The sequence below is a fragment of the Culex pipiens genome, chromosome 1 (assembly GCF_016801865.2).
Source record: "Culex pipiens pallens isolate TS chromosome 1, TS_CPP_V2, whole genome shotgun sequence".
NCBI classification, from domain to species: Eukaryota; Metazoa; Arthropoda; class Insecta; order Diptera; family Culicidae; genus Culex; species Culex pipiens.
The window spans coordinates 74,034,516-74,106,604 of record NC_068937.1 but is presented as its reverse complement, the minus strand read 5'-3'; the positions used below and the strand labels follow the sequence as shown (position 1 = coordinate 74,106,604).

The 72,089-nt window shown below is 38.9% G+C and overlaps 2 protein-coding genes and 1 pseudogene across 2 annotated transcripts; 1 reads left to right on the top strand and 2 right to left on the bottom strand.

The window, feature by feature from the left end:
* Positions 1 to 23,482: 23,482 nt before the first annotated feature.
* On the top strand, positions 23,483 to 27,188 carry LOC120425891 (condensin complex subunit 1-like; annotated as a pseudogene).
* A 14,641-nt stretch (positions 27,189 to 41,829) lies between these two features.
* LOC128092325 (contactin-5-like) lies at positions 41,830 to 43,306 on the bottom strand. The gene is made up of 2 exons (XM_052705959.1): positions 43,279 to 43,306; positions 41,830 to 42,376 (listed from the first exon to the last, which is right to left on the bottom strand). The coding sequence occupies exons 1-2, from the start codon at positions 43,304 to 43,306 to the stop codon at positions 41,898 to 41,900; spliced, it is 507 nt and encodes a 168-aa protein (XP_052561919.1). The 3' UTR covers positions 41,830 to 41,897.
* On the bottom strand, positions 42,238 to 61,145 carry LOC120425901 (uncharacterized). The gene is made up of 2 exons (XM_052706396.1): positions 59,299 to 61,145; positions 42,238 to 42,376 (listed from the first exon to the last, which is right to left on the bottom strand). Exon 1 carries the CDS (start codon positions 61,143 to 61,145, stop codon positions 60,363 to 60,365), a length of 783 nt encoding a protein of 260 aa, XP_052562356.1. The 3' UTR covers positions 42,238 to 42,376; positions 59,299 to 60,362.
* Positions 61,146 to 72,089: the final 10,944 nt, after the last annotated feature.

Here is a 72,089-nt window from a genome sequence, read left to right as displayed (position 1 = left end):
TTTTCAGGAGGTTGGAAACATGATAAATTATTTTGATGTTTATTTTTGCTTTGAACCAAAATTTCGGAAAAATCGACGAAATTACAGGAAATTTTTGTCCGATTTTTACAAAAACATCAGTTTGTTCCTAAAATAATGTCCCTAACAAAACGTCTTCATTGAAATTTTTAAATTCGAAAGTCGGTTTTTAATAATTATTGATATACCTCCTACAAAAATCGTTCCGGCACTTAGAAAATTTATGGGATCCGTATCACGACAAGATTTTTGGTAGAACTTATTCGATTTTTTGGACTTAGCAAAATTTTGGCTTTTGCCCAGTAAAATATTTTCAACACTTAGAAATTTTTCGAGAACAGGAAACTGAAAAAAAATTGGGACTTAGAATTTTTTTGGGAGTTTGGAAACATGATAAATTATTTTGATGTTTATTTTTGCTTTGAACCAAAATTTCGGAAAAATCGTCGAAATTACAGGAAATTTTCGTCCAATTTTTACAAAAACATCAGTTTGTTCCTAAAATAATGTCCCTAACAAAACGTCTTCATTGAAATTTTGAAATACGAAAGTTGGTTTTTAATGATTATTGATATACCCCCACAAAAATCGTTCCGGCACTTAGAAAATTTACGGGATCCGTATCACGACATGATTTTTGGTAGAATTTATTTGATTTTCAGGACTTTGCGGAATTTTTGCTCTCAGCCAGTTGAATATTTTTCAACATTTTGAAAAATTATTTTGATAAGAAACATTACCAGGCTTTTTGAAATTTTACTGTGGATTTTTGGACTTATGCAATTTTAGGAATATTTTCATAGACTTTTATTTTTAATTTAATAAAATGGAATATAGAGACTTTGGATTTTGCGTGATTTGGAAAATTATTGTGACATTTTGGCAATTCAACGCTTTCTCCACAATTTTTTAATGAGTTTTTAAAGTAAAATAATTTTTCAACTTTGAAAAATCTTGTTTTGATGTAGGGGAACAGCATCTTATTCCAGCGTGCCTCTAATGATGGCAGGTCAGAACTTTGACATTCAATTAAAGCTAATTAAAAGCGTTTTCAACTGAAATCAAATGACAAATAACTCAACAGGAAGTGAGCAAGCAAGTTTCTATCAAAAGTTTTGCAAAATTACTTGTTCAAATAGTGAAAATCAGCAAATTGGATGGAATTAGGAGCGAGTGCTTAACCTGCCAAACATACGAGAATTTCCCCTAAGTGCGTAAATTCCTGCAATATTACTCATATTTGTGAAGAGAAAGAAGGGGGGGGGGGGGTCTGAATAGTGGCGGGGTGCATTAAAAACCAATAAAATTATTTTTGGGATCAAAATCTACTTTATGAACTTGATATGATTTTTGGAAGATTTCAGTTGTTTGCTACTATAAACTCAACTTGATGTGGCATTGTTGGTCAAATAAACTCAACAAGATTTTTCGCAGATACACCTCGAACAATTTATGTTCGTGGCCATGTTCGGTTATCTCTTAACCTCTCTTAAAATCTTGTTGAGTTTATTTGACCAACAATGCCACATCAAGTTGAGTTTATAGTAGCAAACAACTGAAATCTTCCAAAAATCATATCAAGTTCATAAAGTAGATTTTGATCCCAAAAATAATTTTATTAATTTTTAATGCACCCCGCCACAATTCAGACCCCCCCCCCCCCTTCTTCCTCTTCACAAATATGAGTAATATTGCAGGAATATACGCACTTACATCAAAACAAGATTTTTCAAAGTTGAATAATTATTTTACTTTAAAAACTCATTAAAAAATTGTGGAGAAAGCGTTGAATTGCCAAAATGTCACAATAATTTTCCAAATTACGAAAAATCCAAAGTCTCTATTTCCATTTTTTTTAATTAAAAATAAATGTTTATGAAAATATTCCTAAAATTGCATAAGTCCAAAAATCCACAAAAAATTTCAAAAAGCCTGGTAATGTTTCTTATCAAAATAATTTTTCAAAATGTTGAAAAATATTCAACTGGCTGAGAGCAAAAATTTCGCAAAGTCCTGAAAATCTAATAAATTCTACCAAAAATCTTGTCGTGATACGGATCCCGTAAATTTTCGAAGTGCCGGAACGATTTTTGTAGGGGGTATATCAATAATTATTAAAAACCGACTCTCGAATTTCAAAATTTCAATGAAGACGTTTTGTTAGGGACATTTTTTTAGGAACAAACTGATGTTTTTGTAAAAATCGGACGAAAATTTCCTGTAATTTCGACGATTTTTCCGAAATTTTGGTTCAAAGCAAAAATAAACATCAAAATAATTTGTCATGTTTCCAAACTCCCAAAAATTTTCTAAGTCCCAAATTTTTTTTTGGTTTCCCCATCTCGAAAAATTTCTAAGTGTTTAAAATATTTTACTGGCCGAAAGCCATAATTTTGCTAAGTCCAAAAAATCAAATAAATTCTACCAAAAATCTTGTCGTGATATGGATCCCGTAAATTTTCTAAGTACCGGAACGATTTTTGTAGGGGGTATATCAATAATTATTAAAAACCAACTTTCGAATTTCAAAATTTCAATGAAGACGTTTTGTTAGGGACATTATTTTATGAACAAACTGATGTTTTTGTAAAAATCGGACAAAAATTTCCTGTAATTTCGATGATTTTTCCGAAATTTTGGTTCAAAGCAAAAATAAACATCAAAATAATTTGTCATAATTCCAAACTCCCAAAAAATTTCTAAGTCCCAAATTTTTTTTTTCAGTTTCCTGTTCTCGAAAATTTTCTAAGTGTTGAAAATATTTTACTGGCCGAAAGCCAAAATTTGGTTAAGTCCAAAAAATCAAATAAATTCTACCAAAAATCTTGTCGTGATACGGATCCCGTAAATTTTCTAAGTGCCGGAACGATTTTTGTAGGGGGTATATCAATAATTATTAAAAACCAACTTTCGAATTTCAAAATTTCAATGAAGACGTTTTGTTAGGGACATTATTTTAGGAACAAACTGATGTTTTTGTAAAAATCGGACAAAAATTTCCTGAAATTTCGTCGATTTTTCTGAAATTTTGGTTCAAAGCAAAAATAAACATCAAAATAATTTATCATGTTTCCAAACTCCCGAAAATTTTCTAAGTCCCAAAAAAATGCTTTTTCTGTAAAAAGTAAAGAATTAAAAAATATACGCAAAAATTTCAAAGTCCAGCATAAATAAAATCAAACTTTAAAATATCAGCTCATGAAAATTATTCTAAGTGTCGGAAATTGAAAATTATGTCAGTGACTGCTAATTTTTCTAAGTCCATCATAAATTTGAAATAAAGTCAAAATAATCATTTCATGATGTTCGGGTAAAATTTTGGAAAAATAAAATTTTCGAAATTTTTGCTAAGTCCAAAAAAACTATCACTAACAGCTTAATATCAACTGTAGATAATGCAGTATGATCATGGAATATACTTTCCATGATACGCAGTCGGTTTCATAAGTCGTCATAACTCGAGGAGTTTACAGCAAGATGCGAATAAACAAGCCAAGATAGTTCGAAGTTATCGCCACCAACTCACTTTCCGCCCGGGGGTTGTTTATTCGCATCTTGCTGTAAACTCCTCGAGTTATGACGACTTTTGAAACCGACTGCGTATCATGGAAAGTATATTCCATGATCATTAGGGTGTAATATGGTTGTATGGAAAAAAATAAAGTGGTCCAAATTTAGCGAGCACAGGAATTTTTCAGTTCCTTTAGGGGTCCTAAACAATTCCCCAAAGTTTGGGAACGATTGGTTTAGTCCTCACTTTGCGCAAAGCGATTCAATTTTCCATATAAATTTGTATGGGAAAAAACATTTTTTTGGATTTTAATATTTATAAAATCCACGTTTCACGCTGTACTAAAACCGGATTCATATTCGGATGCTCTGGAATGTGCTCTACAACTTTCCCGAAGAGAGTATGGTGGTAACTTGCTCCTATAAACAGATACAGCGTTTTCAAAACTCGTCTAAAACGTGTTTTTTGATCGAAAATCACGTTTTAGACGAGTTTTGAGGACGCTGTATCTTCTTTCAGCGACAAGCTAGCACCATACTCTCTTCGGGAAAGTTGTAGAGCACATTCCAGAGCATCCGAATGTGAATCCGGTTTTAGTACAGCGTGAAACGTGGATTTTATAAATATCAAAATCCAAAAAAATGGTTTTTCCCATACAAATTTATATGGAAAATTGAATCGCTTTGCGCAATGTGAGGACTGAACCAATCGTTCTCAAACTTTGGGGAGTTGTTTAGAACCCCAAAAGGAACTGAAAAATTGCTGTGCTGGAAAATCGATTTTCATATTACACCCTAATGATCATCCTGCATTTTCTACAGTTGATATTGAGGTGTTAGTGGTAGTTTTTTTGGACTTAGCAAAAATTTCGAAAATTTTATTTTTTCCAAAATTTCACCCGAACATCATGAAATGATTATTTTGACTTTATTTCAAATTTATGCTGGACTTAGAAAAATTAGCAGTCACTGACATAATTTTCAATTTCCGACACTTAGAATAATTTTCATGAGCTGATATTTTAAAGTTTGATTTTATTTATGCTGGACTTTGACATTTTTGCGTATATTTTTCAATTCTTTACTTTTATAGAAAAAGCATTTTTTTGGGACTTAGAAATTTTTTGGGAGTTTGGAAACATGATAAATTATTTTGATGTTTATTTTTGCTTTGAACCAGAATTTCGGAAAAATCGACGAAATTGCAGGAAATTTTTGTCCGATTTTTACAAAAACATCAGTTTGTTCCTAAAATAATGTCCCTAACAAAACGTCTTCATTGAAATTTTGAAATTCGAAAGTCGGTTTTTAATAATTATTGATATACCCCCTTAGGGTGTAATATGAAAATCGATTTTCCAGCACAGCAATTTTTCAGTTCCTTTTGGGGTTCTAAACAACTCCCCAAAGTTTGAGAACGATTGGTTCAGTCCTCACATTGCGCAAAGCGATTCAATTTTCCATATAAATTTGTATGGGAAAAACCATTTTTTTGGATTTTGATATTTATAAAATCCACGTTTCACGCTGTACTAAAACCGGATTCACATTCGGATGCTCTGGAATGTGCTCTACAACTTTCCCGAAGAGAGTATGGTGCTAGCTTGTCGCTGAAAGAAGATACAGCGTCCTCAAAACTCGTCTAAAACGTGATTTTCGATCAAAAAACACGTTTTAGACGAGTTTTGAAAACGCTGTATCTGTTTATAGGAGCAAGTTACCACCATACTCTCTTCGGGAAAGTTGTAGAGCACATTCCAGAGCATCCGAATATGAATCCGGTTTTAGTACAGCGTGAAACGTGGATTTTATAAATATTAAAATCCAAAAAAATGTTTTTTCCCATACAAATTTATATGGAAAATTGAATCGCTTTGCGCAAAGTGAGGACTAAACCAATCGTTCCCAAACTTTGGGGAATTGTTTAGGACCCCAAAAGGAACTGAAAAATTCCTGTGCTCGCTAAATTTGGACCACTTTATTTTTTTCCATACAACCATATTACACCCTAATACCCCCTACAAAAATCGTTCCGGCACTTAGAAAATTTACGGGATCCGTATCACGACAAGATTTTTGGTAGAATTTATTTGATTTTTTGGACTTAGCCAAATTTTGGCTTTCGGCCAGTAAAATATTTTCAACACTTAGAAATTTTTCGAGATGAGGAAACCGAAAAAAAATTGTGACTTAGAAATTTTTTGGGAATTTGGAAACATGATAAAATATTTTGATGTTTATTTTTGCTTTGAACCAAAATTTCGGAAAAATCGACGAAATTACAGGAAATTTTCGTCCGATTTTTGAAAAAAACATCAGTTTGTTCCTAAAATAATGTCCCTGACAAAACGTCTTCATTGAAATTTTGAAATTCGAAAGTCGGTTTTTAATAATTATTGATATACCCCCTAGAAAAATCGTTCCGGCCCGTGGGAGTCGCTCAACCTGCATTCCTGTCACACATGAGGTCTGCACAGCTGATTCCACGTAGATTTTCCCCGCCAGTAATGACAGGAAACGTTGACAAACGGAATATGTTCCAAAATCATAAGTGGTTTTTAACATATGAAGGGAAATCATCGTGAACTGGAACTGCCGGTCGTTAGCCCGGGTAAAGTGGAAACGTTGAGATGATTGTTGTCCTCTGCTCTCATCTCGCAAAAATCCATACAGAGAACCAAGTCCCATTCAACCGGCTCCGTGGCTTAATGGTTACGACTTCTGTCTCCCAAGCAGAAGGTTCAGGGATCAAATCCCGGTCGATACCTTTGAAATTTGGAATCAGGAAGTTGAATATGAATAAAAACTAAAATGAATCAGGTGGGATTCGAACTCACACCTTTGGATTGGTGGTGGTCTGGGACGCTAAGCAGTCGGTCATCAGAAGGTTTACACTCTAGCAGTGAATTGATCCGTAGTGTTGAAACATGTTATCTCTTCTTCTTATATTAGGGTATTTTAACCATTAGTGGACCCCCTAGTAGAGCCGAAGCACATTTTTCACAAATTTTCAATATTTTAAGCACTTTTTCATAACCCTTTGTACAAAACAATGAAAACTGAAGTCTTTCGAACAGTTTTGACTATTTTTTTCATCAGTTATTTGTTTTTGAGCAGAAAATAGCCAATTGAAAAAAAAAGTTTTTTTTGCCTGTTGTGGACCCCCTTTTCCTATAGTGGACCCGGGTCCATAATCCGATTGTGGACCCGGGTCCACTATAGGCAAACTGTTATTTTTATACCAAATTTAACCGATATTTGATGTTTTGATGCATGGTGTAGGTCTAATGATAGATATAATGAATAAAAGATGTATTTTGCTCACATTTCATCATAAACAAATATTTTTTGTTAACAAATTTGGCTTTAAACTACAAAAAACCAAACAGACATTTAAACACATTTGTTTCCGAAAAAGATCAGAGAAAACGTCTCAAAAACCACTGTAAACATAAAAATAATTTAAAAAAAGTAATCCTGATGCAAATTTTTCCATATTAATTACATAAATGGTTGACCGATACTAAACAATAGAATTGTTTACAGTTGCTGATAAAACCACGCATGTTTATTGGAAAAAGAATGTTTTGTTGTTGATTTATTATTATAAAATATCATTTCAAACTGCAATTATGGTGCTTCAGTTAAGTACAATTAACTATAGTTTTGATTAATTATAAATTCTTACGGCTTCAGCATTATTGGTACTTTTAACATGAAAACAGCTATATTTATACTCATAATTGAAAAAAATATGCGTTTAGGTTGATAACAACAAGCATTTATTGTATGTTTTAGAGAAACTTTTGCTTGAATACACAGGTTTCATAATTTTTGAAGGTTTAATTTACAGGGGTCCACTTTTGGAAAAGTTTGGATTTTCGTTGTCCTATATTGGACCCCCATAATTTTTGCTAGAAAATTGCATTTCTTCGCTTTATTTTAGTAAATATCCTTAAACTTACATTATTTCGACTTGCTGAAGTTAAATAATCAGTCAAAAAATGATTGGATGGTTAATTCAATCATAAAATATAAATGCAGTTTTGTTGTGAAAATGCTAGTGGCCATGGCTGATTTCAGATGTCGAACTCAAAACACTTATTTTGGTGAAAAGGACAATTCAATGTCAGTCATCATTGTTCTAAATGATGCTGAACATGCCAAATAAAAGATTTGTAGACAACAACACGCTTGAAATTGTGATTTTATTGAATTTTCCATTAAAAACCCTTCAGAGGGTCCACTATAGGAAAGGGGTCCACTAATGGATAACGTACCCTATTAAATACGCGCTGATCCCTGATTTGCCTGAGGGGATTGGAAGTCTAAATATAGATCGAGTTTCCTTCAGATGCTTGCTTCTATGTTTAGGCGGGGCCGAACAATGCCCAGCGACCTCGGAATTGGACCGCAAGGAGCTCTGTCATTCTGAAATGGGTCGTTGGAAGCAGCGCGAGGGCTATCACCACCTAATACCCGGGACTGAGATAAGCTGTATCAGCATTCGGCATGTACACAGTCTGATACAAATTATACTTTCCCATAATTTCGCTACCGGTTAGCGGGTATTGGATTGGACCACACACACACACACACACACACACCCTAGAAAAATCGTTCCGGCACTTAGAAAATTTACGGGATCCGTATCACGACAAGATTTTTGGTAGAATTTATTAGTTTTTCAGGACTTTGCGAAATTTTTGCTCTCAGCCAGTTGAAAAATTTTCAACATTTTGAAAAATTATTTTGATAAGAAACATTACCAGGCTTTTTGAAATTTTTTGTGGATTTTTGGACTTATGCAATTTTAGGAATATTTTCATAAACATTTATTTTTAATTTAAAAAAATGGAAATTTGGATTTTGCGTGATTTGGAAAATTATTGTGACATTTTGGCAATTCAACGCTTACTCCACAATTTTTTAATGAGTTTTTAAAGTAAAATAATTTTTCAACTTTGAAAAATCTTGTTTTGATGTAAGTGCGTATATTCCTGCAATATTACTCATATTTGTGAAGAGGAAGAAGGGGGGGGGGTCCGAATTGTGGCGGGGTGCATTAAAAACCAATAAAATTATTTTTGGGATCAAAATCTACTTAATGAACTTGATATGATTTTTGGAAGATTTCAGTTGTTTGCTACTATAAACTCAACTTGATGTGGCATTGTTGGTCAAATAAACTCAACAAGATTTTTCGCAGATACGCCTCGAACAATTTATGTTCGTGGCCATGTTCGGTTATCTCTTAACCATACCCTGGGGTGAACTTGACTTGTTCGTGTTTTTACGAACATGGGTAGATTTTTCCAAGATGCAACTTTCTGCCCGGGTCACTTTCCGCCCGGGATACTGGGCTTAGCAAAATTTGCAGTCACTGACAGAATTTTCAATTTCCGACACTTAGAATAATTTTCATGAGCTGATATTTTAAAGTTTGATTTTATTTATGCTGGACTTTGAAATTTTTGCGTATATTTTTTAATTCTTTACTTTTTACAGAAAAACCATTTTTTTGGGACTTAGAAATTTTTTGGGAGTTTGGAAACATGATAAATTATTTTGATGTTTATTTTTGCTTTAAACCAAAATTTCGGAAAAATGGTCGAAATTACAGGAAATTTTCGTCCGATTTTTACAAAAACATCAGTTTGTTCCTAAAATAATGTCCCTAACAAAACGTCTTCATTGAAATTTTGAAATTCGAAAGTTGGTTTTTAATAATTATTGATATACCCCCTACAAAAATCGTTCCGGCACTTAGAAAATTTACGGGATCCGTATCACGACAAGATTGTTGGTAGAATTTATTAGATTTTCAGGACTTTGCGAAATTTTTGCTCTCAGCCAGTTGAATATTTTTCAACATTTTGAAAAATTATGTTGATAAGAAACATTACCAGGCTTTTTGAAATTTTACTGTGGATTTTTGGACTTATGCAATTTTAGGAATATTTTCATAGACTTTTATTTTTAATATAAAAAAATGACGAACTTAAGGTGTTGCTTGGCTTTGCCCCATCCCAAGTAATACCAATGAAGAAAAAATCAAACGGGAATATTTCTCGCTTTGGTTTGACTTCACAATTTTATCTGATTCATTTCAATAGAAATGAAATCAACAATTTGAAACTTTTGGACAAAGTTCAGTTTTTGTTCCATGTACGGGTAAAGTGGGAGCATTTTAAGAAACATGGCGGTAATGGCCAGAATCTGACCCAGTGCCGGCGTTGCCAGGCATTCGGACACGGTACTGATCATTGCGCCATGGTTCCAAAATGCATGGTTTGCGGGGATTCTTCTCACGACAAGGACAATTGTCCCGTGAAAGAAGTCACCCAATTTAAATGTGCAAATTGTGGTGGAAATCACAAATCAAATTTCGGGGATTGCCCCATCAGAAAAAAGGTTTTGGATTCTCGTGCTAAGCATCAGTCGAAATCCAAACCGAAATTTTCTCAAAGTCAGGTTGTACCTGCATCTTTAAATCAAACGTTCGTGCTGTCTCACTCGAACAATGCTAGAAATACCCCTACCGTGGAAAAGTTAGGTAACAACAATGGCATTTCTTATGCCAACGTCGTTTCGGGTTCGGGTTCATCCACGAATTTTAAATCCTCTACCAATTTTCAAATTGGGCAGGTACCTCAAATTTCATTTGAAATTTTTTCTGCTGGCAACGCTTTGGGATCTTCTGATCTGTTGTTACGTTTGAAAAAATGACTTTTTTGCAAAACTCACTGTTTGGTTTGATTCAAACAATGAGTAATGCTACATCCATGATGGAAGCTATCCAGATTGGATTAAAATTTGCGAATGATGTTGTTCTTACCCTGAAGTTTAATCATGGATCTAAGTAATTCCATCAATATTATGAATTTTAATGCTCGCTCTTTAAAAGCGAAAGAAAATGAATTTTTCAACTTTTTACGAGTTCATAACGTGCATGTTGCTGTTATAACCGAAACATCCCAAGTTATATAAAGTTATAACCAATAACAGAATGAATCGAAATGGCTATGGAGTTGCAATAGTTATCCACCGTAGTATGACTTATAGCACGTTACGTGACTTTAAATTAAAAGTTATTGAAAGTTTGGGCATTGAACTTGAAACTTCTTTTGGGAAAATTATGATTGCAGCTGCATACTTGCCTTTCCAATGCACTGGGGAAAATAAAAATTATTTCAAAGGGGATTTGAATAAACTTACTCGGCATAGATCTCGATTTTTGATCATCGGTGTTTTTAATGCCAAACACCAATCTTGGAATAATTCAAAAGTAAATTCCAATGGTAAAATTTTATTCAGAGATTGCACTTCTGGTCTTTATTCGGTTTTATACCCGAATGGGCCAACTTGCTATTCTTCTGTTAGAAATCCATCAACAATTGATTTGGTTTTGACAAATCAAAGTCAGTATTGTGGTCCTTTAGTGACTCATGCTGATTTTGATTCTGATCACCTTCCAGTAAATCTTTCACTTTCTCATGAAGCAGTTACCAGACCCAATAGTTCTGTGTTTAATTACCACAAAGCTAATTGGGACAGGTATCAGCATCATATTGAGAACAATTTAAATCATGATTTTGTTTTAGAAACCAAAGCTGATATTGATTCAGCCTTGGAATCTTTAACTAATGCAATTTTGGATGCTAGGAATATTGCTATTCCTAAAGTCCAAGTCAAATTTGATTCTCCCATTATTGATGACGATCTTCAGCTTCTGATTCGTCTGAAAAATGTTCGTCGAAGACAGTATCAACGTTCTCGTGATCCTGCACTGAAGCGAATTCAAAAAGATGTGCAAAAGGTTATTGACCACAGGTTCACTCTCCTGCGAAATGAAAAGTTCGCAAGAGATGTCGAACAAATTAAACCTTATTCCAAACCTTTTTGGAAACTTTCAAAGGTTCTTAAGAAACCTCAAAAACCAATCCCTTCTTTAAAAGATGGTGATAATATTCTATTAACTAATGGGGAGAAAGCTCAAAAACTTGCTCAGCAGTTTGAGAGTGCTCATAATTTCAACTTAAATGTTTTGAGTCCTATTGAAGATCAAATTTCAATAGAATTTCAGAATATTGTTGAACAACAGTTTTCATCAGATGATGTTTTTAATACGGATCTGAATGAAATAAAATCTATTATCAAAAAATTTAAAAATATGAAAGCCCCTGGTGAGGATGGCATTTTTTACATTTTAATTAAAAAATTACCTGAAGCAACTTTAAGTAGCTTGGTCAAAATTTGCAACAAATGTTTTGATTTCGCATATTTTCCCAGTAGTTGGAAAAATGTCAAAATAGTTCCGATTTTAAAACCGGATAAAAATCCTGCTGAAGCCTCAAGCTATCGGCCCATTAGTTTGCTTTCATCTATTAGTAAATTATTCGAAAGAATAATTCTTAATAGAATGATGACGCACATTAATGAAAATTCAATTTTCGCTGATGAGCAGTTTGGATTTCGCCTTGGGCATTCAACTACTCATCAGTTGTTGAGAGTTTCAAATTTAATTCGAAGCAACAAATCTGAGGGCTATTCTACTGGCGCTGCTCTTCTAGACATAGAAAAAGCATTTGACAGTGTTTGGCATAAAGGTTTGATTGCGAAATTGAAAAGGTTTAATTTTCCGATTTACATCGTGAAAATTATTCAAAATTATTTGACGGATCGTACTCTGCAGGTATGTTATCAGAACAGCAAATCTGATCAACTACGTGCTGGCGTCCCTCAAGGAAGTATTTTGGGTCCAATTTTATACAATATTTTTACTTCTGACTTGCCTGATTTGCCCCCAGGATGTCAGAAATCACTTTTTGCTGATGATACAAGCATCTCCGCCAAAGGTAGAAGCCTTCGTGTCATCACAAGAAGATTACAAAAAAGCTTGGATATTTTCAATTCTTATTTGAAAGAATGGAAAATTACTCCAAATGCTGCAAAAACTCAACTTATTATTTTCCCTCACAAACCAAGGGCTGATTTTCTTAAACCAAAAAGTCATCACATTATAAAGATGAATGAGGTAAATTTAAAGTGGGAGGATCAAGTGAAATATCTTGGACTTGCTTTTGACAAAAACCTTACTTACAAGGATCACATTGAAAGTACCGTAATCTGGGGTGAATCGGGACTACAGTCTGAATAGGGACAGCAGTTTTTAGAGCACTTAAAGCTTTTAAATTTGGAAATGGATGTACACATTTTGTTGGCCTGAGTCTGTTCTAACCGAAACCAACCAGAAAAATCAAAATATTGTGCTCCAACATGGTTAAAAATGCTGTCCCAATTCGCCCCATGTGTCCCGATTGACCCCAGTTTACGGTATCCAGGTTTAATGTAACAAATATATTAAATGTTTGTATCCACTTATAAACAGGAATTCTCGACTTTGTCTCAAGAATAAACTGTTAATTTATAAACAAATTTTCAGACCTGCCATGCTTAATGCTGTGCCGATCTGGAAAAGCTGTTGCTTAACCAGGAAGAAAAAACTTCAGAGGATTCATAACAAAATTCTGAAAATGATTCTGAACCCGAGCAGACGGAAATAACTTGGGAAGGTCAGTTTTTGATATTGTGAGAAGATCGAAATATGTTATTGGGATGATCGGATTAGTTGTTAAAATAACAAAAATCAATAACAAAGATTTGTTCGAAGAATAACTTAAACTGTTATTATGTTGTTATTGCAATAACAAACCAATAACACAGAAGGAATCATGAAGGAATAACAAGATTTGTTATTTTGTGCGGAGAGGTGGAGCAGCATAATAACAAAAAATGTTATTGCACTGGTATGTCTCCATAACAAAAAAAGTTATTGTTTTGGTTTATTTATAATTTGCAAATAAACCTGCAGTTGCCATAACTCCTCTGTACTAGTCAGGGCTGTAGAGTCGGGTACCTCCAAGCGACTTTGAATCCATACTTTGAAGACAACTCCGACACTGGATGCAGGATATGACGTCAACGACGACTTTAGCTCTCCAAAAATACCCGACTTCACAGATTCCGACTCCAAGTAAAAGTTGCTGAAAATTAGATGAATCCGATGCAGTCTCCGAGGTCACACTCCAGCTCGAACTTCAACGTCAGCTCCGACTTCCTGGCTCTGTGAAAATAATAACAGTTTTTGTTATTCACACTTCAAAAATTCTCAATAAATAAATCAATTCCGTTAGCGAATATAACAAAATAAAAAAAAAGAACTCTCAAAAGTTAATTTATCGGATTAATTTTAGCTTGAAACCCCATTTCATGGTGAAATAATGACCCCGATGAAATTGGTCAAAATTATTTCATAGTTCTAGCCAATTTTAGTAAAATCCCTTAGGGGGTATATCAAATAATTAAAAAAATCAACTTTCAAAATTTCAACTTTTTAGAATAATTTTAGCTTAAGGACCCCATTTCATGGCCAAAATAATGACCCCGACGAAATTGGTCAAAATTATCCCATAGTTCTAACCATTTTAAACTAAGTCCTTTAGGGGATATATCAAATAATTAAAAAAATCAACTTTCAAAATTTCAACTTTTTAGAATAATTTTAGCTTAAGGACCCCATTTCATGGCCAAAATAATGACCCCGACGAAATTGGTCAAAATTATCCCATAGTTCTAGCCAATTTTAGTAAAATCCCTTAGGGGGTATATCAAATAATTAAAAAAATCAACTTTCAAAATTTCAACTTTTTATAATAATTTTAGCTTAAGGACCCCATTTCATGGCCAAAATAATGACCCTGACGAAATTGGTCAAAATTATCCCATAGTTCTAACCATTTTAAACTAAGTCCTTTAGGGGGTATATCAAATAATTAAAAAAATCAACTTTCAAAATTTCAACTTTTTAGAATAATTTTAGCTTAAGGACCCCATTTCATGGCCAAAATAATGACCCTGACGAAATTGGTCAAAATTATCCCATAGTTCTAACCATTTTAAACTAAGTCCTTTAGGGGGTATATCAAATAATTAAAAAAATCAACTTTCAAAATTTCAACTTTTTAGAATAATTTTAGCTTAAGGACCCCATTTCATGGCCAAAATAATGACCCCGACGAAATTGGTCAAAATTATCCCATAGTTCTAACCATTTTAAACTAAGTCCTTTAGGGGGTATATCAAATAATTAAAAAAATCAACTTTCAAAATTTCAACTTTTTAGAATAATTTTAGCTTAAGGACCCCATTTCATGGCCAAAATAATGACCCCGACGAAATTGGTCAAAATTATCCCATAGTTCTAGCCAATTTTAGCAAAGTCCCTTAGGGGGTATATCAAATAATTTAAAAAATCAACTTCCAATATTTCAACTTTTTAGAATAATTTTAGCTTAAGGACCCCATTTCATGGCCAAAATATTGACCCCGACGAAATTAGACAAAATTATCCCAAAGATCTAAACATATTTAACAAAAGAAAAAATAATAACAGATTGTGTTATGGACACTTAGAAACTTTTCCATTTGTGCGATTTGTGGTAATTTTATTTCTAAGTCAGTATACCGAACGAATAACAAATTTTGTTATTAGGAGAGTTTTTGAAATGTATAACATTTCCTCTTATTGGCGTGTTATTAAACATTTTCAATATAATATCACTTCAATACCAAATATTGTTATTTTATCAGAAACTGTTATTAATTTTTCTTCTTGAAGTTGAACTTCAGGTTAAAATAATAACACTGTTTGTTATTTTAACAGGATTTGTTATTGAAATATTATGAATTTTGTTATTACCGTCTTCTCGGGAAACTTCCTCCCTGGTTCAGCACCAGTGAACTTCATCAATTAGCCGAAGTTGACACTTTGGATGTTATGTCCAATAAGATAATTGATGCATTTCGACAAAAATCATTGCAGTCTTCAGCTGCATTGATCCGCTCTTTATATAGTTTATAAGTTAGTTTTAAGGTATCCCTTTTCCCTTTTGTACATGTAGGACCTCCTACATTTGAAATCACTGAATAGCGAAAGCTACAATATGTCATGAATGAATGAAAGTTGCTAGTATTTAAAATTGAGGTGAAAAGTCATCGATTGTGATTGGACACTCAATAATATTTTAACTGAATGAATGTACATGGAAGAGAAAACCAAAATAAATATAAATAAAAAAAAAGGACGAGGATCTTAAGCTGGATTACGTTAAAGGGAAAATTCTGGACCAGGAGCGCAAGATGAACGAAGGTGAAGTGGGAGACACGCCAGTTGCGTATAAGGTGGCATTCAAGAGGAAGCTGATCTGCTACGGATGCGGTAAGGAAGGCCATAGGAAAGTGGATTGTCCAGCCGAGATGAGTGATGACGACGTGGAAGTCAACGCCAGCGCTAGTGTCAAGAAATCGTATGCTTTTGTATTGGACACCAGCAAACGGCAAGAATGGATCTTGGATTCGGGAGCCAGCTCCCACGTGTGCTGCGTGAAGGCTTATTTCGATTCGCTGAAACCTGCCCCCAGAGGACAAGTGCTATTGACGAACGGTAAGGAGGTGGATGTCCAAGGGATTGGAACGGTGTCATTGAATAGCGTGGACAACAATGGAGAGCAAACGGTGATCAAGCTGACGGACGTGTTGTACATCCAGGGACTCGAGATGAACCTCATTTCGGTGGCTAAGCTGATTGTGAAAGGAGCGGATATCCGGTTCAGCAAACATGGCTGCCGGATAATGTCACGAGGAGAGACAGCAGCGGTGGCAGTTTTGCGCGACGGACTGTACCGGCACAAGCAACGTCGGTGGCGCTCCGGACAACAGAAGGAGATCGGTACGCAGTTTGTGGGAGTCCTGATCGAAAGCAAACGTCGGAGCAAGAAGACGAAGAAAAGGGAAGTATTTGAGTATACATTGAGCGGTGCTCCAAGTTTGGGTCAACGGAAAATGGAGGATCCCGTCCAGTATCACGAGGATGTGGTACAACCGGTTTACTTCTTTCGAGCATCATCCAAACGGCGTGTGAGTGGTCGAACCAAACGAAAGGGTCCAGTGGAGCGGAGTGGAACCGTGCCTAGATCACGTCGACTGGCTGATCCAGATGAAGACGAAAACAAACTGTCCAGGATTCAGGAGGAGATGGAGATCCTGACCATTGGAACTCGCAAAAACGAAGCCTGAAGCCGTTAGGGATACTCATGCGAGGAGGAGTGTTGAGGATACGCATAAGTATGCCTTGACTTGATATTGACTTAATGTAATTTGTTGAATAAATCTTTCTTGTTCTGTTCGTTGCCCCTGCAAGACGTGTTCTGCAAATAAAAAGCAACCGATAAATACGGCTCAACAATAGGGAAGATTTAAGGAGAAAACAATACACAGTAAATAACAATTAGTTTTTGAATTCAAACTAAAAATATAACAGTTTTTGCTTTAATGAAAGTTGATAGGCACACTATAAATGGTTAGGCGCTTATACTTACATCAAACCCTACGTAATGTACCACCCCCGGCCGAGTTAAAATGAGTAACCGGAAAAGAAGGTGTGCATGCCTGGCACGAACACTCAAAGCGTGTTCTAGCGTGTTGCTCGTACTGACTGAGATGTGTAAGGGCAGTGCGTGTTCGTCGGGAACCTGGTGCATAAGATCGGTCAAGGCCCGTTCTTACACTGAAAATTGCGAATTGCGAATTGCAAGGTGTTCCTGTCGTACTACTTGATGCACTGGAATGCCAAGCCGACGGTTGACTAAGCGGTCATCCGGACAAAGCCGTTAATTAAGATTTCCATGTAGCTATCTTACATTCATAGATTAAACTGTGTACAAAATAAGGATCTGAGATCATATAATACAGCATTGTTGTGTGTACCCATTTTTTTATTTGGTTCAAAACAGAAATGTTATTTAACTTTTAACGCAGGTATATTTTTCAAAGTTAATCGTAATATTACCAACACGTAGTTTCATTTTTTACTTAAACTCGCTCATTATGAATGATGAACACTGAAAGTACATCATCCGCTGGCTGCGCTTGCTCTGCCCCGCTACCCGTCGTCTATGCATTACCACAGATTGCACGGACTCAGCAGAATCACCGACCGGAAGTAGTTGGCCAGTATTTCGATCATCCGCAGCCGCCTGCTCGTCTCCGCGATGATCTGAATCGTGTGCACCTTTTCGGCCTTACGCCAGAACGCGTCCTCCAGCGGGTGGTAACCCTTTCTTCTCGGGTTTTACTCCATCCCTTCGTTCTTTGAGGCGGCGGAACTAGCCGCCACCGCCTCTTTCTTTGCGCTCATAAAAAAACTCATCCCTTTGGCGGCCTTGTCCTTGGTGTGCGTTTGACCCTGCATCAGCCACTGGCCGAAGGTAAAGACTCCGGCCACGGGCCAACTGAAAGAAACAATCGTCATTCGTCCCTTAAAATAGTCCAGCAACTTCAACTCACATCAACCGGAGCAACCCGTTGCAAACGTCCAGCATGCGCCTCCTCGATGGACATGCACGTCCGCAGCCCGCGGGTCGCCAAAAATAGATGAGCGGCTATCTCCGGACGACCATGTAGTCCACCGTCGTCTCGGCAATCCAGTTCATCAAGTAGTACGACTGCAGAAACACCTCGCTGTCGGGGATTAACTTGGAGTGGATGATTTCCATCGTGTTGCAGTTTAGCGTAAAGTTGTTCAGCAGAAGGTGCTGCAGGATGATCCGGTTGCGTACGAATCATGGATCTGCTGCCGGAACGTTTCCGCGAGCACCTGGGTGCCTCCGAAGCGGAGGCTATTTGGGATGGCGTAGATTAGAAAGAAAGATTGTTTGAGTTTGAGAGATAAGTATTTCTTGATAAAATACTCATAGCTCGCCTTAACGCTCAGCTTATACAACAGAACCGTCTCGCCTTCAGCAGATCCTCGATCGCTTGAATGACCGCCAGTCGTTCTCGAATCTCATTTCACTTTCATTTTCACTCCATAATTCCCGCGGTCGTCGTTGTCATTCACCATCCATACAATCGTCCGGGAGGTCATTTTACTCGACCAGTGGAACCAGTCCATGTCGAATTGATTCCGATGAGCTAGCGCTAGTGAGTACCGTAGGCAAACCGGCCACTTGCAGGGGTTTTTACAACCGGGAACAACACTTTCCGAGGAAGATGACCTTCCGGTAACACACGGAACGATGACCGACGACGAACGCAACGGGCAGCGTAAGAAAGTTTACCGCGGGCTGTGGAATCTGCTGCAAACCGTGAAGGAAAAAAAATCGTCGATCTGACTGACGCAAAACACAAATAAAAACAACGACACTCAATTTTGACAGGCATCTCTCAAACCTAGGATCAAGGCAAAGCAACATTCACCTGCAGGTGAACAACAATGTCCGTATATTTACCTTGATTGTTGTTTGCACATTGAAATTTCACTATACAAAAAATTAAAATATTTTTAGACGAGATAAAAAATAAATATATGCCCTCTGATTATTTCGGGTTAATTTGTAGAAGGAAATTTGGTCAAAATTTTCTCTTTATAAAACAAACTACATAGTCAAATTTGCTTAATTTTAGTTATGGAGGGAAACGTTTTTCAAATGCTCATTAAACGATTCCATATGGTACTCAAGAATCGAGGTTAACAATTCAAACTTTAAAATAACCTAATGATATATGATAACCATTTCACTAAACATCCACAAATAGTTTTTTGAAGTCATCTAGAAAAAAAATCACCATTGCCAACTTTAAAATAATATTATGATATTGAGGTTTTGCAGCGCGACTGTGTTTCAAATGTAGGTTACTTGCCAAAAATCGTATTCCTTTCTGCTAGATTGAAGAACAAAATCGCTTATTTCTCATGATTCCCTGCATCAATCTTAATTAAACTGGTTGCAAAAGACGAGAAAATTTTTTTGCTTTAAGGTGAAATTCGAAGTCCTGAAAAAAATGGCCGAAAAGGCGACCGTCCTTTGCCCTTAATTTGAATCACTGATTTCCATTACGACCTCAATTCTTCCTGATGAAAAACTTCCCTAAAAGCAAACTGGCTCTAGGATCAAAATAAAGCCACTTACCTTAACCAAACATTATCTCGAGCAAGATACGAACACAATTTACCAAAATAAAGAGCTTTTCCTGTATTTAAGTGCTCTAAACTTCGACAAAATCACCAAAATTGCCAAGCCAGCAAAAATTATTTGGATACTGCTTCTTCTTACTAATTTGTCTGTTCTTTTTCACGATTTTCTTCTTGAATTTGGGCTCTGCTTTAGATTCACTGTTATTTGATGCTAACTTTATGGATGAGCTTCATATCACTACACACTCCCTTTTTTGTGGAAAACTTTCCGAAAATCACTTTTTGAACACTTGAAAAATTATATTTTAGTCAGAATCTGCTGATGTATCGGCACGGCAGCACACGAAAAAAATGGCTGTCTTCTTCTTCGTTCGTTCAAGCAACAAAATCATCATTTCGAACCGAACTTTTGCCAGAGGCATATATAATTCCAAGGTTTTATTCGTTTTGTATAGCCACAAGCCATTTTCAAACACACTTGAACATCCGCAAATGTTGTTGCCAGTAAAAGTTTGAAGTGAATTGAGATTGAAAAAAATAAAATGGTTATTTTTCCATCAAATTGATTTGAAATTGTTTAAAAATATTTTTTATGAGCCTAATATTTATCATTCTATATAAATTTATTACTTTAAGCAGTAAACAGAACCAATTTTAGAATAATCCAATGTAATTAAATTTTATTCACCCTTGATTCGGCAACACTGGTGTCGTAACCTCCAAACGTCATGTTTTCGAGGAAAGTCGGCAAGAAGGCGACCAAAACAAAACAAACAAAATCTCTGAGTCGCGAAAAGAGGAATTTGGCCTCCGTGGTTGTGGAAGTCTGGAAGCACGACGATGGTCCTGGACTCCGTCAGCGGTTCCTGCATCGAGATCGAGCTGCTCGGAAAACTGGACTGGAGGTGCATCAAGGTGAGCCTGACGACGGCGCCGTTCGATGTGCTGGTGGAGCAGGAGGTTGGTGGTTTTAAAACTTCCGTCTAGATTTTTCCGAATCAAATTCGCATTTCCGTTCCGCATAAACAGATTGCATCGAGTGTGTAATTGCCACGACATCCAAAACGGGCAAAACGATGGCCGTCAGTGGCTAGATGAGGACATTTCGTTTTTTGCCGATCGTCATTCTACTCAAAAGCTGACCGAAACGTACCGGAAGTTCATGGTAAAGCTTGCAAAAGATAACGCCAAACGGGAGGTTTGGCATAATTGGCCCTCTTGGGCACGGACAAGTTCCTGTGGAATTTTGGAAAATCTAGGAGGTGGCGGCAAAGGTAAGTTCGAAAATATTTTTTGCAAGGATTTTTAAATAATATTTTTCTTGTTGCAGCTCATTCCGTCACTTCCAACTGAGGCGCATCGGTGCCAGGGACCCTATGCAACTCTTCTACCTACACGATTGCATCACCATCTGCGGCCGCCTTGGTCCTAACCCGGTTCTTGGTCCATCCCAATCGCGGGAAGTTTTTCGGTGTAGCATGGCCAGGTTCAGTGATTTCCGGAAACGTTTCCGAAGCGTCGTGGCCGCCGTGATGTGCAGTGGAAAAGGAAACAACAGCTTCTCCTGTGGCATCGGAAACGACCGGGAAGCATCAACATCGGCTGACGATGTTGATGACGGAGTGAGGCCGCAGTTGTGAGGAGCGTCCGACGGGAAATCTTAGCAAAACCACAAGAAGTTTTTTGCGGAGCACGAGCTGGACAGTCCGCATTCGTGTTGGAGGACGAGGACGTCATTTCGGGTTGGTGGCGCCAGGCTAAATTGAAGGCAACAGCAAGAAGATTATCGCGGGTGTTAAACTTACTGTGCAGTGATGTCAAAACATGAACGTGAATATAAAAACGTACCTCTATTATTGTTAATAAAGATATAAAAGCAATTCAAAACAAGTGCTACTATTTTAAAAACGTAATCCAAACTAATTCAAAAGATTAAGAAAAAAATGGTGGTCTGCTCTATTAGAGTGTAAACAACGACTGTCCTATCCCTCGACCGTTGTCGCCACTTTGACAGTTGTGCTTCCTTTCTTGCTTGCGAGCAACAACGCCTTCTGCGTTTTGCCACTTCCGTTTCTCACTCTCAAAGTTGATCTCGAACTATAAACCTCGCGCTTAATCGAAATAAACTAAATTCGTTTGTAAAACTCATTTCTCGCGTTTGTTTCCGTTGAACTGTGCAACCCGAATATGCTCAGCAAGTACCTTGACCCAGTATGATGGATTCTTAAAAAAATTTTTAAACCGAATTAGGCTAAAAAATAGCTGAAATAAGTATAACACTATTTTGAAATTACTTTAATTCCTTTTTTTTCTAAATATTTCACTCTTTTTAAACGTTTAAAGACTCAAAGTTCAAACAAACCCGAAAACGTAATCTTCATTCATGGAAAAGAATTTTTATTACAGCCAGGTTAAAGCTGCCTAAAATAAATCAACCAGCAACAACATATTACAGCCCAAATCGTCCATTTCACTTTTTCATCAAATTATGATTTCTGGTGCTTTTTGTGTAAATTATTTTCTAACGGTGCTCTGTTAGGTGAATTCATCATAATAAACAAAACAAACCTTATTTTGTTAGATTTTGATTCGTAAACAACAACAGAACAATCGGCCTGATGATGCTAATGATTTTAATGACTACAAGGAAGTAGAAGACAACGAAGAAGAAGCCCAAACAGATTCAGACCGATTTCACCTTAAAATAATGAACATCAACTTTTGGGCGCGCAAAAATTTGTGCCTTTTTTCTTTAAAAAACATGTTTTGGAACACGAAAAAATAAGTTTCCCTGTATATATCAAGGAAATAAACAGTTATATAGTTTATAACAGATGTGTTAACGTATATTCAACCATTTTTATTGATTTTTGACAGACTTTCTTGCCAAATAGTCCAAATTACTATCTTTTTCTAAATTTACAGTTTTCTCATAGAAAAATCAAACAAATATTGGAAAGTTGTACACCAAATTGTTGGAAATAATTTTTCTCATCCGAATCCGGCATAATTTTTATAAAAATGATGATTAGGAAGGAAAAAACACATTTTTTCTAAAATTCATAGGTTTACGCTATTTGTTTATAGGTGGTGACACATCCCGGATGAACGAGGATGATTTAGTGACCATATAGAAACATTAAATTACCTTTTAGGAAATGGTGACGATTTGTCAAATTGTTGGTTCAAAAATATGGAGTTATGTTTTCACAAATAGTCAGTATTTGAAAAATTGTTAATTTAAATTTTAAATGCTGCAAGAATTTGATCATATTCCTGATTATGAATTAAATATTTGACAGATCTTATGATTTTAGAGAACAACATGTAAAATTTTAGTGTTACACCTCGTTTAACACGTTGTTTGTGTACATATGACCTTTTCAGATAAACTATATTGATGCATAAATATTTTTTTGATTTTAATCAAAATTCTTTTTAAAGAAGCTGTTTGTACAAAATTAGAAATTGATATATTATACCATGTTTTTTTTATTTAATCTACATGAAGTATAAACATGATTTTAGTTGAAAAAACATAGTTTCATAGCATCCTACTCTGGCCAAAATTTGTTGGTGACATCAACATTCAACTACATGGCCTTATTTTTTAGTTTAATTATTTTTAACAAAACCAATTCTCAACAATTGGGTCCTAAAATTAAGCTTAAATTTGTGATATTATTGTTCACTACGATAAAGCTTATTTTTCTGAGTACAATGACCTTTTGAACGACCTCAAAGGATTTAAAATGGATTTTTAATTCAATTTTTAAAAATTAACTTCACGGCCCTTCTTGACAGAAAAGGTCCTACTTGACAGCTCGTTCCAAGGCGACCAATATTTGTTTTTTTGCATTAAAATGACAATAATTTTTTTTTGCATTAAAATGAAAAAAAAAGTGATCAGAAATGGTTTTTAATCGTGTTTTTTACCGTTGTACATAAAAATGGACATAGGGCTTTAGTACCCAATTTGCTTGGGCTGCATTTTCAAAAAAAAGTTTCATGCGTTTCAATGGTTTCAATGTCGTTGGTTGCATCCAAGTTTTAATGCATTCCACTTGTATCCAACATTGCATAATATAGATCGACTTAATTAATCAATCGACATGATCGACATAAATGGCCGAACCCCCATTTGAACATCTGTCAAAACCGTCAAAACAAAAAGTTGTCGCTGCTGCAAATGGAGGTGCAAAATAATTGTGGTGGCCGATTCCGGACCCTGTTTCGCGCGTGCAATCTGCTGTTTATTGAGATTTTCCGGTTCGGGACGAATGTTTTGGATGAGCTGGTTCAGTCGGAACTGCCGCGGGCGGACCGGGTGCCGGCGCTGAAGGACAACGAAAGATGGGGTGCTGTACAATCTGTTTCAACTGCCGTTGGAGAAGCTCCGCCGGTTTTGCGAGGAATCGTTTGTTGAGTAAGTTGGAACATGTTTCGTTTAATTATTTTGAGATCATCACACATCTTTCGTTTTCAGCGTAATCCGGTGCGAATCTTGCAGATTATGGAGCACCATTGCGCCGATCGCTGGCGGCGTGATGCTGCTGTACGAAGAGTTTGCATCGCTTCGATCTACCTGGTGTTGATCAAGGAACTGGTCGAGCGGCTCAACGTGGACACGACCGACAGCCAAACGGCAAAGCACATGAGCCAGTTGCTGGAGCTGGGAATGCTCGATGCGAAGCTTATCATTCCACATTTGTCCACGATGACCGACGAACTGAGGAACCTGGAATCTTACGTGGTGCACAACTGTGTCCTGCAGATCATGGGCAAAGCCATCGTGACTGAGCTTACCTAGGAGGAACTGGCCGATGAGCTGAAGGAAACGCGCGATGACTTCCTGCATGATTTGTTCAACCACACGATGGACGTTTCGGCCCATGTTCGCTCGAAGGTGCTTCAGATTAGGCACTGCATCCAGGGCCAGAACGCGGTTCCACTTAGCTGGCAGCACCAGGTGCTAGAAGGTACCGTCGAACGGCTCGAGGACAAGTCACTGCTGGTGCGCAAGAACTCGATCGCGTTGATCAAAACCTCCCTCGAGCATAATCCGTTCTCCGCTAAGCTCTCCCTGGCGGAACTTTGCAGGCAGTATGGGACGGAAGACTGCCAGCCGCAGGAAATTCGCAACAAGATGGTATAGCAGGACGCGGCGCTCAAGAAAACCGAACAGCAGTGCGTGTTCTACATGATGTTCTTGAAAGTGTACTACGTCAAGACCCGGCACGGCCCGAAGCTGAACGAGGAGTTCCAGAAGAAGGAAACGAGGTCAATTTCCTGGAAGATTCGATCCGTTTCGCAGAAATCATTTCGGACGCGGTGCCTATGCTGCAAGACATGGTGATGTCCAAGTCCCAAACGGCTGTGTACGAAGCGCCTCAGCTTACCAGTTTGGGATCAAGGGAATCGAAAGTGGAGTACAGCATAATGAGCAGTTCCGATGCCGGGCGGACGAACTGTACGACGCGCTGACGCGACAGGACATGGTGCAGCATTTACGCAGGGTCATGTTAAGAGAGAGAGAGTGAGTAATTTTTTTTATAACGTTCCGTTTTTGATAAACTCACAGCTTGAAATTGAAAAAGATCATTAAAGTAGCTAAATTTATTTGAAAACGATGTTTTTTTTGTTATATCTCAGTAACTTTTCAAAATGATATTAAATTAAAAATACGGAATTTAGCATTTTGTTTTGTATTTTACAGCAAAAACTTGTGTGTTGTGAAAGGCTAGTCCACAAAGCGCGCGCTCTCTCTCTTGTATTTATATTTCTGTTTTCTCCCGTCGCGCGCGGCGACAAACAAAAGAAGTCTGCGCTGGAAATTGACAAGTCAAAACTCCTCTTGTTTTGGTGCGTTTCGTCGTGGTCGTCGCGGTTCGCGATTGTTTATTAGCATCTTCACTATTTTCGCGTTCGTGTGTTGTGTTTTCAAAAGTGAGTGTAAAAAGAACTGCCTTCCATCCTCACAGCAAGTATTGGCTGCGTTTGTTTACATCCGTGAGCAGCTAGAAAAAAAGTTCCATCCTTCCGTCCAGCGGGATCGAAGCCGCCGAGGAGGAAAAACAACACAAAGGAGACAATTGAGTGGTTTTCCGGATCGTTTGTTTTCAGAAGTGTCTGCTTCTAGGGTGCTACGTGAAACTCCAGCAGTTTTGTTTACTTTCAAGAACTGACCTTTGAATCAACCAAAACAAATCAACCGGAAAATCACGCAAACTTTTAATAAATTTTAATGCAAACAAACATGTTTTTTTCAGATTTCGACGAAAAGTACCTTTCCAGATTTGCGATTCCGACCCCAGCTGCCCCTTTTCATATGTTGCTCCTGATTTGTAAAATTTACCTCTCGGAATCGATACTTGTGATTTCTTTTTCTATTTCACAGGACTGAAATCCGGATATCAATCTAGGTTTCTATGTAGGAGAAGAATCCTAATTCTCCCTACAAAGGTAAAGTTTGGGACGGATTTTTTGTTCTATAGCAAAATTCAAATCTTTTCGAGCGGCCAAGCCGCAGTTGATATTCTGTTGACGGAGCTGACAATAAAACCAATGCTGCCCGAGAGTCTTCGGCCTAAGTGGAAACATTACAAAGAATGTACTGGTATGTATGTCGAGAAGTTTTATTTTTTATTCCTACAGTGGACTCTCTCGTTGTCGATTTTGAAGGGACCGTCGAGAGCGGGAGTTATCAAATTATAGAACGAAAAATCAAAGCAAGCTTCTTGAAGGGACTGAAAAATTTATTGACAGCAGGAGCAATATTGATATCGAGAAGATCGATAGCCAGAGAGTCGACTGTATTTGCTTTTTTATGTCAAGCTCGTTCTTTGTCCATCGGATAAATCAGAAGTACTCTGTTTGATTTGCGCTTTCAAATTATGTTCTCAAAATTCTCCCATTTCAAATGTGAAACTCGATTTATTTACAGATTTTGTATCGAGGATGTAATTTATTCAACGTAGAGTGGAATATCACCAAGGGACTTGAATATTATATTGTAAATAAATACATTGTGGTTTATTTTGTTTTGTTTTTTCAAGGTTTGTACCTGAAGCCTGCTTTGAACTGAACTTGAATTTCGTCAAGTGCGACAAGATCATCAGGGTGCGACACGCTCTCATCAACCAGCGGTCCCACAAACTACAGATAACCGGCGTGATACAGCTGCGCCGTTTCCTTTCGCAAGCAATTTCAAGTCAAGCAGAGTACCTGATCGACGACGTCCACAGGATGGCGAAGATGGAGCTGGCATCGCAAATGCTACCGTTGTGCTGGATGGGGCGTACGACTTTGATCAACCTCCTGCTGTAGCGAAAGTTTCCTTGAGATTTATTGAGTTTAGAATTAGAAATGCCTTATTTTTGACAAAGGACTTTGTCTTAAAGCTCTATCTGCGGTGTCAATGCAAAATTTTTCGAAAATGTAGCGTTACCGTCGCAAGCCCTCGGCGTGACATTCTGTTTCTGTTGCGTAGATGCCGTGAAAACTATTTAAGCTAAAAGTTAGCCTCTGGAGGATTTAGTGTCCATCAGACTTTCATCAAAGACGGACCTTACGTTGGGAATTTTATTGCTCTCACACACACACGCAGGTGGTGCATGAACTTGAGAGGAGGTCCAAGAAGTTATTGACGGTAGCCAGAACGGTCCCCGGAATACCGAAATGATCGGGAACAAATTGGTAGGATATCGGCCACACCCGGAGTGGCCAGTGCCCTGTGGGAAGGTTCTACCGGGAGGACATTTACGGAACCATACAAATTTGGGCAATATGGGTATCAAAATTCATGGTTTTTGATACTGGTAATGAAAATGGCCATTTTGGCAGGATTGGCCACACCCGGAGTGGCCATTGCCCTGAGGGAAGGTTCTACCGGGAGGACATTTACGGAACCATACAAATTTGGGCAATATGGGTATCAAAATTCATGGTTTTTGATACTGGTAATGAAAATGACCATTTTGGCAGGATTGGCCACACCCGGAGTGGCCATTGCCCTGAGGGAAGGTTCTACCGGGAGGACATTTACGGAACCATACAAATTTGGGCAATATGGGTATCAAAATTCATGGTTTTTGATACTGGTAATGAAAATGGCCATTTTGGCAGGATTGGCCACACCCGGAGTGGCCATTGCCCTGAGGGAAGGTTCTACCGGGAGGACATTTACGGAACCATACAAATTTGGGCAATATGGGTATCAAAATTCATGGTTTTTGATACTGGTGATGAAAATGGCCATTTTGGCAGAATTGGCCACACCCGGAGTGGGCAGTGCCCTGAGGGAAGGTTCTACCGGGAGGACATTTACGGAACCATACGACTTGGGGCAATATGGGTATCAAAATTCATGGTTTTTGATACTGGTAATGAAAATGACCATTTTGGCAGGATTGGCCACACCCGGAGTGGCCATTGCCCTGAGGGAAGGTTCTACCGGGAGGACATTTACGGAACCATACAAATTTGGGCAATATGGGTATCAAAATTCATGGTTTTTGATACTGGTAATGAAAATGGCCCTTTTGGCAGGATTGGCCACACCCGGAGTGGCCAGTGCCCTGAGGGAAGGTTCTACCGGGAGGACATTTACGGAACCATACAAATTTGGGCAATATGGGTATCAAAATTCATGGTTTTTGATACTGGTAATGAAAATGGCCATTTTGGCAGGATTGGCCACACCCGGAGTGGCCAGTGCCCTGAGGGAAGGTTCTACCGGGAGGACATTTACGGAACCATACAAATTTGGGCAATATGCGTATCAAAATTCATGGTTTTTGATACTGGTGATGAAAATGGCCATTTTTGCAGGATTGGCCACACCCGGAGTTGTTATTGCCCTGAGGGAAGGTTCTACCGGGAGGACATTTACGGAACCATACAAATTTGGGCAATATGGGTATCAAAATTCATGGTTTTTGATACTGGTAATGAAAATGGCCATTTTGGCAGGATTGGCCACACCCGGAGTGGCCAGTGCCCTGAGGGAAGGTTCTACCGGGAGGACATTTACGGAACCATACAAATTTGGGCAATATGGGTATCAAAATTCATGGTTTTTGATACTGGTGATGAAAATGGCCATTTTTGCAGGATTGGCCACACCCGGAGTTGTTATTGCCCTGAGGGAAGGTTCTACCGGGAGGACATTTACGGAACCATACAAATTTGGGCAATATGGGTATCAAAATTCATGGTTTTTGATACTGGTAATGAAAATGGCCATTTTGGCAGGATTGGCCACACCCGGAGTGGCCAGTGCCCTGAGGGAAGGTTCTACCGGGAGGACATTTACGGAACCATACAAATTTGGGCAATATGCGTATCAAAATTCATGGTTTTTGATACTGGTGATGAAAATGGCCATTTTTGCAGGATTGGCCACACCAAGAGTGGCCATTGCCCTGAGGGAAGGTTCTACCGGGAGGACATTTACGGAACCATACAAATTTGTGCAATATGGGTATCAAAATTCATGGTTTTTGATACTGGTGATGAAAATGGCCATTTTGGCAGAATTGGCCACACCCAGAGTGGCCAGTGCCCTGAGGGAAGGTTCTACCGGGAGGACATTTACGGAACCATACGACTTGGGGCAATATGCGTATCAAAATTCATGGTTTTCGATACTGGTGATAAAAATTGCCATTTTGGCAGGATTGGCCACACCCGGAGTGGCCATTGCCCTAAGGGAAGGTTCTACCGGGAGGACATTTACGGAACCATACAAATTTGGGCAATATGGGTATCAAAATTCATGGTTTTTGATACTGGTAATGAAAATGGCCATTTTGGCAGGATTGGCCACACCCGGAGTGGCCATTGCCCTCAGGGAAGGTTCTACCGGGAGGACATTTACGGAACCATACGTCTTGGGGCAATATGCGTATCAAAATTCATGGTTTTTGATACTGGTGATGAAAATGGCCATTTTGGCAGGATTGGCCACACCCGGAGTGGCCATTGCCCTGTGGGAAGGTTCTACCGGGAGGACATTTACGGAACCATACAAATTTGGGCAATATGGGTATCAAAATTCATGGTTTTGACAAAAAAACTTTGTCCTAAGGGCACTGTCTACGGGTGTCAATCCAAAATTTCGCGAAGCGAAAGTGTAACGATTTGTGTAATTGTTTAAACGCTTATATCTTCCACCCAATTCAAGCAATCTGCATGCTTTATCCACCAAACGAAAGGGGAAGTCTTAAATTGCAAGTAGACTATTTCACAAAGTTGATAAAACTTTGTTAAAAAATTCTTAAGTTAAAATGAAAATAAAAAGGTGCAGGTGGTTATGTTCTACATGACCAATATGACAGAGAACTTTGTACAAAATTCCTAAAAAATATTCTATTTTATTTTATATTTTTAAAACATTGCCTATGTATTTAATCCTAAATAATTTATTGCTATAAAATGTTTTCAATCTTTGGCACCTCTGTGGAAATAAATTGCCAAAACAAGTATGGTTCGGAAAATGTCCAATCAAAATGGTAATTTTCATGTCCAGTATCAAAAACCATTAATTTTGGTACCCATATTGCCCCAAGTCGAATAGTTCGATTAATGTCCCCCCGGTAGAACCTTCCCGAGGGCAATTGCCACTCCGGGTGTGGCCAATCCGGTCAAAATGGCCATTTTCATTACCAGTTTCAAAAATCATGAATTTTGATACCCATATTGCCCCAAGTCGTATGGTACGATTAATGTCCCCCCGGTAGAACCTTCCCGAGGGCACTGGCCACTCCGGGTGTGGCCAATCCAGTCAAAATGGCCATTTTCATTACCAGTTTAAAAAAAACCATGAATTTTGGTACCCATATTGCCCCAAGTCGAATAGTTCGATTAATGTCCCCCGGTAGAACCTTCCCGAGGGCAATTGCCACTCCGGGTGTGGCCAATCCGGTCAAAATGGCCATTTTCATTACCAGTTTCAAAAATCATGAATTTTGATACCCATATTGCCCCAAGTCGTATGGTACGCTTAATGTCCCCCCGGTAGAACCTTCCCGAGGGCACTGGCCACTCCGGGTGTGGCCAATCCAGTCAAAATGGCCATTTTCATTACCAGTTTAAAAAACCATGAATTTTGGTACCCATATTGCCCCACGTCGAATAGTTCGATAAATGTCCCCACGGTAGAACCTTCCCGAGGGCACTGGCCACTCCGGGTGTGGCCAATCTGGTCAAAATGGCCATTTTCATTACCAGTTTAAAAAACCATGAATTTTGATACCCATATTGCCCCAAGTCGTATGGTTCGATTACTGTCCCCACGGTAGAACTTTCCCGAGGGCACTGGCCACTCCGGGTGTGGCCAATCCAGTCAAAATGGCCATTTTCATTACCAGTTTAAAAAACCATGAATTTTGATACCCATATTGCCCCAAGTCGTATGGTACGATTAATGTCCCCCCGGTAGAACCTTCCCGAGGGCACTGGCCACTCGGGGTGTGGCCAATCCGGTCAAAATGGCCATTTTCATTACCAGTTTAAAAAATCATGAATTTTGATACCCATATTGCCACAAGTCGTATGGTTCGATTAATGTCCCCACGGTAGAACCTTCCCGAGGGCACTGGCCACTCCGGGTGTGGCCAATCCGGTCAAAATGGCCATTTTCATTACCAGTTTAAAAAACCATGAATTTTGATACCCATATTGCCCCAAGTCGTATGGTACGATTAATGTCCCCCCGGTAGAACCTTCCCGAGGGCACTGGCCACTCCGGGTGTGGCCAATCCGGTCAAAATGGCCATTTTCATTACCAGTTTAAAAAACCATGAATTTTGATACCCATATTGCCCCAAGTCGTATGGTTCGATTAATGTCCCCCGGTAGAACCTTCCCCAGGGCAATTGCCACTCCGGGTGTGGCCAATCCAGTCAAAATGCCCATTTTCATTATCAGTTTCAAAAACCATGAATTTTGATACCCATATTGCCCCAAGTTGTATGGTTCGATTAATGTCCCCCCGGTAGAACCTTCCCGAGGGCACTGGCCACTCCGGGTGTGGCCAATCCGGTCAAAATGGCCATTTTCATTACCAGTTTAAAAAACCATGAATTTTGATACCCATATTGCCCCAAGTCGTATGGTTCGATTAATGTCCCCACGGTAGAACCTTCCCGAGGGCACTGGCCACTCCGGGTGTGGCCAATCTGGTCAAAATGGCCATTTTCATTACCAGTTTAAAAAACCATGAATTTTGATACCCATATTGCCCCAAGTCGTATGGTTCGATTAATGTCCCCCCGGTAGAACCTTCCCCAGGGCACTGGCCACTCCGGGTGTGGCCAATATCCTATAAATGTGGTCCCAAGCCTATTGCCCCAAATCATTCTGGTCCGGTGACTGTCCTTGCAATCTTCATAAGAACAGAATTCCTCCCAATTTAGTGCACAAACTGTGTCTTTCAATGCGTGTGTGTGTGTGTGTGTGTGTGAGCAATAAAATTACCACCGTGGATCCGCTTTTGTCGAAACCTCGTAAGGTACTGAATTTTTCTGAGGCCATCTGTTAGCTTAAATAGTTCGCATGAAATGTGGCAACATGGTGCAAAATTTTGCCTCCTCTCCTGTTTACGTGGAACTGTCACGCGAGAATGTTGCACCACTGTTGCCACATTTCATGCGAACTATTTAAGCTAACAGATGGCCTCAGAAAAATTCAGTACCTTACGAGGTTTCGACAAAAGCGGATCCACGGTGGTAATTTTATTGCTCACACACACACACACACACGCATTGAAAGACACAGTTTGTGCACTAAATTGGGAGGAATTCTGTTCTTATGAAGATTGTAAGGACGGTCACCGGACCAGAATGAATTGGGCCAATGGGCTTGGGACCACATTTATAGGATATTGGCCACACCCGGAGTGGCCAGTGCCCTGGGGAAGGTTCTACCGGGGGGACATTAATCGAACCATACGACTTGGGCCAAAATAGGTATCAAAATTCATAGTTATTGAAACTGGTAATGAAAATGGGCATTTTGACAGGATTGGCCACACCCGGAGTGGCCAGTGCCCTCGGGAAGGTTCTACCTGGGGGACATTATTCGAACTATTCGACTTGGGGCAATATGGGTATCAAAATTCATGGTTTTTTAAACTTGTAATGAAAATGGGCATTTTGACCGGATTGGCCACACCCGGAGTGGACAGTGCCCTCGGGAAGGTTCTACCGGGGGGACATTATTCGAACTATTCGACTTGGGGCAATATGGTGTAACCGATGGCAGTTCCTGACCCAATCGTTACTGTGGCTCTGTTTGTTTCGCGTTAAATATATGTGCTAAAATGCAGGAAAATGCTTAAGTTATTGGGCGGAGCTTCACTACTCCCACTGGCTAGGGCAAACAAAAGCCAAGACACCCTAGCAGTACGCAGCCAGTTCCATACCCCCACGATTGCTTCCCCACTAGAACGAGACTACAGGCGTTGGTAACCGATTGGTAGCAGCGGATGACAGGTGCCTGGTAGGCGGCAATATCGGAGATGACTTGCAAAGGCAAGAACCGGGATTCGGGCTATTTGCCCGGAAGACCCGTAACCGAACAGACTGACAGTGCCTGAGTCAGTCGGATAGCAGGACCCCTCAACCTTTGTTTAAGGTTCATCCCGGATGCCCCGGAGATGACCAGTGGAACCCCAACAACCCGCTGGAATGTCCGACGTCCTGGCGCTCGACTACGGGCAATGTTCCGGCCAATTGCCAACACCGGCCGAAGTCCCGATCCGTCAACACATCGGGAGAGCCCAGGACAACCGGATGGGTCCACCCAGCGCGCGACGAGAACCGCTACCAAGCACCAGGATGCAGATCCAAGACCGCGGCCGAAGCTGGTGGATGGAGCAGAGGTGACGAGGCCGAGCTGGTGGGGCCCCAAGAAGCAGAAGAAAAGGTCAGATAGAATAAGAAAGTGGGACAGTTTTGAGGTTAGGAGAAGGAGGAAAGTTAGTAGGAGAAAAGTGGGAGAATAAAGTGTGCACAAAAGTTGAATAAATGTGGTGTTTCGTTTAGTAGCTTAAGCGTTTTCCTGTATCCGTCAAAGTTAGTGTGGATAAGCGTGCCGACCTTGAGGTGTTTTTGTAGAGTCCCTGTACTGAGGAAGGTCTCGGCTGAACCGTAAGTTACAATGGGTATCAAAATTCATGGTTTTTTAAACTGGTAATGGAAATGGGCATTTTGACCGGATTGGCCACACCCGGAGTGGCCAGTGCCCTCGGGAAGGTTCTACCGTGGGGACATTAATCGAACCATACGACTTGGGGCAATATGGGTATCAAAATTCATGGTTTTTTAAACTTGTAATGAAAATGGTCATTTTGACCGGATTGGCCACACCCGGAGTGGCAATTGCCCTGGGGAAGGTTCTACCGGGGGGACATTAATCGAACCATACGACTTGGGGCAATATAGATATCAAAATTCATGGTTTTTGAAACTTGTAATGAAAATGGCCATTTTGACCGGATTGGCCACACCCGGATTGGCCACACCCGTAGTGGCCAAACCATGAATTTTGATACCCATATCGCCCTAAGTCGTATGGTTCGATTAATGTCCCCCCGGTAGAACCTTCCCGAGGGCACTGGCCACTCCGGGTGTGGCCAATCCGGTTAAAATGGCCATTTTCATTACCAGTTTCAAAAACCATGAATTTTGATACCCATATTGCCCCAAGTCGTATGGTTCGATTAATGTCCCCACGGTAGAACCTTCCCGAGGGCACTGGCCGCTCCGGGTGTGGCCAATCCGGTCAAAATGCCCATTTCCATTACCAGTTTAAAAAACCATGAATTTTGATACCCATATTGCCCCAAGTCGTATGATTCGATTAATGTCCCCCCGGTAGAACCTTCCCCAGGGCACTGGCCACTCCGGGTGTGGCCAATATCCTATAAATGTGGTCCCAAGCCCATTGCCCCAAATCATTCTGGTCCGGTGACCGTCCTTGCAATCTTCATAAGAACAGAATTCCTCCCAATTTAGTGCACAAACTGTGTCTTTCAATGTGTGCGTGTGTGTGTGTGAGCAACAAAATTACCACCGTGGATCCGCTTTTGTCGAAACCTCGTAAGGTACTGAATTTTTCTGAGGCCATCTGTTAGCTTAAATAGTTCGCATGAAATGTGGCAACATGGTGCAAATTTTGCCTCCTCTCCTGTTTACGTGGAACTGTCACGCGAGAATGTTGCACCACTGTTGCCACATTTCATGCGAACTATTTAAGCTAACAGATAGCCTCAGAAAAATTCAGTACCTTACCAGGTTTCGACAAAAGCGGATCCACGGTGGTAATTTTATTGCTCACACACACACACACACGCACACATTGAAAGACACAGTTTGTGCACTAAATTGGGAGGAATTCTGTTCTTATGAAGATTGCAAGGACAGTCACCGGACCAGAATGATTTGGGGCAATGGGCTTGGGACCACATTTATAGGATATTGGCCACACCCGGAGTGGCCAGTGCCCTGGGGAAGGTTCTACCGGGGGGACATTAATCGAACCATACGACTTGGGGCAATATAGGTATCAAAATTCATGGTTTTTGAAACTGATAATGAAAATGGCCATTTTGACTGGATTGGCAACACCCGGAGTGGCCAGTGCCCTCGGGAAGGTTCTACCGGGGGGACATTAATCGAACCATACAACTTGGGGCAATATGGGTATCAAAATTCATGGTTTTTGAAACTGATAATGAAAATGGGCATTTTGACTGGATTGGCCACACCCGGAGTGGCAATTGCCCTCGGGAAGGTTCTACCGGGGGACATTAATCGAACCATACGACTTGGGGCAATATGGGTATCAAAATTCATGTTTTTTGAAACTGGTAATGAAAATGGCCATTTTGACCGGATTGGCCACACCCGGAGTGGCCAGTGCCCTCGGGAAGGTTCTACCGGGGGGACATTAATCGAACCATACGACTTGGGCCAATATGGGTATCAAAATTCATGGTTTTTTAAACTGGTAATGAAAATGGCCATTTTGACCGGATTGGCCACACCCGAAGTGGCCAGTGCCCTCGGGAAGGTTCTACCGGGGGGACATTAATCGAACCATACGACTTGGGCCAATATGGGTATCAAAATTCATGGTTTTTTAAACTGGTAATGAAAATGGCCATTTTGACCGGATTGGCCACACCCGGAGTGGCCAGTGCCCTCGGGAAGGTTCTACCGGAAGTACATGAATCGAACCATACGACTTGGGGCAATATGGGTATCAAAATTCATGATTTTTGAAACTGGTAATGAAAATGGCCATTTTGGCAGGATTGGCCACACCCGGAGTGGCCAGTGCCCTCGGGAAGGTTCTACCAGGGGGACATTAATCGAACCATACGACTTGGGCCAATATGGGTATCAAAATTCATGGTTTTTTAAACTGGTAATGGAAATGGGCATTTTGATTGGATTGGCCACACCCGGAGTGGCCAGTGCCCTCGGGAAGGTTCTACCGGGGGACATTAATCGAACCATACGACTTGGGGCAATATGGGTATCAAAATTCATGGTTTTTTAAACTGGTAATGAAAATGGCCATTTTGACTGGATTGGCCATACCCGGAGTGGCCAGTGCCCTCGGGAAGGTTCTACCGTGGGGACATTAATCGAACCATACGACTTGGGGCAATATGGGTATCAAAATTCATGGTTTTTTAAACTGGCAATGAAAATGGCTATTTTGACCGGATTGGCCACACCCGGAGTGGCCAGTGCCCTCGGGAAGGTTCTACCGGGGGGACATTAATCGTACCATATGACTTGGGGCAATATGGGTATCAAAATTCATGATTTTTGAAACTGGTAATGAAAATGGCCATTTTGACCGGATTGGCCACACCCGGAGTGGCAATTGCCCTCGGGAAGGTTCTACCGGGGGGACATTAATCGAACTATTCGACTTGGGGCAATATGGGTACCAAAATTCATGGTTTTTGATACTGGACATGAAAATTATCATTTTGATTGGACATTTTCCGAATCATACTTGTTTTGGCAATTTATTTCCACAGAGGTGCCAAAGATTGAAAACATTTTATAGGAATAAATTATTTAGGATTAAATACATAGGCAATGTTTTAAAAATATAAAATAAAATAGAATATTTTTTAGGAGTTTTGTACAAAGTTCTTTGTCCTATTGGTCATGTAGAACATAACCACCTGCACCTTTTTTAACAAGCCAAACCTGAATTTAGACACACGCAATACCTCTTCTTCCCTGAATTAAACACCTGTTAAAAGGAACTCCCTTTTTTAGCTTAGGATTATTCGATCATTGTACTACTAAAATGACAAAATAAATTTAAAAAAAAAACTACTGTTTTTTGCTAAAAAAAAAACCCGAAAACCCTTGAAAAATTGATGTTAATTCGAGTTGTTACAACTATTTCCCAAAATGTAACGCGCCATGAAAAATCACTCAAATAACTATTTAAAACCATAAAAATAATATTTGAGAAATGGTGAAATCCCTAAAATTTATACGCAAAAATGAACTTTCAAAAAACATTTGACATAGTGTCGCTAGAGGAAAAAATCAAATAGTGAATATTGCTAACAACATATATGGGGAATAGTTCACTATTTGAGAGACGGTGAGGAATTAAAAAAATGATTTACCAAATAGTGGGTATACAATTTGGCGTTTTTTTAATTCCTCACCGTCTCTCAAATAGTGAACTATTCCCCATATATGTTGTTAGCAATATTCACTATTTGATTTTTTCTTCTAGCGAAGCTTCATCAAATGCTTTTTGAAAGTTCATTTTTGCGTATATATTTTAGGGATTTCACCATTTCTCAAATGGTATTTTAATGGTTTTAAATAGTTATTTTAGCAGTTTTTCATGGTAAATTACGATTTCTGAAAAAGTTGATACAATTTGAAATGCATTCAAGTCAAATAATTCTTATTGGGATTTCAAGGGAATTTCGAATTTTAATATTGCATGACCAAATAACTTCATTTTCATAAAAGCTTTTTTATTATTTTGCAATATATACATTTTTAATTTTCTATGGCAAATCTCTGGCTACGTTAGATCATTTCTAGTAGAATCTGAAAAGAAAAACAAAAACACTAAGTAGGGTAAATTCTCGTATGTTTGGCAGGTTAAGCACTCGCTCCTAACTCCATCCAATTTGCTGATTTTCACTATTTAAACAACTAATTTTGCAAAACTTTTGATAGAAACTGGCTAACTCACTTCTTATTGAGCTATTTATCACTCCATTTCAGTTGAAAACGCTTTTAATTAGCTTTAATTGAATGTCAAAGTTCTGACCTGCCAACATTAGAGGCACGCTGGAATTAGATGCTGTTCCCCTATCTATCCTTGAAACAAGGAATTTAGGTTAACTTGTTTATGCTTTCAATGCTGTCATCAGCTGATGCAAAGTCACTTGCGGTTGGCGCCTTCGATAAACAAATGCTGTTCGTAACTTTGGGTTCGATGCTACTATCCGCTGAGAAATTTAACGCCCCGATCGGAACTTGTAAGCCTGATTTTATTCAACCATCAGACTGATCGGAGCGTTACATTTCTCAGAGGGTACTCGCCGCCTTCACCAACTTAACCCACCCCGTTATTAGGAGACGTTTGTCAGCTGTTCTTGTCGGTGAGCAACCTGCAGCACATTTCGAGCTGACTGATCCTCACCACAGATCATCTGGATCGTTCTACCTCCGGCTTGCACGCCCACCTCCTGTAGCAGCTACTGGGTGTGTTTGATGTCCATGCTCCCTACTGGAATCTGTTTACACTTGGTGTCCTGGAGCTGTCAAATCTGCTATCTGTTCGCGTCATGCTTGCCCTCCAACTTTAGCGGCACTGCCTCGGCGTTTACTGGTTCGAATTCTCACTTTCGTCTGGGTGATCTGAGTTGGCAAACTATCCGGAGTTTGCTGCTGCCTCAGCTCGACCTTCACCTTGGGCCAGCGTTGGGCGCTGGCTCGGGAAGACCTGAGAAAAAGGAGGAGAGCAATCAAACAAAAGCAATTCGAGAATGACATAATTTCGCATATAAAACATACCATATTACTGCAATCACCATCCTGCTGCTGCAGGCGTCAGAATGGCCCTTCCCTCCGTCCTGGTCCTGCTCCATCGTGATGACGTACACAAACCGCCGCCGCATTCACTTCCCTCTAGTCCGGGAGGATTTTCTAGAAGAGGCTAACAAGGTCCCCGTCTTCGTGTTGAATCCGCTGAAACCGCAGCAGAACGCAAATGTTACCGATGCAATCGAGATCTTACTGCGCGTCCAGAAATTGCATCATTTTTTTTTATAATTTTCACTGCAGTGCACTAGCGAAGCACCAAAAAAATATTCACGGACGCGATGAAAGGATGCAGCGTAAAAAACGTCAAAACAAAAATAAATCAAACCAAATGGTACACGGTTAAGAGAATTAGGTGAAATTGTGCACGGTTAAAAAATTAAATCTTTGTGTGATTAAGTTTTGAACTAATCCAAATCTAGCAAAACAATGTAAATGGGCCAATGCCGAATCGTAAACAAAGAGTCTATCCTTCTCGTGAGCAGGGTCGGCCTTTTATATTGACATTTGCCCATTAAAGTTGTTTTGCGCACGGAGATAGAGGAGAAAATCGTGACGTCAGAAATGAACTCAAATCACTCAAAGTTCATTTTGTGAGTGACTTCAACATTTTGGCCTAGTTTGACAGCTACATTGTCCCCATTTTTTTTTGTGGAAGAGAAAAAGAGGCGAATACTTTATGAAACTCATACCTGTCAAAATTCCTAGCCTCAAAATTTTGTCGCGAGTTGCTTTTCTCCTCTATATCGCTTTCCCGGCTCCAATGGTTTGGCGAAAATAAGTAAATAAAAAGTGAAAAGGGGGAAAAAGGGGTATCAACTGCAAGACTCTTTTATTTTAGCATGAACGACCATGTTCGACGTCCGAAGGCGCCACTCGCAGACCCGCGGCGGACCCTTGTTCCTGGACAGAGACCGAGCATTCCCGCTTGACCACTAGCAGCAGCGAGATCGTAACTACGGTGATCGGAACTTGGACAACCGATAGAACTGCGGTTTGCACCGGATTCTTTCGTCGTCGAGGGGAGTTCGCAGGACCGTGTGCAGAAATGTCAAGAGAACGCGAGCAGGACGATAAAATGTAGAGCAAAGTGTTCAAGCCGGAGTTTGATCCGGAATGTCAGGCGTTGGTTGCTTCGGAGGGCGGTGTTCATTACAAAGGAGCGAGACAGAAGATTTTGCTGTTTTCGATTACGAGCGATCGCTTCGGTACGTGGCCAAGACCTATACCCAGGAGCTGCTACATGAAAATATCATTCAGGACTTGTGCGGCCAGCGGAACGAGTGAATGTGCAAGTTCCCCTAGCAGCATTCCTGGTCAAACTGGTGGTGAGAAAGAAAAATTAAGTAGGAAATGGCGTTCACTAACATCTCGTTATAGATTTCCCTGCGGCAAGGACCACCTGATCAAGGTCGGTAGTGCATTTCTGGTGCTGCTGCAGCTTAGGCCTTTGCCTGTGGTAATCCGGGAAGAATTTTGGTAGCTGCAAAAGGCGGAATATATGGGCTCGTTAATGTTGCGGCACGGTAACGACCTGCTCGCAATAGATTACCTGTGGGACTGCGATGTCCACAAGAGAAGCATGGTCGACTGCTACAACAGAACAAATGCATCGTCTGAGAGGGAAAGGCCGGCAAGAAACCACTGCGGCAGGCGATCATCTTCGAGAAGTTGGCTCTGTGCAGCAAGGCTGAACGATTTGCGGATCGAGAGGTAAAGCTATTTGATCTCCTGATGGTAGACCATAGCTTTAACCAACTTTCATCCCACTTTAATTTACATGAACAGCATAATAACAATCGAGCGAGAACATCAAGTACATCTGGACGTACGAGATTTACCAGCTGCTGTGGAAGCAGGCCAGGCGGAACCACCAAATCCGAAAGCCGAGACGTAGGTACTCGATGGACACCTTCAGCAAATCCTGTCCAGCCAGAATCAGATCAGTGATCAATAAGCAGTACTGGGACCAACAGCTCTTCCGGTAGTGCCGTGGCAAGCTCGCCCAACGGAACGATGACGATGGAATGGGCAGGAGTTCTGCCAAGTCGTATGTATCACGAGCAGCACTAGCAGCATTAGCGCAACTGTAAGCATAACCCCCTGATAGCGGCTAACGCTTATGCAAAGGTTATCAGAATGTGTAACTGCATTAAACTGGGCGGTTTGCAGTTAGATTCGGCAGACACATAGCACCTCTGGTGAGGAGGTCGTGCAGATCTATATGTTTTGGATAACTGCGCATTTGACACATTCTGTTGCTCCAGACTTCCAGTTTCGGAAATACATCATCAAACAAGTGGACGCAGGCAAAAATATATATAAATGATAATAAAAGTTCTTAAACATATGTAATTCCTAGTTTTTTTTTCAAATTCCCTTAAAAACACATCAACTTATTCTTTTCGAAAAAAAAAAAATTAAGAGAATCTGACAAATAATAAATTTATGTTCAAGAATATGATCAAATTCTAGCACCATTTAAAATTTAAATTAACAATTTTGCAAATACTACTATTTGTGAAAACATCACCACCATATTTTCAAACCAACAATTTGACAAATCGTTATTATTTCCCATAAAGTAATTTGATGTTTCTTTATGTTCACTAAATCATCCTCGTTCATCCGGGATGTCTTTTAGCTTTGCTGCAAATTCTCTATATGATAACCATTTCAGAAAACATCCACAAATAGTTGTTCAAAGTTATCAAGAAAATTGTTGACCATTGTGAACATTAAAAAAAACTCTATTACGTATGGTAACCATTTAACAAATAGTTATCGAGGTCCGCCAAATAACATTATTACAAATGGTAACCATATCTCATAACGTTTTTTTAAGTTCCTCATCACAATCGATATAGTTTTCGTTTATCCGGGTTCTCTAATGGAATGTTATGTTAAACTTTCATGTGTTTAGTAAATTCATCGTTCAAAACAAATAAATATTGAAAAATGTTACTTTTCGATACTAGTGTTGAAAAGTTCAACTTTTCAGCACCCATTTCAGTGCTGAAAAGTAGAACTTTTCAGCACTGTTATTGAAAGGTATTAATTTTCCATTCTGTTATTTTTGGTAGGGAAAAGTAGGCCGTTTCGTTTCTCCAGAAGAACAGGAAAAGTTGACAGTTTCACAGTGGAATTGCAAAAAAAAACAAATTAAAAAGCTTTATTTTCTATTTCAAAACTACACAAATTCCACACTTGTTTTATACATTAAGTCAATCATCTTCATCATCTTCTTCCTGTTCTTCATCTAGAGCATCAGCAACTTCAAGATCTTCTGAACTTTTTTCTTCCGTTGTAGGTGCCTCTTCCTTATTAATCTCAGGTTCAGGTGTTGGTGGTTTTGGTATCACTCTGGGTGCGTCATTCTCGATCTTAACATCATCCATCCGTGCCTTCTTATGATATTCCGATCTTAAGCCTATTTTCACTTGTTTAGAAATTTCTACTGATTTTACGTCATTTTTAGCAATTAATGTATATTTTCCACTATCTTTCATTTGAGGGTTGTTTATGATCAATGTAGCCGTTGTTATTTTTGTTCCGAGTTCATAGTAATGTTGATTGAATATTTCGTATTTTTCCGTACTATGATGTATGAAAATTCCATCCCAAATCCATGTGAATGTTGGTACCGGATTACCCCGTACTCGTGCTTCTAAATGTAAATCGTTGGTAGTTGGGTGATATATTTCTATAAAAAAAAAATTAAGATAATAATTAAACGACTTTGTATGCATTATTAAAATTAACGACTGAAATTTAGTCTTCGATATAACAGTGCAATCCTGACTTTAATGTACACACTTGGATTTAGATCCAAAAACAACCGATTTCATTGGTAAATGACTATTTAATGGTACACATCAGGCAGACATTTTAGTATCTTCAAAACTACAGGAACTATCGATATAATTTTTGATTCATCGCCTAAAGCACTGTCTAACCCAAACCTCTTTTAACACCATCTGCCTCGGGATTCGAACTAACGACCCTTAGATTGTGAGTTCAATTGCCAGCCAGACAGAGACCGAGACAGGTTTTTTTTCAGAGAGACGACTCCTACATCCGGGCTGAGCTAACGACCTAATCTTTAAGCTTAGATTAGGGCCAACATTGCTTCCCCGTACGACGAAAGGCGTGATCAGACAAATCTCGTCTCGGAAAATGCCACCGGGACCGAATGGGATTAATCTTATTGAGATGATATAATTTTATTAATTTGGACTATCTTATTGAGATGATATAATTTTGTTTTATCATGTTTTTGCTAGACTTAGAAAAATTTCGAAAGCCAAATTATTTTGGGACTTAGAAAAAATTTCGAAATCTTTATCATGGGATGATATTATTTTGTTTTATCTTGTTTTTGCTGGACTTAGCAGAATTTCGAAAGCCAAATTATTTTGGGACTTAGAAAAAATTTTGACCTCTTTATCATGAGATGATATTTTCTAGTTTTATCTTGTTTTTGTTGGACTTAGCAAAATTTTCACTCCTCGACAAAATTTCACTTTTCCGACACTTAGAATATTTTTGAAAACCCTGGATCATGAGATGATTTATAAAATTATTTTTTTTTCAAGCGGGACTTACCTAAAATGGCAGTTTTGTTAATGGACATTTTTATTGAGTTTTTTTTACTTTAATTTACTTTAAATACACTAGTTAAACTAATCACATTAAAAAGTATTTTACCGCATATAAAATTTCATCGCAAAGCGCAAAAATGAGCCCACGCGCTCGCTCACTCTCTCTTTTCTCTCTTCTTTCGTTCACTGCTCGCACGCAACGCGCGCGACCTGTCTTGACAGGAATCGGCAATCGGCAGACAGACAGCTTTTGCGTTCGTGGCGGGCTGGTTTGTTTACGTTTTCGCGCAGTAGTTTTCCGCGGATGAATTATAGTCCGCGAATCGCCGCGGGTTGTGAGTACGTTCTGTGGCCGAGGTAGTGTGTGTTCGTTCGTTCCGTGGTGTTCGAGACCGTGATATGTTGTGGTCCCGAGCAGGGGTAAATAACACGGGAATACTATATTTTGGTATTACTTGGCATAATAACAAATATCAAAATGTGCCCTTGGTTGCCCAGTAATAGATGGTATAATACCATGAAATCATACCAAAAAACTGTATGGAGAAGACCAAAGCAATACCAAAACGAGCCATTCCAAGGGCAAATGAATACCAGACAAAAAACAACTTTCCGGGTAAATAAAAATCACATTGGACAAAAAACAATGAGAATTCTCTATAGGATTACAGCGGGAATTCAATTTGGCTAATTGGATTGCAATGAGAAATGGGTAGAATTTTGATGCTATATTTAAATCCTTCGAACAGGCAGGAAAACGAAGTCTTGCTTGGAGAGCCAAAAAATATCAGGTAAAGTAAACTAGAGGAATACTGGAATCGAACTAATGACAGGTAAGGTGCAGACACCATTTTAGCTACCCGTTTACCAACTGAGCTATCAACGCTTGTTGAAAACGAGCTGTTGCTGCTCAACATGTTTTAGCTGCAGGCAAAAATATCAGGAAATTCAAAGAAAGAGAAACAAACTAAACCAGAACGAGAAAGGCTATAGCACAGGCAGCGTGGCATTTTTCGCGGGATTTTCGAGGATGCATGATTCCAACTGAATAGGATTCAACACAAATCCAATATTTAGAACGAAGTTTGAATACCACATGCATACCAACATTTTGGTATTGAAAGAGTTATTTTATCAAATTAACAAAGATTGACATTATTTTTTTAAGTTTATTGATTGTGACGAAAAAGACACACAATGTTACGTAAAATCCATTATAAAATTTTAATTTTTTCACGTTAAACCTATTGTTGTCGTAAAGTCGTCTAAATATATAAACGTTTTTCTTATCATTTTCAAATGTATCAGCATTAGCGTGGTTCACGTTTCTATGAAAAAGACAAAAGTTGTTATTTTGTCTTGCATCAACCGGAATTTCGTTCTTTTATGTCCCCAGAAGCACTCCTGAAAATTTGAGCCCATTTGGTAAGGTCTAGGAGCTCCAGTTTTAATTTGAAATTTATATGGGATTTTGATTTATTTTCCATGGGAAACTATCTTTTTTTACATTGTATTAGGATTTTTTTTTATAAATCGATGAAATGACTTGATTCTTATAGTAGGAGATAGGTTTTGAACTGGGGAACAACTTTGTAGAACATACCAACATGCTAGGAAGTGACCCTTTAAAGATACAGATACTTTTAGATGGTGGCTTTTGAAGTAAAGCCCCTTCAAAAGCCACCATCTAAAAGTATCTGTATCTTAAAAGGGTCACTTCCTAGAATGTTGGTATGTTCTACAAAGTTGTTCCCCAGTTCAAAACCTATTTCCTACTATAAGAATCAAGTCATTTCATCGATTTATAAAAAAAAATCCTAATACAATGTAAAAAAAGATAGTTTCCCATGGAAAATAAGTCAAAATCCCATATACATTTCAAATTAAAACTGGAGCTCCTAGACCTTACCAAATGGGCTCAAATTTTCAGGAGTGCTTCTGGGGACATAAAAGAACGAAATTCCGGTTGATGCAAGACAAACTAACAACTTTTGTCTTTTTCATAGAAACGTGAACCACGCTAATCAGCATACTTTTTAGAATGTTAAACATAATTTAAATTAGATTTTTTTATGAATCACCTTTATATTTAAATATTTTTATTTAAAATACCTTTACAGTACCAATGTATGGTATTCCCTAATTTATAAAGTTCATTAAATGACTTTTTTAGACCAAAATAAAATAGTTGGCTTTAATTTGAAGTAGATTTGCGTTTTTAAGTATGTAAGTAAGTAACAGTATGTCAAAATTCGACATTTTCTTAAAATTTGCCCAATAACAAAACAATACCATAATTTGGTATAATACTACAGATTGGTATTAACATACACTTTAGACTTTTTTTCAAGGGCTCGCGAAAACCAAAATTTGGTCTTGATACCATTGAATGGTATTATTTTGCATTTCCCTTGTTATTTACCCATGCTCGGGGTAAAGTGATTGTTTGTGTTTTTGTGGCTGGGGGCGAAGAAAAAGTTTCGCTCCGTGTTGACGGGTGCAAGGAAAGTTTCGGCCAAGCCGCTGCCCCAGAAAAGTAATCCTCTTGCTCAAGATGCTGCTGTGGATTAACGAGGAAAGGATTTTGGTGGATTCTCCAGGACAAGGACAAGGGGTTGTTTACGTTTTTGGTGCAGTAGTTTTCCACTGATTAACAACAGCCTGCAAATCGCCGCGGGTTGTAAGTGCGTATTTTGGCCGTGGGAATGTGCGTTAGTTGGTGTCGCACGCCATGGCGGAAGGCAATTATTATTCAAATTGAATGTACCTAAAATGTTTTTTCGTGGATAGGTAGCTAAGGGGGTCCCTTTTCGATATCTGTGACCTAGAAAATATTTCACCTAGGGATTTTCGATTTTTTGTCATTTTCAGTTTTTTAACTGTATAAATGCAGGCGCACGGTACTTTTGGTAACTTTGCGGTTGCACAGCACCTCCCTAATCCTTTTAATTGCAATGGATACTGATCAAAGGGGTCGTCGTGCTATTGCATATATTTTTTAGTTTCTTTCCTTTAAAGACCATATTTTTGCTTATTTTTTTTTTGTTTGGGAATTTTATAAATTTAAATGTTTGTATAAGACCAAGCCACGTTGCCCAGTTGTAACGCTTCCGCCTTGACAATATTTACAAATTTCTACACTTTCAAATAGGTTTGCTAGAATTTCAGGAAAATTTTCAGCGGCCAATGCAAATAAATTAGTGCATTATTGATTTGTTCAGTTCAATTGTACAGATTTTCGAAGCTTTTTCTTTGACTTGGCTTTACAAAAAGTTTGATTTGTTTTAATATTGTTAGTAGTATGCAATTTTGGATGTAATTTTTTGTTGCCCCCTGATTTTTCGGGAAAACTTCGAAGGGAGGAGTGACAAAAACTTTAAATAAAATTTGTACCAGCCTTACTTATTCACACTAAATTTTGAATTAATTCGAATTATACGGCAAATGATACAGCCATCCCACATATTCGGAACACCCACAAATTCGGGACACTTTTGTGATAATTTGTCAAAAGCATGCCAAATGCATCTTTTCTGTGTACCCTACTATTTTTAGGACCTTTATTTGGACATTCCTTTGCTACCGTAAACTGGGGTCAATCGGGACACATGGGGCAAATTGGGACAGCAGTTTTAACCATGTTGGAGCACAATATTTTGATTTATCTGATTGGTTTCAGTTAGAACATACTCAGGCCAACAAAATGTGTACATCCATTTCCAAATTTAAAAGCTTTAAGTGCTCTAAAAACTGCTGTCCCTATTAAGACTGTAGTCCCGATTCACCCCAGATTACGGTATTTCATTAATATAAGTAGTACTTTTAAAACAAAAAACTGCATTTCGAGACTATTTTATTCAGAGCAGCAAAATGCTGCTTCCAAATTGCCTGTTCCATAATTGTGGGATGTTATTGTGCCTCCCACAATTGTGGAACACCTGAACTTAACTGATATTTTCACAAAAAAAGTTAGCAGACCATTCATAAAACATTACTAAGCATGAGTTTTTATTGGTTTCAGAATGTGAAGTCATTATTTTTTTAAAAATATGTACCCCTGGAGCGATAAAAAAGATTGTTTACATCGTTAGAAAAAAGTGTTCCGAATTTGTAGATTTCAAGGGTCAAAGTTTTTCTTCAAAAACTTGATATAAAACGATAAAATTTGCAGTTGTTCGATACAGCATTCGAAAAATCGCAAAAACAGCTTTCAAATGAAGGTAAAAGCGAATCATTATGTTCAATTATCGATTTTCTATGATTTTTTGAATATTGGCCGATCTGTAAACTGTTCCGAATATGAGGGATGACTGTTTACAAATATTTTGAAAAAAATTAGATTGTCATTATGTTTAGTCTTCCAGCAGATTGTTTGCTATAGTTTTTAATTTTAGGCTTATTTAATAAAAATAAATTTTACTAGAAAATCACATTATATCATTAAATTAATTTGTTTTATTAAAATACAATTGAAAAACAGTCTATATAAAACTTATATTTTCTTACTGTGTATTACGCTTTCTAAAGCCACCAAATTATTACAGAAAAAAAATATCTGGAAACATCACAACTTGTTATAATACTTTTATGTTTTTGAATGATATTTTTCGCCCCATATTTTTACAGTAAAAAAATGAACTGGTCGGGATAATTTTATGTTTATGGATGATATTTTTCCGCACCATAGCATGATAATTTGAAGTTTCCAACACGAACTTAAGTTGATAATTTTTTGATATGCGTAGAGTAAATTATGTTCGCGTTTATGTTTGATTACCCGGGCAGAAAGTCGCCCGGGCAGAAAGTCGCATCATGGGACGAACAAAAAAATAACTTGAGTTGTTTTAGTGAACATGGCATGATTTTTGTTTGTTCCAAAAACTAAAAAAATGGCCGCCGAAATTCATGATACTTTTTATGTTCCTAGACAGTGGATCATCAAATGTTTTATTTTCATTTTTATTTGATATTTTTGGACTTAGCAGAATTTCGAAAATAAATTTATTTGGGACTTTGAAAAAATTTCGACCCGTCTATCATGAGATGATATTTTGATGTTTGATCAAGTTTTCGCTGGACTTAGAAAAATTTCGAAAGCCAAATTATTTTGGGACTTAGAAAAAATTCGACCTCTCCATCATGAGATGATATTTTCTAGTTTTATCTTGTTTTCGCTGGACTTTCGAATGCCCAATTATTTAGGGACTTAGAAAAAAACCGACCTGTCAATTATGAGATGATACAATTATTTTTCATCATGTTTTCGTTGGACTTAACAAAATTTCACTTTTCTGACACTTAGATTTTTTTTACAACTCTGATCAGTTTTTGAATGTATTTGTTGTTCAAGCGGGAAATGCCAGTTTTGTTAATAGAAATTTTTATTTAGTTTTTTTATTCATTTGGTTGTAATTTAAATACACTAATTGAACTATTTGCATTAAAAAGTTTTGAACTACTCCTAACAATTTATCAAAGCGCAAAAATGAGCTCACGCGCTCGCTCACTCTCTCTTTTCTCTCTTCTTTCGCTTACTGCTCGCACGCAACGCGCGCGACATGTCGTGACAGGAATCGGCAATCGGCAGACAGACAGCTTTTGCTTTCGTGGCGGGCTGGTTTGTTTACGTTTTCGCGCAGTAGTTTTCCGCGGATAAATTGTAGTCCGCGAATCGCCGCGGTTTGTGAGTACGTTCTATGGCCGAGGGAGTGTGTGTTCGTTCGTTCCGTGGCGTTCGGGAGCCGCGATATATTGTGGTTAAGTGATTGCTTCTGTTTTGGCTGCTGGGGGCGAAGAAAAAGTTCTGCTCAGTGTTGGCGGATGCAAGGAATGTTCAGGCCAAGCAGCTGCACCCAGAAGAGGAATCCTCAATGTCACTTGTCCTCCTTCCTCCTCCTCCTCCTGCAGGTGCTGTCTTGACACGGATTAACGCCGGAACGATTTCGGTGGATTTGACAGGACACGGGAGTTCTCGGTGAAGGAAAACACAGCTGGTTATGTTTGTTTTGGTTTTGGTGTCGCGTGATTGGAATCCTGATTTGTGCGGGAACATTGTTTTCGCGAGTGCGCGATTGTGTGCGTGTGTGTTTGTTTACGTTTGACGTATTCTTGGTGAACGGGTGATTACAACTGGATGAAACTTTCTTGGTGTTTCCGGAGGGGGTGAGCGAGAGAAAAACAGACAAATCCGCGTTGGTGCTGGCTGCGGCCTGCGATTGTTCATGTGACTGTGCTTTGTTTACGTTTTTAATTGATTATTGTGAGTGTGTGGCAAGGGCAGGGACGTGACAATGTGACATTGCTTCTGTCCTTTAGGAGTGTCCGTGACAGAAAGAAGAACCTTTCTCTGGTTATTTCAGAGGAGGTAATCTATTGAGCGACTCGCGAGCAGTTTTCCGGTGAAGGTGGAGAGTGGAGTCCATCTGAATCGATGGTACATGCAGGTTCTATATACTTAGTTGGAAGAAGTATTTCAACGATTTTTTGACTCAGATAAGTATTATTTGCTTTCCTTTTCTATTTTTTTTATAATATCATGTTGGATTATTTGATAAAAAAAATCCTGGAAATTCCGTTTGAGAATTGATATTTTGTGTTTTATTTTCCTTAACAAGACCACAACCTTGGCATTTTTCGGGACATTCAGCATCTGGCGTTTTGTTTTATTTGACAAATTAGCTGCGATGCAACCGTGCTTTGGTTTTGGTTGGATGAATCTGAAGAGGATTAACCAGGTATGTATTATTTTAATGTGAACCTATCACTGTTCGAACTTCATTTGTTAATTTTGCGAATATATTTATATTTTTTTTCAAACCAAATCAGTGTAGTCATTAATTTTATATTAATTGAGTTGAAACGCCAAGATTATTGATCACAGATGGCTTCGAAAATCTTTTTCTGAGAAGTCACTAGAATATTTTTTGCGAATGGTTGTTTTAATATTTTTAAAAGACGTTCTCGTAAAGAGATTATTTTATTTAAATTTCACGTTGTTGCAGTATTATATTGGTATAGAAGTTGTCCTAAGCTGAAATGAGGAGTACCTTTAGAAATTGTTTAATTCAAAGAAAGATTTTGGTTTTGAGCGAATAATTCAACTGATGAAAAAACATCAACTTTCTTCAATATTTTATTTGGTTTTATTATCTCAGTGTTTTAATGAATTTGAGCATGAATCGTTTTAAAGTTTATCAATTGATTTTTTAGAAGTAGATTAAGTTAAAGTCAATGTAACTTTTTCCAACATAAAGTTGTTTATATTACATTGAAAAACTGATGATTTATGTAACCTGCAATATCAAATAAAGTGAAATTTTATTTAAATATTTAAGGGTGCACAGCAGCGATGGAAGTTGTTGTCTTCTTATTCCAAAATTGTCAAACTTACGGACCCAATCCTGCTTCAACGTGATTGTAAAAATAGTCAAACTTTGTTGTAAATTACTTTGTAGACAGTACATTAGGGGATGAATAAAACAATATTTCAATAGTACCCGTAGTTTTGGAGATACTAAAATGTCTGTAACAAAAATCTGGGTGCAAAAGCTCTGGTTGATGTGCACCGTTAATGAACCTCTTTAATTAATTTTTACATTTAAAAATATTGTTGACTGTACTGAAAGTCATTTTAATAACAGATTGATTGAATGTTATTAATAAAAACCTTCAAAAAATAGATAAGACTGGTATCCTTTAAAAAAATACACACATGTGGGATTAATATAAAAATGGAAAAACTCAATATATAAATCGATTTAATTTAAAAATCAATGTTGATAATTAATTCAATTTATACGCAATGTTTTTTTCACAGTACGCTTTCACTGTGCGTGCACGCTCTCTCTCTCTCTTTTCGCTTTTCTACCACTTGCTGCTTACGCTCGCACACACGGCGAAATGTCAAAACAGGAATCAAAACAAACCGGTGCTGTGCTTTTTTGTTTCGTAAATTGGGGAAAAGTGCATTTTTGGTGCATTATGTGTCGATAGTCGTATGTATTTGTGTTTGTTTATGTGTAGTGAGTAAGGGGAAAGTGGAGGTTGTCGTTTTACCGCGGAAAAGAACGAGAATCTTGTGTGTTTTTGCGTCACCATTTTGGTACATTAGAAGAAGGAAAACTAAGTAGATTCACCACCGCCAGAATGGGCCACCGATGGAAACTGAGGCTTCAATTCGGAGTGAACCCCGGCAGGCTGTGCTGTTTTTGTTTATGTGTTTTATGTCGGTAATTGCGTGTGTATTAGTTTGTTTATGTGGGGGATGTGGTTTGCAAAAGAATCGGAGGAGGTTTTTTCGCGATCGACTTTTGCACCTGTCACAGAAGAAGTCAGAAGAGGAATCTCCGTTGCCTTTACCATCATTCAGCTTTACGGAAGCTCTACAATCTCCAGATTCTTCCTGTGGCAGACGGTGCTATTTTTTCCTCTTGACAGATGCATCTCGCTGAAGAGGAGCTTTGCAGTCGGAAGGTATTATTTATTTATCTCAGCCCCCAAAGTTTTTGTTCTGCTGCAGCTTGTCCCCTCCGTCAAAAGCCCGGTTAATTTTTTTTCAGCCTCTGAAGGAGGAGGCAAAATGGTGCAATCTAATAAGCAGCTGCGTTTTGTAACTGTCTCCAGCGTGGCGGGTCCTATCTATTTCCCGAGCATGGGTAAATAACAAGGGAAATGCGTAATAATACCTTTCTCTGGTATCAATACCAAATTTTGGTATTCCTGGACCCTTTAAAATTTGTCTTAAGGATTATGCAAGAGCAAAATGTGGTATCATACCAATTTAAGGTATTGTTTTGATATTGCAAAATTGCAGAATTTGTCAATGGTCGAACTCCACATTTTGGTATTCTTTTGGTATTACAGTATTTTATCAAATTCCTCTGCAACTATGGGAAAATTTTGACCAATTTTGACAAAATAATTAATTTCGCGCTAAAATGATGTCTCAAAGCAAATGCTTTAATTGAAAACCGGAAATTTCAAACTTGATTTTAAACATTTTTGATATATCCCCTACAGAAATGACTTGAAATTGTGGAAAATTTTCTAAGTCAGGATGGCACATTTTGGTATTAAAGTGTTTTATCAAATTCCTCTGAAACTATGGGAAAATTTTGACCAATTTTGACAAAATAATTAATTTTGCGCCAAAAAAAGGAAAGGTTTCATCAATTTTCTCTGAAACTATGGGAAATGTTTTAAAAAAATTTACGAGATAATGCATTTTGCGCTAAAATGACTTGAAACCCAAAAATGTTAAAGATGATTTAATAAATTTGTGTGATATACTCACTAATTATTTTTTCCAAAGGGTTGACAGTTCTCTAAGTCGGGATAACCAAATACTTTGAAAAACGAGTCAATCGACAGATTATTGAATTTTGTTGAATTTTAATTCAGTTTCATTTTAATAACACTTATTTTTCAATCTTGTTATTTTTCAGAAGCTTCAAGAACTTCAAGCACAGGCCATTCATCAATGACAAATGCATTCGGTGTGGTGAAGAATATCACTAAGAACAACATGGAATCATCAGGTGAGTAGATTTGGCTGTTGCATATGGATCATTTCCGTTTTTTCACTAACTGCAACTGTTGCACTAAAAATGGTATGAAAATACCAAATTTTGGTATTACTTGTGCAAATACCAGCGACCATAATGTGCTCTTGGTTGCCAAGTAATAGATGGTAAAATACCATGAAATCATACCAAACTCATGTATGTGGAAGACCACAGAAATACCAAAATATGATTTTCCAAGGGCGCGGGAATACCTAAAATTAAAACCATGGCAATACCAAGTGTTGGTATTCAAGCAATGTTCAAAAATCCAGAATACCTCAACTTGGTGTTGAAATGGTTTTATTTTGAGGTATTATCTTACCCTTGGAATAACATGGTTTGGTATTGTTGTGCCCTTCCACATACAAGACTTTGGTATGATTTCATGGTATTTTACCATCTATTACTGGGCAACCAAGGGCACATTTTGGTCGCTGTTATTTGCCCAAGTAATACCAAAATTTGGTATTCCCGTGTTATTTACCCCTGCTCGGGTTGGCAGCACCATCTTCCACCAGAAGATTTTGAAGCCTCTATCGTTCAAGTAGCCATCATTTGCATAGGACAAATCCGGTAATTTCAGCAACGGAAATGTCGTTTTTATTCAGATAAGTATTAATTGCTTTCATTTGGTTGTATTTACATTTAATAATTATTGTAAAGGCGGAGTATCTTTACAAATATGATTTGGATTTTAATTTGGGAATTGATACTTTGTGTTCTCTTCTCTTTCACAGGACAGCAATTTCTGGACAACCATCATCACATCATTGTATTCATCATAGGGAATTGATTGGATGGATTTAGAGATCATTTACAAGGTATGTTAAAAAATATTGTTATGTGAACATATCACTTTTTATCAATTGGATATTCAAAACATGTAAATTCCCGTTTTTTTAAAGATAATGGGTCTTAATTGAAAATATTCATGGTGTTAATTTTTGAGATATTAACCTTAAAACTACCATTTAGAAAAACTTGTAGCAAATTGTAATTCTCACTTTTTTTTTCAATTGTCCTTTGTACAAAGGAAACCTATGGCGCATTGGTGGTTTTGAAAAAGTAATCTAGAATTATTGATTGGCAAAAATAAAAAGGAATCTAAAAATATGCAATTAAGCATTTCAAATAGAAGATTACACCAACTTTATGATAAACGCTTTTTTCGTTCGTATTCATGCATACTTTCGTTTTGCAAAATCATCTTCAATCAAAGTCATCTGGTTTATGGTACCCATGCTTATTAATGTTAACCCCAAATTAAACTAAACAATCATTTTTTTTATAAATAAATTAGTCTCTTGTACATTTATATATTTTCAGAAAATTAAAAAAAAACACCGATATATCACTTGTTTTCATAGTTCTTTTATATTTTCAGATGACAGTTTTCGACATAAAAAAAACTTCTTGTGACTATTTTTTTGTAAACAGTGCATTGGGCTTACTCAGTTCAGATTGCGCGATGCACTTTTACTTAAAAATAAGTCCTTTTAAGTTTTCTGTCGAAAAATACCATCTGAAAATAAAAATGTATAATGGGAAGTTTCGAAATTGGAATTTGTAAGATTTCTTCACAAATCACAACTTTTCATGATACATTAATGTTTCTGGATGATATATTTACGAACAGTTTTTTTCAGGCAAAAACCTGAACCTTTCTTGATTTTTTTATGTTTCTGGATGATATTTTTTCGCACCATTTTTTTCAGGAAAAAGCGGAATTGGCCATGATTATTTCATGTTCCTGGATGATATTTTTCGGTACCATGACATGATATTTTTAAGTTCAAAATGTCAACTTGGTTTGATATTTTTTTGATGTTTCGTAGAGTAACTCATGTTACATTTTATGTTTCTACATCTCAAGCGTTCTGGAAACATGTCATCTTCATGTTTTTGGCAACATGACAAGTTTACCGTAAGATGTAATTTTCTGATCGGGGTGGTTCCTTAGCAATCGCCGTTTGAAGATAGGGGTTTCGCTCAAAAATCGCCAAAAAGTCGATTTTTTTGGGAGGGTACAAAACTGGAGGGGGAGGTCCGATTTGGATGAAATCCGGGATTTTCGCATGTTTTGATAGTATTAACAGCTCTGCCAAATATGAGCAGAATCGGAGATGGTAATTTTCAAATGCTGTTCCGCTTTAGATGGAAGGACCCATATTGGTTTCACTTTTTCTTAACTAATGTTTTCAAATTCAAGTTAGTATGTTTATAGTTTCGTTTTCTTTTTGAGCAGCGAAGAGACTTTCGTTTGTCACTCTTTTTTGAAATATCTAAGTCTGGGTTATTATTTTTCGTGTCGACTTCTTCATCTGATATTTCTGAGCAAGAGGATGAAGTAGTGCTTTTTAAGATTTCTGAATCAACATTATTTTTTAGCAAAAAACGATTTTGTGGAATAATCTTAAGTTGGTTTGCATGCGCTTTGCGGCTTGAGCCCTCCACCTCAATGAGATAAACAAGTTCAGAATGGTTTGATTATTTTAGCGTTATAACTGAATCTTCTACCATTTACTTTTTGTGTGTAGATCACATTATCTTGTACCTTAAAATTAGTTTTTGTTTTTAATTCATCATGCTCAGCGAAAGTGCTGGGTTTAAACTTAAGGTTAACAAATTGTGTTCTTGGTTGAAATGCAAAAATTCGTTCGTTGGGTATGATGTTGTCATCTGTGCTTGGAGTTTGGTGGTGATGATGTATGAATGTCCGTATTTTATTGTCGATCTGTAAAGATGAATGAGAATGCAGGCCAAGGGTGCATGATACTGATGATACTCGTCGGTTGACACACCTAGGCGAGGAACATCCCGGAAAGAGCCCAACTACATCCGTAGTGCTGTTTGGACATTTTCTTACCTCCACGTTGGCTTGGTTTAGTCATCATGATGACAAGGTGTAACCTAGCTGGTGGCCTGTGGAAACGACTCGTAAACCTTTGACCAGCGAGGGTCAGAGTCGAGACGGCTAGAAGAAAGGGGCGCGTCAATGTGGGAAAGGGAAGTAATTTGTGATTGTAGACGGTATTGTTTTGATTCCCAGTATGTTGAGTCAACTGCTGTGGATGTACCTGAGCATCGCAGAACGGGGTTTCTCTTCTTTCCATTTCAGCTAACAGCTATCTTCTGTTTATTTTGTTTCACTGATTTTCTAAAACGGCTTCTGCTTACTATCCTCCATTTGATTTCGATTTTACTTAATTGATTCTCTTATTTCTCAACGCTTTTTCACTCTATTTTACCAATTGATGCTGCTGTAACAAACTGTCTGCTTTCCCTTAATTTGGCAGCGATGTCAATTTTGTTTATCATGTGCTTTTTCTTTATTTATCTATTTGAATAATTTCTCATCTTCCATGTAAATTGCCCTCAATACAATCTAAGCTTGTTTGTTACCTCTATTTATTAACTATTGTTAATTTCTTTATCTACTTCATAAATTACTATCTTTACTTAGTATATTTCCTTCACTGTCCATTGTTTTGAAACTTCACCTTTTTCTTAAGCAAGGTTGGAGCCCTTACTCAATTTATGGAATGATTAAAGGATTAACACAAACATTACTATTGTACTTTTGGTAAACTTTTATAACATGCTTAGGACCAAAAATTGTAACAAAACACCGCGACAAAAGTAATAGCAACAGATAAACACGACTCAACAATAGGGAAGATTTCAGGAGAAAACAATACACAGTAAATAACAACTAGTTTTTGAATTCAAACTAAAAATAAAACAGTTTTTGCTTTAATGAAAATTGGTATAGGCACACTTTAAATGGTTAGGCGCTTATACTTACATCAAACCCTACGTAATGTACCACCCCCGGCCGAGTTAAAATGCGTAACCGGAAAAGAAGGTGTGCATGCCTGGCACGAACACTCAAAGCGTGTTCTAGCGTGCTGCTCGTACTGACTCAGAGCAAGGGTGAGATGTAGGTGTAAGGGCAGTGCGTGTTCGTCGGGAACCTGGTGCATAAGATCGGTCAAGGCCCGTTCTTACACTGAAAATTGCGAATTGCGAATTGCGATCTGTAAAGATGAATGAGAATCTCCCTCGCCTATTATTTTATCCAACACCGCTTTTGTGGTTTGCACTGCCCTTTCAGCAAGTCCATTACTAGCTGGGTGATAAGGTGGTGAAAATATATGCTCAATGTTTCTCGCCTTGCAAAACTGTGCAAATTTCAAACTATTTAATGGTGGACCGTTGTCGCAGACAATAGTGGATGGAAACCCCAAAAAAGTGAAAATATTATCCAATTCTTGAACAACTTCTTCTGCTGCAGTTTTACTCATTCTTTTGACTTCTATCCACCGTGAAAAGGCATCAATCAATTTCAAAAATGTACGGTTAAATTTCTGAAAAAAATCTATGTGTACACGTTCAAATGGAGTTGTTGCTTTTGGCCAATTACCATATATTATTGGCGTTCTGTCTATAGCGGTATACGCACTTCGGAAGGAACCGGTCAAGAAAAAAAATCAAATGGGCAGCAGCAGCAGCGCAAGCAAGTCAGAGAGGGTGAAGAAAAGCCCCAAGAAATCGCTCCCTCTCCTTTGTTCTGCTGTTCGTAAAGCTGTTTCTTGACCCCTTTCCTTCCGATCTGCATACTAGCCTTATACCATTTAACTGACATGTTTTGCAAGAAGAAGAATAATTCTCTATGTCTGTACCTATTCCTTCCCAATAAAGAAATTGCCTTGAAATAAGTTTCGTTTTATGAATTCCCCTATGGTTCGCATGCAATAACTGAAGAGCAAATTCTTTAAGAGAAGTTGGTATGACAACCCTATTTCTGAAAATTAGGCAATTCGCTTCTATGCTGAGGTCGTGCCTTTTCGAAAAATATTTTTTAAATTGTTTTTGTTTTGCGTATGTTGGCCAACCATTTTCTACATATCGTATAATTGAGACGAGAACTGGATCGAGTTTGGATTGTTCGGCTATTAATTTTGCATTGTTGTTGCATTTTGCAACAAGAAAATTTAGAAAATTTGATGCACTTCTTTTACTTTCTTCTATATCCGCGATACTAGGTTTTTCATTGAGAGGTAGTCTTGATAGACAATCTGCAACGTGATTTTCTCTGCCTGGTTTGTGAATTATGGTGAATTCAAATATTGACAGTCATGAAATGTATCTTTGTAAACGATTTGCAATTATTGTGGGCTTAGCTCGTAGCTGGATTTTCTGGCATCTTCTCACGGTCATTGGAAACGGTCGTGGATAGACTTAAGGATTCCCAGTTGGAGTGAAAAAATCAATTTATAGAAAAAGTATGGATTAAAATTTTGCTTTTTTATCACTTCTCCGACATCAGGAATAATTGTTTGAACATGCTCGCAATTTTTTTATTCGGTCGGAAATGTATTATTTTTCTTGAAAAAAAAACTTTCATTTTTAATCACATGATCACCCCTAATTCTGGCTCGATGCCGCCATCATGCGACCGCGCGCTCCGTTTGTTTGTCAACAAAGCTGCAGCTGGATGGTGAGAAGAAGTGAGGGAGGAAGAGTTTTTACATTTTTATGCCCGCATCTGGCCCGCCGCCTATTTCGTCGGTCGTTGAGTCGCCGGTCGTTTCCAGCGACCGAGTCCAGCTAGTAACTGATCGTACAATACCATTGGGCTGTTCTTTTTACTTTGGAATACCCCCAGCAATGGTTTGTGATCTGTTATTATAATGACTTGCTGACCGATAACGTATTTATAAAAATTTTCCATTGCAAAAACGATGGCCAGTGCTTCTCGGTGTAGATAATCTTCGCGATACGAAAAACACTGGTCTTTCTTTTCCCTCCACGTTGTGGCTGAGAACCCCTGCTATACCGTCGTCACTTGCGTCGCATGTTACAGTGATGAGTTTTGAAGGGTCAAAGTGAGTTAGTATTTGTGCACTACAAATAGCTTTTTTACTATTTCCAAAGGCAAGCTTGTATGGCTGTGTATGGTTTGTGTAGAAATGGCTTAGCGTTTTCGTCGATCTTGATATCTACTACTACATCTTTGATCGGCTCGGTTAAGTCTTCATCAAAAGCTTTCGGAAAATCCTTTTTTGAATTTTGAACCGTTCTCTCTATTCATCGTTTTCTTGCATCTATGTGTATGGAATTAAGAGCAAAGCTTTCTCTCCAATCTGGCCAAATTACGTTTAACCAATCCCTACCCAAGAGAGGTGTAAATTCTCGGAGAGATTTGATCACAACTATTGTTAAGTGCAATAATTTTTCTCTCAATTTTACTTGTACTGGAAGTGTGCCAACCACTGAAACTTTGTCTCCAGAAACCACGTAAAAATGTTTGTGTATCGGAATGAGCTTAATTTTGTTGAAATATTTTTCATAGGTTTCGAGAGAGCATATAGTTGCACAGGCACCTGTATCACATTCCAAAGTTATATTTTTACCATTTATTGTCAGGTCCACAAAAGCTGGTGTTGTGTTTAACTTACCCAATAACAAGCTATTTACATTATTTACGAGATTGGGAGAATCGTCATCCGATCAAGGATCTGACAGGCATGCACTTCTCCGAAGTCACCGCCACAGGCGCTGTCAATGTTGTTTACGTGGGGTTTTTGAAAAGGTTGTATGAAACAAAATAATTAATTTTTATCTTAACATTAATTAATTTTTAGTTTATATATTTAAGTAAATGGCAAGGATTACGTACAGATTTCCTCATTTATCATTTATAAGACCGATAAAAAAAGTTGTACTAGAACAACACGTAACATTAAACTAAAAATTAAATATATTCAGTTTCCTTGAAACAAAATTAGCTTGGTAAGATTCTTCCTGACTGTTGGTTCAAATTCAATTACACTTTCAGAATACTCAGTTTATTTAAAATTTAAACATAATTCAACCACGAGTTTGATCAACATATTTCGATGATTATTTATTGCATCCTGTTCTAAATCTGAGATTAAATTTAAATCGTTTAAAAAAACTACAATTGCTACAAGTTATTTGAATATTAATTAAAGTTCAAATCTGAAATTAAATGTAAATCGCTTGAAAAAAAACTTGATGATTAAAACAAAAAGATTTTATTTTTGCAATTCATGTGCATAATTTTTTTTCAAAAACCTCGCTGCAAAAACTTGGTTCGATCCAAGGGGCAGGAAACTCCAAGTATAATTTGTTAATCTTTTTGGTTTTGGCGAGCAGTCTTGTCGAGAAAGAAAAACAGATTTTCTCTACTTCACCGACGTTTCGGCCTTTATTTTGAGGCCTTTTTCAGGGGGTTTACTAAAAATGTTCAGCTTTTACAATTTGTGTGTGTTTGGTTGTGTTTTGTGTACTTACTAGTTGTCTGTTTCTTGTCAAGAATGTTTTAGTCCTATTGTTAAACTGTCCTTTACGTTTGCTGCACATCACTGTTTAAAGAATTAATTTAATATTGTTTTGTAAACTATTGTAAAATACTAACATGTTTGTCCAAATAAATTGTTGTAAAACAACATTCAACTGCTGGGTCACTTTGTACTGTACAACGTCTAATTGCTAACTGTCAGGTGGATTGGTTCAGTTGTGATTGTGTTGTGTGTTTTTGTGGTTTTGTTTTGGTTTTGTGTTTGTGTAGGACATGTAGTATTCCAGCGTATGTGCTGTTCAGGCCATCGGTGTCGGTCCTCTTGTTGACAGTGTCAGCTGTGTTGTGGATCCAAATCATCTCCAAGAGAGGGAGAGATGATCTCTTGAAGGACTGGTCCAGTATTTTGGCTTGTGTTATATCGAACCGGTGGCCGGTATCGATACAATGGGACACAAGCGCGGTTTTTTCCCTGTGAGCCTGAACCTCTACGTCGGTGTACGTGTGGCCGGACTGGATCAGCTGGTCCAGTTTGTTTACATCGCTGCGATGGCCAGACAGCCTGTTTTTGAGCAGGTTGCTGGTCATGCCGATGTATCTACACTCACACTGGTCACATTTGATGCAGTAGATCACGTTGTGTCGATTCAGCATCGGGATCGGGTCCTTGATCCGTGTGTAGAGGTTGTTGACAGTGTGAGTGGATCTGGGTGCTACTACGATGTTCGGGTAGTCTTGTTGTAGTAGTTTGGCAATACGGGGTGTAAGTGTTGGGATGTAAGGAATGGATCTGTATCTTTGGAGTTCTTCGGAATTAGGGTGATTGGGTCTATTTTGGGGATTAGGATTGTTTTTTCGGTTGAGGCATCTATTGATTAATGAGCGGGGATAGTCGTTTAGGGAAAGGTATTTGTGAACTATTTGCTGAAGATTTCCGATCATGAAACAATTGGAATCAACCCCGGGAAAAGCAGCGTGCATCTTTCCGAACGCAGCAAGACCCGGATTAGTTGGAGGCGGTACTCTAAGGAGAAACTGCAGGAGATTCTCCTTTCGAACCGAAGTCGAGCGGATCCAATGGCGTCAGTAAACGAAGCCGGAGAGAAATTTGACGCAGAAATTGTGGCGGCCGTTGGAAGTCTCGTCGATGTCCGCTTCGATGAGCGTTCAGACCCACATGACTGGTACGGGGATCAGCTTTCAACACTCAAAACTTTGAGAGACGATGCCTACCGGAAGTTTAAGAGCACCAAGTTGGTAAGTGACTGGGATAGGTACAAGCGTTGCAGAAACCGTTACGTGAACCAAATCCGGACATCAAAGAACTCGTCAATCAACAACGAAATAAGGAGCTGCGGCGGTGATTCAAAGAAGCTGTGGAGGTGTTTGAAATCGCTTATCCAGCCTGGAGGACAACCGCCAACTGAGATAGTGTTTGGAGGACCACGAGGAGATGCTGAGACGGCGACGCTTCTGAACGAGTTCTTTGTACAGAGTGTGGAGGAGATACATGGAAAGATTCCACCAACGGCATTTACGCCGCCGACGACAGGAGGGACGGAACACAAGGAGTTGTTGAGTAACTTTGAACCGATCACAATGAACAAACTGAAGGAAACGGTACGGTCACTCAAGAATTGTGCTGGAGTTGAACATGTCACGAAACGGGTCATGATGGATGCTTTGGACGTGGTTGCAGTTGAGTTGCTGGATATCGTAAACAAGTCGCTGTCTCGAGGTGAATTCCCAGACGCATGGAAGAGGACCTTGGTGATTCCCATCCCAAAGATTCCTAAATCGAAGAAGCCGGAGGACCACAGACCCATCAACATGTTGCCGCTGTACGAGAAGGTCATGGAGATAATCGTGAAGGAACAACTGTTAGCGTTCATTGACCGTACTGGTGTGCTGCTGAAGGAACAATCTGGTTTTCGGAAACATCACTCTTGTGAATCGGCGCTGAACCTGTTGCTGTTGAAGTGGAAGCAGTGTATTGAAGAAGGAAGAGTTGTTCTATCAGTCTTCGTGGATCTGAAGCGGGCCTTCGAAACCATTGACCGGACGAAACTAATAGGTGTTCTCAAGAAAAGTGGAATACGGGGCACGGTACTAAAATGGTTCAGCAGTTACCTGGAGAACCGGACGCAAGTGACAAGGTACAACAGCGCGGTGTCATCAGAAACAGCAGTCAAGCTCGGAGTACCGCAAGGAAGCGTGCTAGGCCCACTACTGTTCATACTGTACATAAACGACATTAAACAGGCACTGAGGAGAGTACAGGTGAACCTGTTCGCCGATGACACAGTTTTGTTTGTGATTGGTGACAGCTTCGACGAGTGCTTTGACATCATGAACGAAGAGCTAGTAGGATTCACGGAATGGTTGAAATGGAAGAAGCTGCAGCTGAACATCGCGAAGACGAAGTGCATGGTAGTGACGACACGGCAAACCAACGACTGCAGACGGTGTGTACAGATGGATGGAGGAGTTGTGGAGCGGGTTGAGACGATGAAGTACCTCGGAGTCATGTTGGACGAAAAGTTGAATTTCAACGAACATATTGACTATACTATTCGGAAGGCAGCACGGAAGTTTGGTGTTCTGTGTAGGATCAATCGCTACTTGACGGCAGAGACGAAAGTTCAGGTGTACAATTCGCTCATCGCTCCTCACTTTGACTATTGTTCATCGATCTTGTTTCTGGGAACACAACGACAACTGAAAAGGATGCAGGTACTACAAAGCAAAATAATGCGGCTGATACTTAAGTGTGATCGACTGACGCCTCGACGGAGCATGCTCGAATGTTTGCAATGGATGTCGGTAAAGCAAAGAATCGAGTACAATACCCTTGTGTTTGTTTATCGTATGAAAAAAAGGATGGCGCTACAATACTTGACGGAAGCCATGGTATGCGGAAGGGATATCCATGAGCATGACACTAGAGGAGCTGACGATCTCAGATTGCAGAACTGGAAAAAGGCATGCACGCAGAACTCGCTGTTTTACAAAGGATTTAAACTTTACAACCAGCTTCCAGAGAATGCAAAGACAACAAGCAACATCAACGAGTTTAAAAGAAACTGCAAGGAGTTCGTACGGACACGGCCGTTGGAGTAGAAGTGACCCACGATGGTACTGTGAGGAAGAGCACGTTATGACGGTCGGCCATCTTCATTATCGGTACGCATTCGCATGGGATCACTTTGGGCCGCATATGATAAACCTGATCAAAAGTAACGCGAATCTGGGCGCGGTTTAACCCTATGCGCTCATATGCGAGTGGAATAGCAAATGGTTCCAATACCCTAAATTTGATGCAATCTGAGTGATGAAAGACTCTACATAGGACTTGTAAGAGCGCCTTGAGACGAGATAAGAGAGATATGGATGGGCATACACGGAAGTGGAGTAAGATTACAGGACACTCTCTAAACACGAACGAAGAATTATCGAAAGATATCTGCTCGTAAATCTTCCATACTACAAAAACTGTGTATGGGTATGAGGTGGGCCATCCAAGGAAAAAATTTGTCTTTTTCTTTGTCTTTGTCACCACCAACAAAGGTGAGATTGTAAACACGGTTGATAAAATTGGTTGCAATATTGATTTTTTGGGGAAGAGGATGAATGGATAGGAAGTTAAGGAGGCGGCCTGATGCTATCTCTTTCGTGTACCACTCTGTCCGAATGGTACCATCTGCTTGTCTTACCAGTGTCATATCGAGGTATGGGAGTCTCCCGTCTCGCTCAACCTCGTAGGTGAACTGGATGCTGTCATGGTATGCGTTGAAAGTGGCCAGAACTTCCTCGATCTTGTCTTCGGGTATGACGAGGAAGAGATCGTCAACGTATTTGTGCACTGTAGTAATCGGACAGCTGATCGTGTGTAACACGTTGTCGATCAGCGTTTCCATCGTTAGGTCTGCAAACACGGGCGATGCTGGATTCCCCATCGCGGTACCCTGGATTTGAAGGTAGTGTTGGTTACGGAACACGAAGTAACTCGCATCCTGTAGTCGTGAAAGCGGCCAAAGGATGTCCGCAAGGAGGGGTACTCTCACCCTTGCTTTGGTCGCTAGTAGTAGATACACTTCTACAAAATCTCTCCGAACTAGGGTACGAAGTCATAGGATATGCTGACGATGTTACCCTCATCATCAGGGGCAAATGTGACGCGACGATCTCGTGCAGGTTGCAGTCAGGTCTCAACTACATCATTCACTGGTGCACACAAGAGGGACTATCCATCAACCCCAACAAAACCGTTTTAATTCCTTTCACTAGGCGGAGAAAACATAACATTTCTCCGCCGGTGATTAAAGGTGTTCGGCTCGACTTCAGTTCTGAAGTCAAGTATCTAGGAGTTTTCCTGGATCGCAAAATGAACTGGAACTCACATCTGGATTACGCCGTTAAAAAAGCAATATCGGCCATCTGAACCTGCAGTAAACTGTTCGGAAAGACCTGGGGCCTCTCGCCTCAACTGGCTCTCTGGTCTTACACCACCATAGCACGACCGAGGCTAACATACGCGTCTCTCGTATGGTGGCCAAAAGTGAACGAGAGGACGGCGCAAGCAAAGTTGAACAAGGTTCAGCGGTTGGCCTGCCTCTCCATCACAAGTGCTATGAAAACAACACCGACCGCTGCAATGGAGGCACTGCTCCACATTCTACCACTACATCTTTACGTCAAGAAGGAAGCGGAGACTGGAGCACTACGACAGCGAAGGCATAATATCAACTACGAAGGTGATCTAACGGGTCACCTGCGCATCATGAAAGAGTTCGACATAACTCCTCTAGTAACAACAGTTACAGACTGCATGGAAGCGAGACCCAACATAGACACTCCATACGATACAGTTGAAACAACTCGTAGACTCTGGTGTGCTGGGGGGCCAGAACTTCCACCAGGAACTATCTGCTTCTATACAGATGGCTCCAAAATAGGTGATCTCACTGGAGCTGGGATCTTTGGACCAGGGATCAAACTATCCATCGCGATGGGTAAATGGCCCACCGTTTTTCAAGCAGAAGTCTATGCTATATACTCCTGCGCTGTGCATTGCCTTAAAAAGAACTATAGGCATGCGAAAATCGGTATATTCTCGGACAGTCAGGCAGCACTGCTAGCTCTGAAAGCCGCAAGGGTGGAGTCCAAACTCGTTTGGGACTGCATCGACGTACTACGGGAGCTGTCCCGCCGGAACAAAGTATCTTTGTTCTGGGTACCTGGGCACTGTGGGATCAGGGGGAACGAGTTTGCCGATCAGCTTGCTAGGCAGGGGTCATCGGCTAAATTTGTTGGTCCTGAACCATTTCTGGGTACATCAAAATGTGCTGTAAAGTACGAGTTAAAAAAATGGGAGGATAACCAAATTTCTTCCACATGGTTTGCAACACAGGGGTGTAGACAAGCCAAAAACTTTATTACACCAAAACCTGCAATTACCAATAAGCTTATTGGTCTAAAACGTAGTGAACTGCGCACTGTAACGGGGCTACTTACAGGGCACTGTCCTGCAAAGTATCACCTCAAAAAACTCGGTATGGTCGACAACGACATATGCCGCTTCTGCAACACAGAGCTGGAAAGCTCTGCGCATTTGCTCTGCACCTGTGGAGCAATTGCTACTCGAAGGCTGAATTCCCTAGGAAGTCGCCTTCTCTCGCCATACGCCGTATGGCGCACTCATCCCAAAAAGATGATCAGTTTCATGAACTGTATCATACCAGAATGGGATAAAAGCACAGGTCAGCCAACAACCAACTCGCTACCCCAAGTCAATGGGTACGAGTAACTGGCTAACTGTGTAGAGTAAACAGGGATACATCACAAAAGTTAGTCTCAAGGACGGACGAGGTGATATCAAACCCAAAAGCCCTATTTGGGCACAACAAAGAAAACTCGCATCCATTAGGAAGGCTACGATTTCCAGGAACAGATCAAGACAGATCTGTGTGTGTGGAGCAATCTCGGCCCAGCTGTAGACGATGTCGTGTTGTACCAAATCCCGAGGGACGTTGGTAAAAAGGGAGACGACGTCAAAAGAAACCATCTTGTGTCCAGGGGGGATGGAAACGGTGTTTATGTGTTCTGCGAATTTCGCAGAATCGCGTACGTTGTACTTGGAGGTGATTGATGCTTGGAGAATGCGGCAGATGTATTTGGACAGGTTGTAGCTCGGACTGGTCATCCCTGGAACTACGGGTCGTAGTGGAAGGTCGGCTTTGTGGGCTTTCGGCTGGCTGTATATTCTCGGACAAGTAGCTGTGGTGGTCTTCAATGTGGCTGCAGTCTGTGGGTCGATCAGCTTGAGATCGCGTAGCCGTTTTACCAGGTTGTTGTTGGTGGTCTGGAACTTGTGGGTGGGGTCAGTTTTTGTTGGACGGTAGGTGTTGATGTCGCTCAGAAGCAGTTGCATTTTTCGTTCGTAGTTCTCAACCAGCATGATAACCGTGCGATTACCTTTGTCAGCTGGGAGTACACAGATGTCTTCGTTGCTTCTGAGGAATTTGGAAGTAACGGATCTAGCATGTGTTAGAGCTTTGCTCGTTGGGTCTCTATTTGTCGTTGTGTCGAATCTGTTGATGTAGTTGTGGATCGAGTTGGTGATGTTGCTTCTGTGTTTATCCTGGATTGTTCACTTCGAGGTGAACGGACACTAGAGCTGCGGTATTTTTTACTACCTAAGCTCAGAGTTATTTCAAACAAAATTCTCAGTCTTTTTAAAGACTACCTGAGTTATTTTCCAAAATTCTAAACAGTCTTTTCAAGACTAACCCCACCTGAAATTTTGTTGTATTTTACAAACGAAGCCATCTTTTAAAGAGAATTTGCTTGCAAAATGCGTCAAAACAAAGGTAAACGCAAATCTTCTGAAGATTTGGTCGTTACGTCGGTGAAGCGTTTGAACGCTAAACCGGCTAACGGAAACAGAAAAAGAAAACAGCCTCATCCGAGGTCTGATTCTGAAAGTGAGGTCAATCCTCCAATTCCATTGGCAAACAGTTTCGGTGTTTTATCCGAAACTGTTGACAACGATCCTTCTCCTCGTACTTAGCCTTCTGCCGTCGAGAAACGAGAAAAGGCTCCGCCAATTGTAGTGACTTCCGTCTCCGATTTGGCCAGCTTTCGAACGCAACTGAAGAATTGCAAGGAAACTTGCAATTTGAAGGTTTCGTTCCAGCTTGGTCGAAGAGCTTGTTGACGGAATCTTTACAAGATCACCAAACTTTTGTTGGTTATTTGAAAAACCACAAACACAATTTCTACACGTATGAGACCAAGAATGCTCGTCCATTCAAGGCGGTCCTGAAAGGTCTCTCCAACGACTTGTCGGTGGATGAGATCAAAAACGAACTTAAGGTGTTGCTTGGCTTTGCCCCATCCCAAGTAATACCAATGAAGAAAAAATCAAACGGGAATATTTCTCGCTTTGGTTTGACTTCACAATTTTATCTGATTCATTTCAATAGAAATGAAATCAACAATTTGAAACTTTTGGACAAAGTTCAGTTTTTGTTCCATGTACGGGTAAAGTGGGAGCATTTTAAGAAACATGGCGGTAATGGCCAGAATCTGACCCAGTGCCGGCGTTGCCAGGCATTCGGTCACGGTACTGATCATTGCGCCATGGTTCCAAAATGCATGGTTTGCGGGGATTCTTCTCACGACAAGGACAATTGTCCCGTGAAAGAAGTCACCCAATTTAAATGTGCAAATTGTGGTGGAAATCACAAATCAAATTTCTGGGATTGCCCCATCAGAAAAAAGGTTTTGGATTCTCGTGCTAAGCATCAGCCGAAATCCAAACCGAAATTTTCTCAAAGTCAGGTTGTACCTGCATCTTTAAATCAAACGTTCGTGCTGTCTCACTCGAACCCCTACCATGGAAAAGTTAGGTAACACTAATGGTATTTCTTATGCCAACGTCGTTTCGGGTTCGGGTTCATCCACGAATTTTAAATCCTCTACCAATCTTCAAATTGGGCAGGTACCTCAAATTTCATTTGAAAATTTTTCTGCTGGCAACGCTTTGGGATCTTCTGATCTCGGCGATGTTACGTTTGAAAAAATGACTTTTTTGTAAAACTCACTGTTTGGTTTGATTCAAACAATGAGTAATGCTACATCCATGATGGAAGCTATCCAGATTGGATTAAAATTTGCGAATGATGTTGTTCTTACCCTGAAGTTTAATCATGGATCTAAGTAATTCCATCAATATTATGAATTTTAATGCTCGTTCTTTAAAAGCGAAAGAAAATGAATTTTTCAACTTTTTACGAGTTCATAACGTGCATGTTGCTGTTATAACCGAAACATTTTTAAAAACTGGCACTTATTTGAAAAGTGATCCAGATTATAAAGTTATAACCAATAACAGAATGAATCGAAATGGCGGTGGAGTTGCAATAGTTATCCACCGTAGTATGACTTATAGCACGTTACGTGACTTTAAGTTAAAAGTTATTGAATGTTTGGGGATTGAACTTGAAACTTCATTTGGGAAAGTTATGATTGCAGCTGCATATTTGCCTTTCCAATGCACTGGGGAAAATAAAAATTATTTCAAAGGGGATTTGAATAAACTTACTCGGCATAGATCTCGATTTTTGATCATCGGTGATTTTAATGCCAAACACCAATCTTGGAATAATTCAAAAGTAAATTCCAATGGTAAAATTTTATTCAGAGATTGCACTTCTGGTCTTTATTCGGTTTTATACCCGAATGGACCAACTTGCTTTTCTTCTGTTAGAAATCCATCAACAATTGATTTGGTTTTGACAAATCAAAGTCAGTATTGTGGTCCTTTAGTGACTCATGCTGATTTTGATTCTGATCACCTTCCAGTAACTTTTTCACTTTCTCATGAAGCAGTTACCAGACCCAATAGTTCTGTGTTTAATTACCACAAAGCTAATTGGGACAGGTATCAGCATCATATTGAGAATAATTTAAATCATGATTTTGTTTTAGAAACCAAATCGGATATTGATTCAGCCTTGGAATCATTAACTAATGCCATTTTGGATGCTAGGAATATTGCTATTCCTAAAGTCCAAGTAAAATTTGATTCTCCCATTATTGATGACGATCTTCAGCTTCTGATTCGTCTGAAAAATGTTCGCCGAAGGCAGTATCAACGTTCTCGTGATCCTGCACTGAAGCGAATTCAAAAAGATTTGCAAAAGGTTATTGACCACAGATTCACTCTCCTGCGAAATGAAAAGTTCGCAAGAGATGTTGAACAAATTAAACCTTATTCCAAACCTTTTTGGAAACTTTCAAAGGTTCTTAAGAAACCTCAAAAACCAATCCCTTCTTTAAAAGATGGTGATAATATTCTATTAACTAATGGGGAAAAAGCTCAAAAACTTGCTCAGCAGTTTGAGAGTGCTCATAATTTCAACTTAAATGTTTTGAGTCCTATTGAAGATCAAATTTCAATAGATTTTCAGAATATTGTTGAACAAGAATTTTCATCAGATGAAGTTTTGAATACGGATCTGAATGAAATAAAATCTATTATCAAAAAATTTAAAAATATGAAAGCCCCTGGTGAGGATGGCATTTTTTACATTTTAATTAAAAAAATACCTGAAGCAACTTTAAGCAGCTTGGTCAAAATTTGCAACAAATGTTTTGATTTGGCATATTTTCCCAGTAGTTGGAAAAATGCCAAAGTAGTTCCGATTTTGAAACCGGATAAAAATCCTGCTGAAGCCTCAAGCTATCGGCCCATTAGTTTGCTTTCATCTATTAATAAATTATTCGAAAGAATAATTCTTAATAGAATGATGACGCACATTAATGAAAATTCAATTTTCGCTGATGAGCAGTTTGGATTTCGCCTTGGGCATTCAACTACTCATCAGTTGTTGAGAGTTTCAAATTTGATTCGAAGCAACAAATCTGAGGGCTATTCTACTGGCGCTGCTCTTCTAGACATATAAAAAGCATTTGACAGTGTTTGGCATAAAGGTTTGATTGCGAAATTGAAAAGGTTTAATTTTCCGATTTATATCGTGAAAATCATTCAAAATTATTTGACGGATCGTACTCTGCAGGTATGTTATCAGAACAGCAAATCTGAACAACTACCTGTACGTGCCGGCGTCCCTCAAGGAAGCATTTTGGGTCCAATTGTATACAATATTTTTACTTCTGACTTGCCTGATTTGCCCCCAGGATGTCAGAAATCACTTTTTGCTGATGATACAAGCATCTCCGCCAAAGGTAGAAGCCTTCGTGTCATCACAAGAAGATTGCAAAAAAGCTTGGATATATTCAATTCTTATTTGAAAGAATGGAAAATTACTCCAAATGCTGCAAAAACTCAACTTATTATTTTCACTCACAAACCAAGGGCTGATTTTCTTAAACCAAAAAGTCATCACATTATAAAGATGAATGAGGTAAATTTAAAGTGGGAGGATCAAGTGAAATATCTTGGACTTGCTTTTGACAAAAACCTTACTTACAAGGATCACATTGAAAGTATCCAGGTTAAATGTAACAAATATATTAAATGTTTGTATCCACTTATAAACAGGAATTCTAGACTTTGTCTCAAGAATAAACTAATAATTTATAAACAGATTTTCAGACCTGCCATGCTTTATGCTGTGCCGATCTGGACAAGCTGTTGCTTAACCAGGAAGAAAAAACTTCAGAGGATTCAGAACAAAATTCTGAAAATGATTCTGAAACTTCCTCCCTGGTTCAGCACCAGTGAACTTCATCAATTAGCCGAAGTTGACACTTTGGATGTTATGTCCAATAAGATAATTGATGCATTTCGACAAAAATCATTGCAGTCTTCAGCTGCATTGATCCGATCTTTATATAGTTTATAAGTTAGTTTTAAGGTATCCCTTTTCCCTTTTGTACATGTAGGACCTCCTACATTTGAAATCACTGAATAGCGAAAGCTACAATATTTCATAAATAAATGAAAGTTGCTAGTATTTAAAATTGAGGTGAAAAGTCATCGATTGTGATTGGACACTCAATAATATTTTAACTGAATGAATGTACATGGAAAAGAAAATCTGAATAAATATAAATTAAAAAAAAAGCTTTAAAGTTTGTTTAAAAAAAAAAAAATCCTGGATTGTTTTGTTGGGTTGTGTCTTCAGTATGGATTCGGTTTCGGCTAGCAGGTGGTAGAAAGGCACCTGTAGGATGTTTTGGTATGGGAGCGCAAAACGGGGGCTGAGACTCAGCAGCATTTCGGCTTCTTTGGGGATGTTTTTGTTGGTGGCATTAAGAATGGCTTTGGTATTTTGGGATGGCACGCTGGCGGTACTTTTGAGTTGCAGTGTGGACGCCAGTCGGTTGAGTTTGTTGGTGGTTTGTTTGTGTTTGCTGTCCAGAATCCTATTGTACGTCATGTCTTGTGTGAACAGATACAGTTTTATCGTTTCTGTGTCAGTGCTGCGAATGATTTGTGCTCTGATCCCGGCTATTGTTTTGTTCAATGTTTTGATCTTGTAAAACGTATGCTCGATCTCAATGATCAGTATTGCTGTCTTGAACTTTGTTATGTGTTGTTGTAGTTTTGCCAGGTATGGACTCCTTTCCTCCAGGAGCTCATAGGTACATCGGAATGTGTTGGTGATGTGAGCGGGGAAGACACCGTTTCTCCTGCAGCTTATTAGGAACGACTTGCGGCTGTTCATGTGTGCAAGTTTCCTGATGTGTGTAGCATAGTTTTTGAGCTGTACAGTGACGATAGTACCGAAGTGTTGTTCAATGTGTTTGTAGAAGCTTTGATGTGCAAATGTAGCCATTTTGTTTTAATCCGGGTTCGCAACGACTGATTATATTTAACCTTTTTGGTTTTGGCGAGCAGTCTTGTCGAGAAAGAAAAACAGATTTTCTCTACTTCACCGACGTTTCGGCCTTTAT

Excerpts from the sequence above, each read along its gene's own strand:
- LOC128092325 (XM_052705959.1), bottom strand. The coding sequence starts at position 43,306 with ATGTCCATTAACAAAACTGCCATTTTAG. Across the intron at positions 42,377-43,278 it reads TAACAAAACTGCCATTTTAG|AAATATATCACCCAACTACC; the intron begins GTAAGTCCCGCT and ends TTTTTTTTATAG.
- LOC120425901 (XM_052706396.1), bottom strand. The coding sequence starts at position 61,145 with ATGCACGCTGCTTTTCCCGGGGTTGATTCCAATTGTTTCATGATCGGA.